The sequence below is a fragment of the Thrips palmi genome, unplaced genomic scaffold (assembly GCF_012932325.1).
Source record: "Thrips palmi isolate BJ-2018 unplaced genomic scaffold, TpBJ-2018v1 HiC_scaffold_16, whole genome shotgun sequence".
NCBI classification, from domain to species: Eukaryota; Metazoa; Arthropoda; class Insecta; order Thysanoptera; family Thripidae; genus Thrips; species Thrips palmi.
This window is the reverse complement of record NW_023144625.1, coordinates 4,851,783-4,922,334: the sequence shown is the minus strand read 5'-3', so window position 1 is coordinate 4,922,334 and position 70,552 is coordinate 4,851,783. Positions and strand designations below refer to the sequence as shown.

Genomic DNA, 70,552 nt, shown 5'->3' with positions numbered 1-70,552 from the left:
TAGCGTGCATGGCATGTATGCTCTAGGAAGTGCATGCTTATGCTTGGCAGGCATGCTCCAGTTAGAGCATACCATGTACACTCTTCGATTTGTAGAGCAGGCATGCTCTAGTTACAGCATACAATGTGCGCTCTTCGATTTGTAGAGAGAACTTCAGGGAACTTCACTTCGTATCTTTAGGGAATTCCGCGACGCTGTCATGTGCGAATGACACACATTTTCACCCCGTGTCCCACTATGTCCCCAACTGATCGACCCTACGGCATAGTTTTCCATGCCTTTGGCCTTCCAGTGCGGACACGCCCCCCGAGGCGCTGTGCGCGCTGTCCCTGGTGCCGGCCCTGCTCCGCCTCAGCCCGCAGCCCCGCCTGTTCGTGGTCGGGGCCGCCCCGTGGCTCGGCGCGTTCCTCGGCCGCCTGGCCGGCGAGGGCGTGGCCGACGTCACGCTGCTCAGCCGCTTCGACCACGACCTGTCGCCGCGCATGACCCAGGCCGACGCTCTGGTCATGGTGAGGCCCCGCGCACGGCGCAAACAGTGCCTAGGATGGGTTGGATGCACGGTGGTTGGATGGGAGAAATTATTACCGTAAACTGGGGTAATTTGAGACGATTTTGGGGCAATTTGAGACAAATTTCATAGATAAACTCTGTTTGGTTACTTGAAAGGAATGCACGTACCCTTTTCGCACCTTTCTTGATATCATTTTTGACGTGAGGTTAAACTGAGCAGAATAATAAAACACAGTTTCATGGTGCTGGAATAATAATTGTTAAGGATCAAGGAAGTTAACGGTTTCCGTGGGCTCCGTAACTACGGAGGAAAAAAGACATTGACAATTCCTTCGTATTGTGAAGAAATGCCTCTGAATACGTTGTATTTTTTTCTCCATCATACGAAGCAATTCTTCCTAAATTTTACAACGCCCATGCTTCGTAGACTTTTCTCTGTAAAGATTGAGCATGTGTCTCAAACCAACACTGGTAAAACCGGAGCGTAGTTGTATGCTTGATTCAAGCATACAACTACGCCTGAAGACTTTATGCTTGACGTCAAGCGTAGAGAAGAAATCCTCCCATGCATTTTGATAGGCGGGAGAGGGGCAAATTGGAGAACTTTGCTTGAAGCCGAGCGTAGTTCTACTACGCGTGAGGAAAGGTGTAAAAGAACGCTTGAGTTCTACCAGTGAAACCACCCTAAAAGTGTCCCCAGTTTACGGTTGCAACTTTTTAAGGCAACTTTGGTACATCATCGTACCACCTGCCGCAGGCGGTGGCGAACACCACTTCCGCACTCCTGGACACCATTCCTCCAATATCAGTCCCGTACACGACGCGCACCCTGCTGTGGGCCGGCCTGCACGCGGGGCCTGCGAGCGAGGCGGCCCAGACCGTGCGCGATCTGTGCCTGTTCAACGCGGCCCTCGCGCTCACCGCCCCCAACGGCAGCACCGTCCTCTACCGCCACGCCTGCAACTGCGGGGAAGGCTCGTGGCGCATCGCCGAGGACAATCGCTGGGACCCCCAGCGCGGCTGGCGGCACGCACAAGGTAAATCCGGGTCTTGGAATTCTCAGGAATATCAGTCAATTCTCCGGAATATCGGCCAATTCTCATGAATATCGATCAATCCTCAGGAATATCGATCGATCTGCATGAATATCGGTATACTCTACAAATCAAAGAGTGTACATAGTATGCTCTAACTGGAGCATGCCTGCAAGCACGCTCTAGCTAGCGCATGCCTGCCAAGCATGCAAACTAGTGCATACATGCCATGTACACGCTTCCTGGTGCAGAAAACTCCCTATCCCTTATGCAGTATGCAGTAAATGTATGCTTCAGTTAGCGTGTACATGGCATGTATGCACTAGTTAGTGCATGCTTGGCAGGCATGCGCTAGCTAGAGCGTGCTTGCAGGCTTGCTCCAGTTAGAGCGTACCATGTACACTCTTTGATTTGTAGAGTATTCTCAGGGATATCGTCCGATGCCCTGGAATATCGGGCAATTTTTAGGGATACCGGTCAATTCGCAGGAAGATCTACAGGAATTTTCTGAAATATTGGTCATTCCCAGGAGTATCGGTCAATTCTCTGGAAGATATTCTGGTTGGAATTCCCAGGAATATCGGTCAATTCCCAGAAGAACCTTCTGGGATTCCCAGGAATATCGGTCAATTTCCAGGAGATGGTTTTGCCGTGCAGGGAGCATCTTCCCTCCACCGTGCCGGCAGTGGAGGCCACCGAAAGGCGGTGTCCTCGAGGCCTACATTAACCCCTTCCTCCCTTCTCAGGTAAAAGTGGGTTAAATCCGGTTAAATCACGGAAAAGCTACAAGATCTAATGTTCCGAAGAAAATTGGTTTAAGACCTGGAAAAATTTGCCCGAAAAAAGATAGAAACTAAATGGAGTCTCCATGAACATGATTATATTGTTCTTCTCCATAAAACTTCGGAGCTAATTTCTGACAGCGTTTAAATTAATTTAAAAACTTCGTAGGCCTTTATAAAGTTTAGTCTGGCCCGGGTTCACAGTCTTTGGATTCGTGGGCCGTAAGGATCGAGCGAGAGCTCCACAACTTCGCCAAGTACCACGGCGTGTCGCTGCGAACGCACCGACTCACCCCGATGCAGAGCGACTTGAAGTGGTCCCCCGCGCTGCGGTGCCGGATGGACATCCTGGCCGCAGTGGTGGCGCTCAAGCCCGCCCTGCACTTCTCCTTCTTCGCGTGGGGCTGGCCGCCCTGGTACGCGGTGGTCCCGGCACCCGTTGGACAGCGCCGCGGGCCTCTGTCCACCCTCTCCGAAGACTTCAGGTGAGAGCACTCTCATCGCATCACTGTTAAAACAAGCTAGGGCCCGCCCTTCCGTCGAACCGAGTTGCCAGCTCCGCTCCGCTTCGCTGCGCCGGCAACTCGGTTCGACAGGGGGCCGGCCCAGCTTGGCCTGCCGGCGGCCTTTCCTCGGGCCTTCGGCCCTCGCATCAGACCCAACTTGGCCAGTCGAGGGCCAGGGCCTTCGGCCCGCTCGCATCACACACACCGTGAGCGGGTAAAGCAAAGTTATCGATCTACCATCGTGACTTAGGCCCGCCCTTCTATTCACAATATGCAAAAGTCCTTACACTTTTTACTCCAACTGTCCTAAGAATATGCCCATTTCATTTGTCTCTTCGCCCTCATTCCGAAAATACCCATATTTGCCATGCTACTGCAACTCCTTGCAATAGAGGCACAGCAGGAGCGCAAAACGAGTCCGTCGCACTTTTTCCCATAACTCATGAAGGCGGGCTCCTGGACCCCCCTTCCGACCCCTCGTTGAAGAGGTCTTGCCAAGACCTATCCAAAACTTAAGTAAAAATTTTCAGTCGGTCGACCCCCTCTTTTCAAGATCCTGATGTGACTAATAGACGAAGTCGGGCTCCTGGACCCCCTTTCCGACTCCTCGTTGAAAAGGTCTTGCTCAGACCAATCGAAATCTGCAATAATTTTTTTTAGTCGGTCGACCCCCTTTTTAGAAGATCCTGATCTGGCCAACTTGTAAAAGCGGCCGATGGGGTCGGGACCAGGTCCATTCATCTTGTCTCGTCGCCCCGATTCCAAAAATACCCCTATGTGCCCTGCTAGCACCAATAATGGCGGAAATCCCCCTCCCGCTCATGTAAACCATGATGCACCTGCAGCAGCCCTTGTGCGACCCGGACGGGATTTGCACCACCGGATTATTTGTTTGGACGGTACTCCTGAAGTACCCTCCAAATCTGGTTACTCTAGCTCAACTCCTTCCTTGTACACAGACGCCAACAACAACAACAACAACAACAACAACACAGACACAAAGGCAAATGCACAGGCCCTCCCCCTATTTTTTGAATAGAAGGGCGGGCCAAAAAGTCTGAAAATTCAGACCAATTTTTTCAGACCTAGTGATCTGAATCTGAAATTCAGACTTGAGTCAGAATTTTCAGACAGTTCGTCTTAATTTTACACCTAGTTGTCTGAAAAATGAGTTTTGGACCCAAGAGTCTGAATATTTGGATGGTGCGGTATAAATTTTCGGCGTCGTGGTCTTAAAACAGTCATTTGTAGTAGAAGGTCTGAATTTTCATCCTGCGCAGTCTGAAATTGACGCTTTACGTATTTTCTGATAAAAGGCATGACTGCGTTTCAGGTGCTATGGACCCTGACTTGCTAGAGCAGTAATAGTAAATAAACTTTTGCTCAGCTAAGCGAACGGCCGTCTAGTGTTGAGTTTAAAATCAGCCTGCACTCCGCTGGTAGCTGCAGGATGCGACATGTTTGCCCTGGTTCCGGCCGTTCCGGCCTGGACCGAAGCCCGGGTCACCCGAGCCGAGCCGCTCCGGCGGCGGCCAGCCGAGCCAGGCACACCGAGCCGAGCCGGGGCGTTCGGAAAATCACCGCTGACCGACGTGCCGGCCGAAGCCTACCTGCGCGGGGCGGGGGGAGAGGAGGGGGCCCTTAATCCCTCGGCCACTCGGGATTTCTGGACAGAATGCGTCAGTTTTAGCTTGTCTCCAGAGCAGTGCACATCGCATCCGAATACAAGTCCGCGTCGCGTGTCATCTTGTGACGCTCCGTCGTCAAGCAACGATTTATGTGTTACATCGGCGCTCAGCACAGTGTGTACAGTGCCGTTTTGCCTTCGCCTTTCCGTGCTCCAAAATTGCTTCTGGGTGCGTGCAGTCACCACTCTGAAGCATCCGAAATCCGCGGCCAGCAGGCTGTGAAAGTGGGGTAGCCTTATACTGATATTGCGTCTTCCAAACGAAAGGGACGGGTGATGAGCGAGTGGGTGGCGTTTTGGAAATTTGTCACTCCTCTTTCATCCTCGTCCCCAAAGTATTTTCATCGTGCCGAAAAAGTTTCCACAAATTGTGCATCTGGATCCAACATGCTGCTTTCCAGTGTTTACAGCTGCATCTTCTGAAGTCTTACATTCGAGGACTAGTTTTTTTTGGGAAGCTCTCTCAGCAAAATATCATAGTTAAAGTTTTGAGCAACTTTGGGTGCTACATTTAACAACAAGAGCTGTTTTACAACTGCTCTATTTGGTGCATGCATTCCATGTTTCTCAGCAATTTAAAACATGCATCTCCAAAACATAATATACATCCTGACAAAAGTGGTAATTTTATGACCTGGGCGGCTTAGAATTCAAACCCGTGAGGATTATTCACCTGCCATTAGTCCGAAAATTCAGACTACCTGGTAGTCGTAAAATTCAAAGTACATGCTAGTCTGAAAATTCAGACGACAGGTGGTCCAAAGATTCAGAGTGTCCGGGGGTCTGAAAATTCAGACCACTGGGTTTCAAAATTGACTTCATCCTAAAAAGTCTGAAAATTTCGACTTTTTTTTTAACAGTGTACAAAGAGCGCAACAAAATGTCATGCTCGTTTGAGTGTGAATAACCCAATCTCGTTGAAAATACCTTGGCCTCTAGGCGAATTACCTTTCGAGAGAACGTGCACTGTTAAGAGAAGTCGTTATAATCCCGAACAGTGTGAGCCTCAAGGGTTAGCAGCCTAGGGCCTAGGCCCTAGGGTTTCGAACCTAAGTTTTCAGATACTCAGCGGTCGAGTGTCTAGATGAATTCTACATCTCTTATATTTCGAGACAAAAATAAACTCCTTGTGGTGGCACACCAAATGTGACGGGACATTGTTTCCCTACGAGTTCGGTCATTTTAAGGGGGCAGTAGCGTCATTTGCACGTGTTTTGACGATTTTCGAACCTCCTGTTTAGACGTTAATATAAAGATAAGTATGAATGCCAGAGACGAACGGCAGGCACCATTTGAAAGATAAAAGTTTTTACAACATTTTCAAAAAAAAATATTTTGTTTTAGCATTGAATTAGGATGTTTTGTGTTATATGCAAAAATGGTCTGCAAAATTACATGGTTTCACTGCGCGCACGATTGCAGCCAAAGTTTTTAACTTTTTACCAATCGGTAAAATGCATCTGAAAAAGCATGAAATTGCCCATAAAATGACCCTTGGGTTTTAATATTGGGCCAGAAAAAATGTGGTTCGTTTCCATCTTAAGTTGAAGATGAGCGTTTCAATAGTTTTTCTTGCCCAATATTGAAACCCAAGGGTCATTTTATGGGCAATTTTATGCTTTTTCAGATGCATTTTACCGATTGGTAAAAAGTTAAAAACTTTGGCTGCAATCGTGCGCGCAGTGACACCATGTAATTTTGCAGACCATTTTTGCATAGAACACAAAACATCGTAATTCAATGCTAAAACAAAATATTTTTTTTTGAAAATGTTGTAAAAACTTTTATCTTTCAAATGGTGCCTGCCGTTTGCCTCTGGCATTCATACTTATCTTTATATTGACGTCTAAACAGGAGGTTCGAAAATCGTCAAAACACGTGCAAAAGACGCTACTGCCCCCTTAAGCACATCCCGACGGTGGGACAATACTGGTGACAAATATTGTCCAATACCTTTCAGCATGTTGCAATTTCGCACGGTTCCTGGTTTTACCAGCCCTTACCAAACCGAAATCATCCGAAACTGGCCGAGGACACATCCAAAGCTGTCCGACTGGCCCAGGACAGTCCGTTTTCTGTCCGGGACTCGACTTTTCGAGTCCGAATCCGGGGACAGGCGAAGCGGACAGCCCGATTATTTGCCGAAGACTGTCGGAGCGTCCGAATCTATCCGACGGTCTGTCCGATACAGTCCGGATGCATGGGTGACCACCGGAAAGCCTTGGGTTAGTACCGGCCGGGATACACTCAATCTTGTAAGGACAAGTTAGAACTTTTGAACATGTGACAATGCAACGGCGAGTAGACCGGTCCTGGTTAGGCCTAGTCTTGTTTGCCTCAGATTCCTAGAATTTGTAGCGAATAATTCCAAAGGGATTGTTTGCCTCGCGGGAAAACCCCCCGCCGCACGCGCACGGAAAAAAATCCGTGGTCGTGGCGACCGAATCTCGATCGCCACGACCATCTTCTTCGATAGCTTGGGGGACTACCGGATTTCTGATCGTGAGAACCATGTCACCGAGCTGAGGAAAGCTGGCCATCAGAACGACTGTGTTGATTGTGACAACCAAGAATAAGGTATCCTAGAACCGTCGTCCATCAGTTGCAGGGAAGGTATGATTTTAGTGCCTCTTCGAGACGACCAGAAAGTTGGTTGAGAGAACCAACTCATCTGACACTTCAGCCGATATCTCGTTCGTGGGGAATTTCTATGCAACGCTCAGCAAACTCTGTTTCAACTTAGTCTGTGGTCCTCGCAAATGTAGTGTTTCTTACACTGTGATCCAAAACTGGCATCACAATCAAAAATGAATGAGACGGCACGGCGAAGACGCCGCACCGCCGCTCTCTCCCCAAATGAGCAGAAGACAAGTGGTTGGGGATCATGCCTGAACCTAACCTATTGACCGAACGTAGACGCCAGCGAGAGGCAACATGAAAATGCGTTCTTCTCGACTTCAGTCTAATATTTTGTTCAGAACTTTTAGCTGACGGCTAGAGAACATATTTACCGAGGCAACAGACAACATTATTTGCGAAAATTATTTACTTGAGTAACATAAATCGGAAATACTAATAGGCGAACGGGCACGCCGTCACCAAGCGGCAGGTCCGTGAAACCTCGACTCTCAGAACCGAACTTCCTTGAGCAGAGCGGTCGGTAGTGACGATTGGCTCGGGCCGACCAAGTGACTTGTAAGAGGATAAATACGCTAGTTGGTTGTCTGAATCAAGCCGTTCGATGCCCACAATCACTGTAACGACAACTGAGTACATCCGATCGTGACGACCAACAGCTTTTTTTCCGTGCGGGTCGCGCGAGGGGACGCGGGTTACCCCGGCGGGACGCCTCTAACCCGCCTAACCTGCGCAGATTGCACAGGTGAAGTGGTACAAACACCGTGTCATCAGACAGCACGCTGTATTTGAACACAGATTTATTTTGCAAAAAAAAGCAGCGTCAAACTGTAACATGCAGAGCAGCATGTTAAAATATTACTCGTTCAATACGATAATGCCCTGAATCTGTTGATGCATGACAGCAAAGAAATTTTCCATGAATATATATTTTTTTTTTTTACATAGTGAGTACGACCAAAGCCGCTCAAATTTTGCCAGATCTAATTTAAAATATGTGAGCCGCTATGTCGAATCCTGCTATACAGGTGATTCAGACAAGATGCGCGTCGAAAACCGCACCCTTCTAGCTTGCATAGCGCGCGGTGCGCTCGCCACAGAGAGGAGGAAGGAGCGCTGCGCCGGTGAAGAGGCTCGCCTGCGGGCCCGGCCCTCATGTTTCAGGTTTGCGCAGTGGTCAGCGACGTCGACAGCGAGCAGCGAGGAAAGTCCAAAGGAGAGGGGCCCGGGAACGAATCCAGCCACAGTAGTCCCACCTCGGCCAACGCCAGTTTCATTTTTTTCCGGACGCGTCTCGGACGGCCCGGAACGAGCCCGACCAGCCCTGTCGGACTCCCCGAAATCCTTCTGATTGTGGTACTTTTCGACCGATTCCCGGCAAGTCCGGGAAAGATTTCGGAACTGTCCGGCGGGGACTGACGGACTGTCCTCCGGAAAATTTCGGATCGTCCGATCGGACTCATTTCGGAGCCTTCCCCGTTTTATATGGGGCCCACGTTAAATACATAGGCGATTTCCAGGGAGCTCCTGGGAATACCATGAACCGGTTTTACCGTCATAACTGTTCCCAGTCCGATTTACTGGAAATTGCGAAATTCATGTGTCCACAAATGATCCAGGAAGCGGAAGAAGGGGTTAAGTCGAGTTGATTCAGTGACCTCTTATCAAGTAAACGTGAGCGAAAATTTGGTCCAAAAATAAGTGTGGTGAGACAAGTCCTATCCTCTTGCATCTATTTTTAGTTGACACTCCCCACCTGTTCTCCCACCTGCAAGGTTTAGGCCTTGCAAAAGTGCACGGATTCAACTCGACTTATACCCTTCTTCCGCTTCCTGGATCAAATGTGCTGTGACGTTTGAGTGTGCAGGCACTTAAACAAAGATTGGCCTCAAAGGGTACTTGTTGTCCCGCCTCCAGCCCCGCGGTGTGGTGCACCACGCACGCCGCCATCCTGATGGTGGCTGCCGGGATGTACGTGATTCGCGGCGACGGGCCGCTCTCTGGCGCCGCGCTCCAGGCGTCGGAGCGGCCTCTCCCGCGGGGCCTGCTGCTGCTGCAGAGGCCTGTGCTCGGCTGCTGGCTGGTGGTCGGCCTCGCCCTCTCCGCTCTGTACCAGGCAAGGAGAAACTACGAAACTTGTCGACGCCTCCCAATCGAATAATCCTCACTGCCCGATGTACACTCTTTAATGTTGCAGTGAGGATTCTCCATATTATGGTGCAAATGTTTCATATTATGGTGGTGCAGCTGACTTCATAACATACCATTGAGAATTCACTGCACCTCGTAGATATTTTGACGAATTTTGTTGGTATTATGGAGAAAATCTCCACCCTATATGTTGGTGCAGCCTTTCACCGTAAGACATTTAAAGTGTAGATTCAAGACAACTGTCAGTACGGACTTACAACTACCCAAACTGCAGAGGTACCTGAAAGTGTTCAAGCAGTTAGAATTATTCTACCAGGAGGCGTCAATTTGTACATCAAAGTTCATGGACAATCTTGAATTTCAATCATTTTTTTTCGGAACTCACAGATATTGTTCTAATGTTAGAGAAGTTAATACTAAGGTTGAAGGATGTAGACTGCAATTCATTGCAATTCTTTCGACATTCGTGCGGAATTCAAAAATTTGTACACTGAAATTTCAAGTCATTTCCCCTTGGTACCAGGGGCAGCTCGTGACCGAGGCGAACGGACGCGACTACGTCGGGGACATCAAGACCACAGAGGCGCTCGTCAAGAGCAACCTCACCATCCTCCTGGACAACCCGGCGTACTCGGCGTACCTCTCGCTGCGGGTGTCGGGTATCGAGAACCGCATCCAGTACACGGCGGAGAAGGGCATGACGTTCGTGGACGTCTTGACGCACGTCGGCGCGGCGCGGGACGCCGCCACGGTCATGATGGTGGGCTACACGGAGGGCGTCCCGCCCAGCGTCACCGACGCGGACCGCATCCGCATGTTTCCGCTGTTCGAAGGCATGAGCACGAACTACGTCGTCATGCGGGGGTGGCCTTTCGAGAAGCGCTTTCGGAAGTTTCTCGGGCGCTGGCGCGCTGCGGGGCTCCACGACAAGTTCAGCCCCAAGGACGCGATCGTGTCGTCGAACCCGTCCGCCACCAAGACCAGTTTGCCCACGTCCTTCGAGACTCTCAAGCTGGAGCACGTGCGCCCCATGCTGAGCATCCTGCTGGAGGGCTGCCTCAGCGCCTCGCTCGTGCTGCTCCTGGAGGTGCTCTGCAGGCGCTGGGAATGAGGCTTCTCTCGAGGCCAAGGGATAACTTTGAATCAGTGAATCATGAATCATGTTTATTGGGTACAGTGAAGAAATGTCCGCAGGTAAATGTCCGGTCCCTTTTTGTCCATCGATTTTTCGTCCATGCATGTAATGTCCCAGGTAGAATGTCCCATAATATAATGACCACCCCTAATAAAGGCCTGAGGTTTTTTCGGCACCGAACGAATGTGGCCGACAGTAGTGGCACTGCGGCTGCTCCGAAGTTCTAGAAACTCATTGGCTGAGCGATAGCGAAGCCTGTTACTCCAGTGGGGTTGAAAAATTTTTCCTGTCTGTCTGTCTGTGTGTCTGTCTGTGTGTGTACACTACTCCTCCTGAACGGCTCGGCCGATCTGGCTGAGATTTTGCAGGCTTATGAGGTATGTCCTTGGCTCGGCACACGCGAAATTTCACCATCCTAGCTCAAGTGGTTCAGTTTTTATAGCCGAAAAACACCTAAAAAACGGCGAAAAATCGAGTTTTCTGCAGGCAGATTACTTCTGTCTTGAAGAAAGGGGTGTCTGGGGGGCGGAGCTCCCCAACCTCGACAAGTTAAAAAGTTACAAGGGTCAAGATCGTGTTATCTGTAGATTAAGCAACTCTTTCTAGAATTAAGGGGGGTCTGGGGGGCGGAGCCCCACAGCATGCAACACGTAAGAAGTAGCCGACGATGGACAAGCCAATGCCTGCCGAAGGCAGGCTAGCGCCGCAGGCCAAGGTAGGTACGCGAGGCGCGGATTGGAGGAACAGGCCGCGAGACATCGCGAAGCACTGCAAACTGAATGGAAAGACATTACGCCAAAATGTGGCGAGACAAAAAGTCTCGCCACATTTTGGCGATACTTTCATGTCTCGCCACAATATGGTCAGATTCAAATGTCTCGCCAATTTATGGCGAGACTTTTTTGTCTCGCCAAAATATGGCCCAAAATTATTTAAATAGGGTAGGCAATGCATGGATTCATAGCAAAATACATAAACTACTGCATTATTCACAAAATTCACGAGAAATCATTTCTGATCACCACTGATAGTTGTTTGACCCACTGGGGACTCTCAAGAGTAACGCTGTTTGTTTCGCTCATAAACCAAGAGGTGCGTCTTCACATAACAGGGCCGCTCACATTCAGTTTCATTGAAATCAGATTGTACTCACAATAATCACAGTAGCACTGTGGCTATGAAGAAATTTGCAGGCAGGTTGAGAGTTGATTCATCGCATAAAGATTGTCTACAAACATGTAGCTTTGAGTACTGTACAACTTAGCCCAGAGAACAGATGGTGCAGACTGTTGATGAACTTAACATTTTGACAGTTCTCCTTTTTCACACGCAGTTTGACTATAGCTCGAACGATTAAAAGACATCTTCGCAAACAGATAACCCAGTTGGCAACAGTCGTCATTGCTCGAAACTAGGAAAAACTAAATTATATCGTTGCAAGTCAAACAATCGCTCAGAGGCTGGCAGCCATTTTAGAGGCTATGTTTTTGTTTTTGGACAGAAGAGGTTATGGGCAGTTATGGGCGTGACGATTTAGATTCAGATTCGGGTTGGGAAATTATACGCATGACCAAACCAGTATTCGCAGTCACATCCTCACATCTCGTAAACAAAAGTAACCTGAGGAAATGGCCGCTGGTTATCATGTTTTCCTCTCGACTTTGCATCAATAAAATTAAGTTTTTTCTAGTTTGGAGCGATGACGACTGTTGCCAACTGGGTTATCTGTTCGCGAAGATGTCTTTTTATCGTTCGAGCTATTGTCAAACTGCGTGTGGAAAAGGATAATTGTCAAAATGTTTAGTTCATCAACAGTCTACACCATCTGTGCTCTGGACCAAGTTGTACAGTACTCACAGCTACATGTTTGTACACAATCTTTATTGGATGAATCAACTCTCAACCTGCCTGCAAATTTCTTCATAGCCACAGTGCTACTGTGATTATTGTGAGTACAATCTGATTTCAATGAAACTGAATGTGAGCGGCCCTGTTATGTGAAGACGCACCTCTTGGTTTATGAGCGAAACAAACAGCGTTACTCTTGAGAGTCCCCAGTGGGTCAAACAACTATGAGTGGTGATCAGAAATGTTTTCTTATGAATTTTGTGAATAATGCAGTAGTTTATCTATTTTGCCATGAATCCATGCATTGCCTACCCTATTCAATAATTTTGGGTCATATTTTGGCGAGACAAAAAAGTCTCGCCATAAATTGGCGAGACATTTGAATCTGACCATATTGTGGCGAGACATGAAAGTATCGCCAAAATGTGGCGAGACTTTTTGTCTCGCCTCTCCAGAGGCGTAAAGTCTGACCTTTGGATTTGTAGTGAGCCTGTTACGACAGGACGCGGTCTGGCGTAAACCTACCTTGTAGTAGCACGATGAGCACGATTCATTCTGGCCAATAGCTATGAAGATTACAGCGAAAGGGGAAGGAATATCAGGTACCTAGAGGCAATTGCGTACAACATCAAGGTGCAGCCAGATAGATTGTCTGATGCCGAGCCAGCGATTGGCAAATGACAAGCCAATGATTGATAAATCCTAAATGATATTTGGAAGCCATGCCAAATAAAATTATTTGGGATCGGACTTGGTTAATTTATGTCACTATGGATAAACAAAAAGTTTGACATTTAAAAATGAGGCCAAATAATTTGGGGGCATTCTTTGCACACGGACATGTTTCTTCACCGGACATTATTGGCTGAGCGATAGCGAAGCCTGTTACTCCAGTGGGGTTGAAAAGTTTTTCATGTCTGTCTGTCTGTCTGTCTGTGTGTGTCTGTGTGTCCGCACTACTCCTCCTAAACGGCTCGGCCGATTCTGATGAGATTTTGCAGGGTCATTGGGCATATCCTTGGCTCGCCACACACCAAAATTCAGCTTTCTATCTCAATCCATTCGGTCATATTAGCCGAAAAACACTTTAAAAACGGCAGGAAAAAGACAACTTTTTTGGAACTTTCAACTTTTTGTCAAATTCAATGTCGTTATAAATATTTTTGAGGCTGCTGATGACGAAAATAGAACCCATTCAGACCTCCGACCGAAAGTTTAGCCCCATTAGTGAAGATTTTGATGACCAAATGCTCTTTTTGAGGGAATCACGCCCATTTCCACGGTCTGCCAAGGAAGGCAGCCTGCCGAAGGCAGGTTAGCGCCGCAGGCCAAGGTAGGTGTATACGCCAGGCGTGGATTGTCGAAACTGGCGCAGCATCGCGAAGCCTGTTACGACAAGACACTGTCTGGCGTACACCTACCTTGTTTCCTAATGGACATAAATTTAATGGACATTTTTTCTGCGGGCATTAGTTCCTGAAACCGTTTATTGCGCATATCTTCGCTTTTCAAGTTTCTGCTATTCTGTTGACCATCGTTATCTGAATGTGGTAGGAGCAAGAAAATGTGACGTTTGTTTACATTGTGACTCATGTGTCGCAATGGCACTTGAGGAAAATTATCGATCTGCTATCTGCCACAAGTGCACTTGAGACAAAAAGATCACTAACAATTGGCGCAAGAGTGGCGCAAGATCACTTCCGGCACGAATCATGAAATGGTTGCACCACAAGATGGTTCATCATAGTTAAATTCACAGAGCGCGCGTTATTTCACCCCTAAGAGTAGAAAACAGGGTATTTTGGTCGAATTTCGAATCCCCGATGGAAACAAAATATACACTATACGCGGTCAAATGTGCACTTAGTAGACAACAGTGGGAGTGTGCTTCGAAGCACACATCTAAAGTAGTGTACCTGCAAGCGCACATTACCAGGGACCGCGGCAGCAGTTCACGACGGGAGGGGGCTAATTAGATGCGTGTAATGTGGAATTTACAATAGTTGGGACGGCGCTTTTGGCCCTCAATGTCGGTGAAACGCGAGCGGAGCGAGCTAAAGGCTATCAAAATATGGGAAGTATAAGCTATAAGCGACCGCATACAGTTAAAAGTCACCAAATAGTGGAAATTACCAAGAAAGGCGAGCAAAGCGAGCTTAAAGCCAGCGAATTTATGAATATATTAGCGTATTTTGGTTTAAATTTGGACAATATACAGAAATTTGCACGCCACAACGGTAAAAACAAGGGAAATTTTCGTACAAATTTGTACGTGATTTCGCACAAATGCGTGGAAATATGTGCAGCTTTTCGTACGAACGAAAAGTTTGTGGCCACAAAAAAAGTATGTTGTCTTGTACGAAATTGTAAATAACACTTAGAGTGCAATGAATTCCCAGTTCACCTGCGTCCACCACTGCAACTGCTTCGAGGACTTTTTTGGCTGAGCGATAGCAAAGCCTGTTACTCGGATGGGTTTGGAAAGTTTTTTCTGTCTGTCTGTGTGTCTGTCCGTGTGTCCGCACTTCTCCTCCTGAACAGCTCGGCCGATTCAGCTGAGATTTTGCAGGCTTAATAGGTATGTTCTTGGCTCAGCACACGCGAAATTTCACTATCCTAGCTAACGTGGTTCAGTTTTTAGAGCCGAAAAACACCTAAAAACGGCAAAAAAAGTGGTTTATGCAGGCTGATTACTTCTGTCTTGAAGAAAGGGGCGTCTGGGGGAGCCCCCCAGCATCGACAAGTTAAAGAGTTAAAGAGTTACAAGATCGTGTTATCTGTAGATGAAGCAACTCTTGAATGAAGGGTGGTCTGGGGGCTCCAGCATGCAACAAGTAAGCAGTAACCGACGATGGACAAGCCAATGCCTGCCGAAGGCAGGCTAGCGCTGCAGGCCATGGTAGTTACGCCAGGCGCGGATTGGAGGAACAGGCCGCGAGACATCGCGAAGCCTGTTACGACAAGACGCGGTCTGGCGGAAACCTACCTTGTTAACACTGCATTTTCATGAACAGAATTACATTGGACTTACCATGCTTTGCGCCACCTGTTATGGGCGTCTCAAGGAAGGACTGTTCCCCGGATTGTTAGTCTCGTGTATTGACACGGATTGTTTGAGTGCCCGTTTTGCCCTTCCATGCGACTTAACCCTTTCACACCTGAGTAGTCAGAATGACACAACTCGTCGGGAACCATTCTTCGAAACCTCTCACATCTGTTATCGATTTCAAAAGCCAACACGATTTAGCCGACTCATGAACCTGCCGCCCAAGCTGCACTTTCTAGAAGAACGTCTTGTGCACCTTTTAAATAGAGACACTCCGCGATCCTCATCAGTGTCCCGAGCTCGCAGCACAGCAAGCAACCTCCTCCACCATGTCCAAGATCGCCATCGTCGTCGTGCTGGCCGTGGCCGCCTGCCTCATTGTAAGTCCACTGCAGTGAAAGTTTGCACACGCTGAATGTTTTGGTACAAATTTTGTACGAGACATCACAGTTATTTGTGCACAAGAAATTTTCGTACAAATTTGAACGCGATTTTGAACAAAAATGGGGAAATATGTGCTGTTTTTCGTAAAAAAATTTGTACGACATGTTCGTGTGCACAAGAATCTGTGATGTCTCGTACAAAATTGTACACAGCATTAGTGTGCGGTGAGTTCAATTTCAACTCGCAAAGGGATTTGTGGTAACTGGCCGTAGCTATGGGTGGTTTAGGGGCGAAAACATGGGAAATATAAGGGCGATGGGTTAGTTCCTGACCCTTAACATCTCCGACTACGTACTAGAAGACCCGTATACTTTGCAATTTTAAGCTCAACCGATAGTGCTCATTTCAAAAAGGGTTGCGTCTTTGATTATTTTTCCTTCCCCCTACGCCTCACGCAGTCTCAAAACCAGTTCGGCGCGACCAAAAATGTCCCTCGTCAGGAAACGTAACGCACTGGTGAAACGAAGGCATTAAAATTATGCCCTTTTAGGGCCTTTGGGAAGGGCATTAAAATTTTGCTTGAAATTCCTATACCATTTACGCCCTTTCCAAGGGCATAACACGATTTATGCCCTTGCAAGGGCGTAAAAGAGTATTTATGCCCTAAAGGGCGAAATTTTTATGTCTTTGATTTATCAGTGCGAGGACCGAACTGTGCCCCACAGCTGCATACAATTTTAAAGTTTCAGCCCTGAAATCCAAAATCTCCGAGGAGGGAGAAAGGATAGAAAACGGCAAAATTTGGGGATATGATCCTGTGAAATCTGTCCCGTTTAGAAATCTTGTGTAAACAAATTACAAAATAACGGTTGCTTCCCTCCTCGACCCCGGGATTTCTACACGGAAAGATTGATTCCTTGGTGCGATGAGAGAATGTAACGCGCATCTGTTTCCTCCTCAGCCCGACGCCATGTCCGCCTGCAGCTCCAGTCAGCTCGACAACCTGGAGAACCAGCTCGAAATCTGCAGCAAGGGCCTCCCTGTCCAGCAGTTTGATGGCTACTGGCGCTGGGCCCGTGACGTCACCAGCAGGTTGAAGAGAGAAACCACCTGCGACTTGAGCAAGGCCCCCGCCCTCTTCCGGTCCGAGCTGCGCAGCATCGGCTACATCGGCAAGAAGGACCTTGACCGCGCTGTGACCTGCATCGCCAACTCTATCCAATACGGCATTTGTTGTTAAAGAAAACGGACGACGAACGGACAATAAAGATCAAAGTCAACAACAATTAATGGTCAAGAAAATAATTACTGTTCCCAACTGTTACTACAAATGTCATTTGATCCATGAAGCGGAAGAAGGGAATAATTCGACTTATCTCCATATTGAGTTTTTATCTTATAATTGGGCCTCAGGGGAGATTGCATCATTACACCAAATTGTTTCACCCAATTCTTATCAGTTTAGGAGAAAATCCACGCAAGGTAGGTTTACGCCAGACCGCGTCTTGTCGTAACAGGCTTCGCGATGTCTCGCTGCCTGTTTCTCCAATCCGCGCCTGGTGCAAGCACCTACCTTGGCCTGCGGCGCTAGCCTGCCTGCGGCAGGCAATGGGTTGTCCATTGTTGGTTATTTTTAAACTTGTTGAATGCTGGGGGGCTCCGCCCCCCAGACCCCCCTACATTCTAAATAGAGTTGTTTTATCCACAGATAACACGATCTTGACCCTTGTCATCTTTAAACTTGTCGAGGCTGGGGGACTCCGCCCCCAGACCCCCCTTTCTCCAAGACAGAAGTGATCTATCTGCGGAAAACTCGATTTTTCGCAGTTTTTTAGGTGTTTTTCGGCTATAAAAACTGAACCATTTGAGCTAGGGTAGTGAAATTTCGCGTGTGCCGAGCCAAGGACATACCCAAAGAGTGTGCAAAATCTCACCGAGATCGGCCGAGCCGTTCAGGAGGAGTAGTGCGGACACACAGACAGACACACAGACAGACAGAAAAAAACTTTTCAACCCCACTGGAGTAACAGGCTTCGCTATCGCTCAGCCAATAAAAAATGGATATAACTCAACGTGACCCTTTATACGGTCTAAATTTTATCGGAAAATGGAGGTAACTCAACCGAAGTCAACATAACTTTCATTGCACAAAATGTTAAAAGGAGATAACTCAAATTGTGTCTTTATGAATCTAACTCGCGCTGCTCGCTGGGGGCTCCGCCCCCAGACCCCCGCATGTGTGGGGCGCGTGCCGAAGTATTTTCAGTCAGTCCGTGGTGACCAAAGGCAAATTTTCTAAGAAAGTAAATGTGCTGCTTCTTTGAAAGGTCTATTTAACAGCTTTTGACCATATAATTAAGCTACTTTTACTGCCCAAATAGATAGCTTGTGTTGCATTGGCTACTGTGGCAGTCAATGGGTGCGTACAAGGTCCGGAAAATATTGAAGACTGCTTTGACAAGGATAGAGGTGAATGGAAAAAACCGCAAGTCTCTACGACCACTCCTTGACCCCAAACATTTCTATGAGTGAGTCAGTGAGTGAGTCGCAGTCAGTCAGTCGGATTGGGGCTATATAGATTCTTGATGATGATGATTTACCCAAATGCCGGTGGCGGGGACCCGACTGCTGCAGTTTCGGAAATTCTCGACCAGACCTACCGATGGGGCGAATAAAAATTTTTAGTCATTCGGTCCCCTTTTTAGAAGATTGAGTAGGTTTGCTCGGAAACGGTGAGAAATTTTCAACTTTTCGGATATTTCCCTATTTTCCCATTAAATTTGGAATCGAATGGAAAAAGCCGCAAGTCTCTACGACTACTCCTTGACCAAAAACATTTCTATGAGTGAGTGAGTCAGTGGATGAGTCAGTGAGTCAGTCAGTTGGATTGGGGCTATATAGGTTCTTGATAAGTGAGAGAGTCAGTCAGTCGGATTTTGCGGCTATGTAGGTTCTTGATGATAATTGATGATTGATTTTGAGCATGTTGCCGGTGACGGCGACCCGATTGCGGCACAGTTTCGGAAATGTCTCGACCAGACCTACCGATAGGGCGAATAAAAATTTTCAGTCGGTCGGTCCCCTTTTTTGAAGATTGCGTGGATTTTGTTGAATTTAGGCCTATTTTAATAACGTTTTTAGGATGTTGCCGGTGACGGGGATCAGATTGCGGCACAGTTTTGGACATGTCTCGACGAGACCTAGCGATAGGGCGAATAAAAATTTTCAGTCGGTCGGTCCCCTTTTTCGAAGATTGAGTGCGTTTCGGAAACGGTGAGGAATTTGGTCCCCTTTTTTGAAGATTAAGTAGGTTTGCTCGGAAACGGTGAGGAATTTTGAACTTTTGGTATTTTTGGAATTGAATGGAAAAAACCGCAAGTCTCTACGACCACTCCTTCACCCCAAACATTTCTATGAGTGAGTGAGTGAGTGAGTGAGTGAGTGAGTCAGTGAGTCAGTCGGATTGGGGCTTTATAGGTTCTTGATGACAATTGATGATTGATTTTGAGTATGTTGCCGGTGACGGGGACCCGATTGCGGCACAGTTTCGGAAATGTCTCGACCAGACCTACCGATGGGGCGAATAAAAATTTTTAGTCGGTCGGTCTCCTTTTTTGAAGATTGAGTGGATTTTGTTGAATTTAGGCCTATTTAATCGTTTTTGAGGATGTTGCCGGTGACGGGGACCCGATTGCGGCACAGTTTCGGAAATGTCTCGACCAGACCTACCGATGGGGTGAATAAAAATTTTTAGTCGGTTGGTCCCCTTTTTTGAAGATTGAGTGGATTTTGTTGAATTCAGGCCTATTTAATCGTTTTTGAGGATGTTGCCGGTGACGGGGACCCGATTGCGGCACAGTTTCGGAAATGTCTCGACCAGACCTACCGATGGGGCGAATAAAAATTTTTAGTCGGTCGGTCCCCTTTTTTGAAGATTGAGTGGATTTTGTTGAATTTAGGCCTATTTAATCGTTTTTTTGAGGATGTTGCTAGTGACGGAGACCCGATTGCGGCACAGTTTTGGAAATGTCTCGACCAGACCTACCGATAGGGCGAATAAAAATTTTTAGTCGGTCGGTCCCCTTTTTTGAAGATTGAGTAGGTTTGTTCGGAAACGGCGAGGGGGGACCCACTAGGCACATTCGTTGTACATCCTGAGACCCAACTCCCGAAAAACTCACTCACATTCAAGACACATTCCACACATTCTCATAGAATCAACGCAATCAGCCACAATCCACCACACTCTTACACATTCGCTAACATTCCCTAACATTCTCACACAATCGCTGTACATTCTCTGACATTCTCATACATTCAGTCACATTCTGGACACATTCTTAACACATTCTCTGCACATTCCTTACACATTCTCAATGACAGTCCCCTAAAAATATTTATTTTAGTCTAATAACTTCGATTTAGGTTTACGTTCCTTTCAGCTCTAGCAGTACTTCCCTCCCTCCAGTGCGGTAGTGCGGTAGTTCGTGTCCGTCCCGAATCCGAACGGAGCCGCTGGCCCGTGCTCGCGTCGGGATCGTCCCTGGAAGCGCGCGAAACTCTGTCGAAGTCGAGTCAGCCAAGCCCCAGCCTAGTCCCAGCCCCGGGTCGAGGACAGGATATAGTTTACTGGTTATAGATATAAGGTTTGTCACTTGGAAGTGTTAATTTACATTGCCCTTTGCTTAAGGGGGCTCATACATGTTAAAAGCACTTTTTTTAAAAAAAAATTTGATGTAGACGGATTAAGATTTTACAATTTCTGTGTTAAAATCCTTTTAGATAATTGAGTAAGCTTCATTTTGGCTTAAGGGAAAGTGACTTTGGACATTTTTTGGAGATTTAGTCGAAACGTTTAAAATTTTGCTTCTCGTAAGATTTTGTTCGCATACTTGCTCAGATCTGTGGGGAAAAAATCAGGGAGACTCATCCCCAGTAGTGTCATAGAATTGACTAGAATGGGCTTTATATCTGCAATAGTTTTCAAGAAAAAAAATAAAAACAATTTTTTGTTGAAAAATTTGTTTAAAAAATTGTTAAAAAAATTGTTTTTATTTTTTTTCTTGAAAACTATTGCAGATATAAAGCCCATTCTAGTCAATTCTATGACACTACTGGGGATGAGTCTCCCTGATTTTTTCCCCACAGATCTGAGCAAGTATGCGAACAAAATCTTACGAGAAGCAAAATTTTAAACGTTTCGACTAAATCTCCAAAAAATGTCCAAAGTCACTTTCCCTTAAGCCAAAATGAAGCTTACTCAATTATCTAAAAGGATTTTAACACAGAAATTGTAAAATCTTAATCCGTCTACATCAAAATTTTTTTTTTAAAAAGTGCTTTTAACATGTATGAGCCCCCTTAAGTTCAGTTTTCTTTTCATTCAAATTTGAATCCTTTCATAACGTAAGCCAGAGCACGACTAGAGTCGTTTAAAACTACCTCCCCCCCCCCAAAAAAAAAAACCGTTTGGAACTGGCAGTTTGAGATAATGCTTATTAAACTGTGCGTCACTTGAACATTAGCCGCTCTGCGTGTTTGTGACTAAATCTGGCCGTCCTCCGCAGCTTCTCAGGGGGGCCAGCCACCCTGGATGAGCACGACTAAGGAATGAAAGGAGTCGTCCAAAATCTGGCAACCTCATGCGACAAAGCAAGATTTATAGAAGCAAAGAAACACCACTATGATGAACGGTTGACTACCTCAGGCGTGAAATTGGTTGCCTACCTTCACGGCGCTATGTAGAGACGTCGGCCGCACGCCCATTCAGCACACAATCTTCACACATTCTCGCACTTTTTCTTACATTCTCACACATTCTCATACAATCTCTAACATTCCTGACACATTCTGTCACATTCTCACTACAATCTGTAACATTCACACACATTCTAGACAATCTTTACAATCAGTACATTCCATTACAATCTTTACATTCTCACACATTCAACACATTCTACACATTCTACACTCAGTTGTACACTTTTTGGGGCAGTGGGTCCCCCCTCGGGAAACGGTGAGAAATTTGTTCCCCTTTTTTGTAGATAAAGTAGGTTTTCTCGGAAACGGTGAGAAATTTTCAACTTTTGGGATTTTTCCCAATTTTCCCATAAAATTTGGAATTGAATGGAAAAAACCGCAAGTCTCTACGACCACTCCTTCACATCAAACATTTCTATGAGTGAGTGAGTCAGTGAGTCAGTCGGATTGGGGCTTTATAGGTTCTTGATGTAAAAAGAATCAACTCACTTAACTCCCCATCACTAGTTTGAAAAAGAGGTAACTCCAAAAATGGTGGACAGAGGAGCAAATGAGCACATGACCAACAATTCAAAGCTGATCACTAATCTGATAAATGAATTGCTCATTTACCATCGGCACTGCAAAGAAGGAAAACAAATAGTGGGGGTAATGAAACAGAAAAACCCCATAGAACGTTGCAAATTGGGTTACAAGCAAGCCACTTTGCACACGTCTTCTACTGACCCAAATGGTCGATTTGGCCCGAAGCACACGTCAAAATTTCCCTTAGGACTCAAATGCGGGGGCGTTAAAGGTTAAAAGTGTTCAAAATTTTCGAAGTTTCAATTTTGACTGTTAAAATCGTGCGACGAGTCGTTTCCGCATAATTCGAGGTCGGGGAATTCATTGGCGATGTCAGGACAACGATGAGGTCACCGGAAGTACCGGAAATGGCCGCCATTTTGGATAATGGCTGCCAAATTCTTCGGATTTCGAACGGCTCCGCAACCAGTCGAGTTGGGTGTCGTTCCGATAGTTTCAGGGGTCTCTGAAGGCCACTGTGATGTCAAATTGAGTCCTCAGCTGTGAAAAATAAACCTGAACGATGCAGTGCTTTCCAGGATAAAGTAAACACTGAAAACGTAATGGTTGGACACATGGCCAAAGTATGGCGTGACTAAAAGTCACGCCAAAAATTGGCGTGACATGAATTCACGCCGAAAAACGGCGTGACATGTGAGTCACGCCCTCATTTTGCGGGAATGACAACGCGTTTTATAAAACAAGTCACGCCAAAAAGCGGCATGTCAAGAAATTCACGCCAAAAATTGGCGTGAATTTTTGAGTTACGCCGATTTTTGGCGTGACTTTTCTGTCGTCATGCCGATTAATGGCGTGACATTTTATTCACGCCCCTGCAGCGGCACGAAGTCACGCCGGTAGATTTTCAGTGAAGGAAACGCAGTTTCTCCGCTTTGATAAATTTAACATGTTGGATGCGCTGAAATGACGTCTGTTTAAATGTAAATATACTCGCATTTTAGGTCCAAAATTAATTTGTAGCTGTCAGATCTCGATCTCAAAATCTTGAAAGTATGTGAAGAAATCAAGATTGAAAACTACGTCAAGAAGAACCCAATACGAAAAGTGAGTGAAGGACAATGACCCTGCAAGTTCTATTGCGTGCTTCGCACACTTCTGTGCCGATGATCTTCGAAGGACACTTCCATGGGCATGAAGCAAAAGTTTTGCTTCGCTTCAAAAAGTACCTTACATCTGAAACCAGATAGCCTTAACTTGCCTCGTTTAGGCATCATAACGTTATTGTAAGCAGTAAATCTTGACGGAATATATACTTGACAATTAAATTTTCAGAGACGTGTGCTTTGAGAAGCAGTTTTATAGAGTCAATTTGATAAGGAAACGGTGTTTATGCCGTGCGTCTAAGCACACTCCTTGTCGATGAACTGTGGAGAGAGGTACTCCCGTCTTGCAGCGCACAGTGTAATGAAAGATCGAAAAGTGGGAAAAAAATATTTTATTGTTCTAACTGATTTAACCTAATGCAGAAAGACGCATTCTGGTGGGAAAAGTGCCACAGGACCATCTAAGCGTCACAGAGACGCCATATTTGAAAAAAAAGGGGTAAAAACGCCGTATTTTCAGTTCTTGACACCCATGGCTTCTGCTGTTTACCGAATCCGCAACTTTTCTCGACGCCAACTAGTTAAAGGGTACTAGGACAAGACTTGAGAACATTTGGAGCATTGAACTAGGTGGGGAACTCGAGATATTTCACCTCAAAGTTTACAAATTTCCAAAAAACCTACCAAAAATGCCGTTTTTGAACATTTTTGAAGCCCTGGCTTCGGCTCTATGGTGCATCCACAACTTTTCTCGACGCCAACTAGTTCAAGGGTTCTAGAACAACACTTGACAACATTTGGAGCATTGAGCTAGGTGGGGAACTCGAGATATTTCGCCTAGAGCCGTAGCCAAGCCTACAAAAAGGTCAGACACTGGCATTTTTGGTAGATTTTTTTAGATACTTTAAGGCGAAATATCTCGAGTTCCCCACCTAGCACAATGCTCCAAATGATTTCAAGTGTTGTTCTAGTACCCTTTAACTAGTTGGCGTCGAGACAAGTTGCGGATTCACCATAGGGCCGAAGCCACGGCTTCCAAAAGGTCAGAAAATGGCATTTTTGGTAGGTTTTTAAAACATTTTTAAACTTTGAGGCAAAATATCTTGAGTTCCCCACCTAAATCAATGCTCTAACTGATCTCAAGTGTTGTTCTAGTACCCCTCAACTAGTTGGCGTCGAGAAAAGTTGCGGATTCGCCATAGAGCCCAAGCCAGAGCTTCAAAAAGGTCAAAAAATGGCATTTTTGGTAAGCTTTTGAAACTTTTTAAACTTCGAGGCAAAATATCTCGAGTTCCCCACCTAGCACAATGCTCTAAATGATTTCAAGTGTTGTTCTAGTACCCTTTAACTAGTTGGCGTCGAGACAAGTTGCGGATTCGCCAGAGGGCCGAAGCCACGGCTTCCAAAAGGTCAGAAAATGGCATTTTTGGTAGGTTTTTAAAACATTTTTAAACTTTGAGGCAAAATATCTTGAGTTCCCCACCTAAATCAATGCTCTAACTGATCTCAAGTGTTGTTCTAGTACCCCTCAACTAGTTGGCGTCGAGAAAAGTTGCGGATTCGCCATAGAGCCCAAGCCAGGGCTTCATGAAGGTCAGAAAATGGCATTTTTGGTTGGTTTGAGAAAATTTATAAACTTTGAGGCGAAATATCTCGAGTTCCCCACCTAGCTCAATGCTCCAAATGATCTCAACTGTTGTTCTAGAACCCCTCAACTACTTTGCGTCGAGAAAAGTTGCGGATTCACCATTGAGCCCAAGCCAGGGCTTCAAAAATGTTCAAAAACGGCATTTTTGGTAGATTTTTCTGATATTTGTAAACTTTGAGGCGAAATACGTCGAGTTCCCCACCTAGCTCAATGCTCCAAACGTTATCAAGTGTTGTCCTAGTACCCCTTTACTGGTTGGCGTCGAGAAAAGTTACGGATTCCCCATAGAGCCGAATCCAAGGTTTCAAAACGGTCAAAAAATGGCATTTTTGGTAGATTTTTGGGACTGTTGTAAACTTTGAGGCGAAATATCTCGAGTTCCCCACCTAGCTCAATGCTCCAAATGATCTCAAGTCTTGTCCTAGTAGCCCTTAACCAGTGAGCGTCGAGAAAAGTTGCGGATTCACTTTGGAGCCGAAGCCAGGGCTTCAAAAAGGTCAGAAAATGACATTTTAAGTGGGTTTTTAGAAAATTTGTAAACTTTGAGGCGAAATATCTCGAGTTCCCCACCTAGCTCAATGCTCCAAATGATCTCAACTGTTGTTCTAGTACCCCTCAACTGCTTGGCGTCGAGAAAAGTTGCGGATTCACCATTGAGCCCAAGCCAGGGCTTCAAAAATGTTCGAAAACGGCATTTTTGGTAGATTTTTCTGATATTTGTAAACTTTGAGGCGAAATATCTCGAGTTCCCCACCTAGCTCAATGCTCGAATGTTATCAAGTGTTGTCCTAGTACCCCTTTTACTGGTTGGCGTCGAGAAAAGTTGCGGATTCACCATAGAGCCGAAGCCAAGCCTTTGAAAGTGTCAGTAAATGGCATTTTTGGTGGATTTTTCAAATATTTGTAAACTTTGAGGCGAAATATCTCGAGTTCCCCACCTAGTTCAACGCTCCAAATGTTATCAAGTTTTGTCCTAGTACCCCTTAACTAGTTGGCGTCGAGAAAAGTTGCGGATTCGCTAAACAGCAGAAGCCATGTGTGTCAAGAACTGAAAATACGGCGTTTTTACTACTTTTTTCTCAAAAATGGCGTCTCTGTGACGCTTGGATGGTCCTGTGGCACTTTCCCCATCAGAGTGCGTCTTTCTGCATTAGGTTAAGTCAGTTAGAACAATAAAATATTTTTTTCCCACTTTTCGATCTTTCATTACACTGTGCAGCGCAGACAGGCGTATTCTGGACTAGGTAGGTTTACTTTTATCGGTTTGTTCTTCTAGATTCATACAATCGTGGACCAAGCACAAAGTGGATCTTGCGGTGTATGCGTCACCAAAAATGTTTAAAATACTTCAAACTGTGTTTTCCCGCAGAAAAAATCTTTAGTAACTGCCAAGCGGGTAACAAAATACCAAATTTCAATCTCCTATTTTTGCGGTATTCTCCTCTGGAAGTTCAGCAGACTGGAACATAGCAGCGTGAAAGGCCAGCAGCAATGCAGAGATTCCTGTTGCACATCCCTGCGACAATCGCACCTATCTATTGACCGCAAAGCGTTTCAGATATCCTGCAACGTGCACCAAACGATTTCCCATTTCCTATTAGCTGTGGTCCGCCCTCATATCTCTGGAAAAGGCCGGTGTAGGCCAATGATCAATTTGCCCGCCCCGTAAACTAGCAGTGCACGATGCTGTACGGATGTGTTACCTCCAACGTTTTTAGTGAAGAAAGAAACGATATGTTAGCCTTCTGACTTACTTGATCTGAAAAGAGAGTACTATGATTCCATGCGGATTTAAAATGTTTGCTCGTCATTATATCCTTCAAAGTGTACTCAGGAGAGCATCCCCACACCCAGCACACATCAGATCATGTAACTGATTTTGTAAGTGTAATAATGAACTAATTTAAAAAGCAATAAGAATTTTATAGCATGAAAAGCGCCATGAAAAAGTTTATGTATTACATGTGCAATAATTATTGTATTGCATTAGCGCATTTATCGCTTTATAAGCGTAGTAATCATTTCACACCAAAACTGTGATAATCTGGGCCAGGACCGGCCAAAACCCAAGAGACTTATTGCATTTTTAATGCGTTAATTTTTTTATTGCTGCCTCAGATGCGATAATTTAAAGAAATCACATTATCTCTTTTATTGCAGCAAATTGTGTAAAGCTTATCACATAAGAAATATCAGAGGTAAGAAATATCAGAGGTTAAACTTCACTTTGCTCACTTAACGTAACCTGAGTTCTTTGCACGTACTGGCATTTCTAGTGATAAGTTTCATACAATTTGCTGCGATAAAAATGCTAATGAGATTCCCCCAAATTATCGCATCTGTGGCAGCAATAAAAAATTATCACATTAAAAATGCAATAAGTCAGTTAGGTTTTGGCCGGTCTGGGCCCAGATTAGCGCAGTTTTGGTGCGATTAAATGATTACTACGCTGATAAAGCGATAAATGGGCTAATGCAGTACAATAATTATTGCACTTTTAATGCAATAACTTTTTGATGGCACTACTTATGCAATAAAAATGTTGTTGCTTTTTAAAGTTCATTATTACTCATAGAAAATCAGTGCGTACTTTGCAGAATTTGCAATCTACATTTCTTGCGAGAACTTCTTGGCTTTAGACCTGATGATTATACACACTCATTTCAGGAACGTGGCATCAAGTTGAAATGAATGTGACAAAGTGTCACGTTCCTTTAAGCATTGTGTCGGATTCGTTCAAACGCAAATCAGCCACAAATTAGCTCATTCACGTGGGAACGATTGTGATACAATGCTCAAAGGAACGTGACATCTTGTCACATTCGTTTCAACGTGTTGTGATGTTGCTAACAATAACGTTATGATGCCTATTCGAGGGAGGCTATCTGGTTTCAGATTTAACACTGAGAACGCGAACGCCACGAGTATAGCGTACAATGCAAAAGCATTGCACATAAGTGCAATGGGTGATTCCGTGCGTAGGGGCCGTTTTAGCCACCTAAGAAAGTCAAGTAATCAATCTTGCTTGTTCGGCCGGAATTTGGCCTAGATGGCATCAATTGAACCCCAGGAAGACACTCTGAGCGTGGGCGAGCTAAAAGTTGACTTTCGTTTTCTCCCCCTATAAAATATGACGAAATTAACTGAAAATATGACGGAAATTACGCTTGACGGAAATTACAAACAGGTGTTTCTGGCTCACTGCAACTGCATATCGCCACAGAAATATGCCATAAGTTTGGCACACTAGTTCGACGTCAAGACACATCTTTTCAAGTGTAGGATGTCTTTCAAAACCCAATAGACGAGGAGCGAGAGGGGCGTACGGAAATTACACCAATTGTTACAACCCACCGATTTCACACACAACTTCCACTCGCACACTCACCCCCCTCACTTTTTCGCCACCGAAATTCGTTCTTATGGTAAACAGACCGTGCTGATTCTGAATACGGCGGTGGTTTTGAGCAGGAAGCACTCCTAGTAGTTTTTTTGGTGCTCACTTTGAAACCGCTAAGGTAAAAGTCGGAGTACGGTGGACATTTAGTACGCGTTCTGAAAGTACAGTTCCAATCAATATACGATCTTCAAATTCAAGCAAGATAGTCACTCTTAGTTAAAGATTTGATGGGTGTGTGTGGAATTCGAAGATTTGAATGGAACGCAGGGTTATAGAGCCGCAAAGTTGGTGTAAGGTGCGAATGGACATGACGGAACTTACAAAATCGACCCTTTTGGCCCCTCTCCCGCGTCACATGTTAGCTTTGAAAGTCCGTATACAAAGGGAACAAGCTATTCTAGTGCCAAACAAGATTCTTAAGTGTATAAATGGACTGCACTCGAATAAGTTAGCTCTGGGGAGGGTGTGGACACGAAAACGCCCTCTACGCACGGAATCACCCCAATGCCTCCCCATTCCCATGCATTGGCATAGGGCATTTTCAGGACGCATTGCACGTCAGGTGCAATATGACTGAGGCATTGCAGGTATGGTGCGATGTCTCAGTGCATTGCACCGTACGTGCTTTGTATATTCATAACGTTTGGTATCTCAGTGAAGGTACTTTTTGAAGCAAACCAAATTTTTGCTTCATGCCCATGAAACGAAGATCTTCGAAGATCATCATCACAGAATTGTGCCAAGCACGCAATAGAACTTGCAGGGTCATTGTCTTTCACTCACTTTTCGTATTGGGTTCTTCTTGACGTAGTGTTCAATCTTGATTTCCTCACATACTTTCAAGATTTTGAGATCGAGATCTGACAGTTACAAATTAATTTTGGACCTAAAATGCGAGTATATTTACATTTAAACAGACGTCATTTCAGCGCATCAAACATGTTAAATTTACCAAAGCAGAGAAACTGCGTTTCCTTCACTTTATCCTGGAAAGCACTGCATCGTTCAGGTTTATTTTTCACAGCTGAGGAACTGTTTATCTGTATTTCTCTGCTAAATACTCTCAATTTGACATCACAGTGGCCTTCAGAGACCCCTGAAACTGTCGGAACGACACCCAACTTGACTGGTTGCGGAACCGTTCGAAATCCGAAGAATTTGGCAGCCATTATCCAAAATGGCGGCCATTTCCGGTACTTCCGGTGACCTCATCGTTGTCCTGACATCGCTAATGAATTCCCCGACCTCGAATTATGCGGAAACGACTCGTCGCACGATTTTAACAGTCAAAATTGAAACTTCGAAAATTTTGAACACTTTTAACCTTGAACGCCCCCGCATTTGAGTCCTAAGGGAAATTTTGACGTGTGCTTCGGGCCAAATCGACCATTTGGGTCAATAGAAGACGTGTGCAAAGTGGCTTGCTTGTGACCCAATTTGCAACGTGTTTTTGCTCTGTTACCCCCACTAAAACACAATGATGTCAAATGGGATTGGGGAGGTTGAAACCGAAAACTTGATCCTAACCGATGTCCACTTTGTTCCAGAACTGAAAAGAAATTTGCTATCAGTAAATAGACTGACCAGCAAACAAGGAGCAGCGCATTTCTATGACAAAGGAGTGAAACTGCTTACAGAACAAATGAACATTGATCCAAGAAATGTACTATTGGAAGAAATCAAGACGGATCTATGACTATTCGTCCCCGACTGATTTGTCCCCACGCTATTTTGTCCCCAGCTGTTTTGTCCTCACACATTTCGTCCCTATTTATTTGTCCCCGGCGAAATTTCGTCCCCGGTTCCAACCCCGCATTTCTTGTCCTCACTTGTCCGCACTCGTCCCCACCCGCAATGGGAGAGGGGGTATGCACGCCGAAAAAATTGGCTATACTCCCGGCTGCGCGGGCTATACTCCCGGCTGCGCGGGCTGCACTTGCCTTCAACAATGGGACTCGGTCTCCGAAGCTTTCCTTAGAAACAAGTTCGGCCACAAACAATTTTCAAAATTCAAAATTATGAGTGACGAAGAGCAGGGGGACCTTTTGGATAGTGAGAGGGGGGGTTTCATTCTCAACCACAAGGGCTACTTGTACTCGCGCCACAGTGAAAATGCAGATGGCAGTCGCACATACTGGATGTGCCGCAGAAGACCAGCGTGCAAGAAGAGGGCAATCACTGCAACACCGCGGGGCGCGGACAGCACCGTCACGGTATTCAAGAGTGTCGACCATCCGAGCCACCCCCCCCGACCCGTCCGAGGCACAGGCACTGCAAGCGTACATGCGGATGAAGCGAGTCGCGGACGAACATCCCGAGGCCCCCCCTGCCCAAATACTACGTACACACATGCCTGACGTGAGTGAAGTGAATTAAGTGAAACCGTGACGTCAAGTTCGTGGATTTCCAGTGCAGATAGTTCGTAATGAGGTCTCCTCCACCCAGGTCCCCAGCGAGGCCATTATCCATCTACCTGAACGTGCTGCCATGAAGCGGACCTTTAACCGCCGCCGTCAACATGGCCTGCCGACGAACCCGAAAAGTCTAGAAGAGTTGGGGGACATTCCGGACGAGTTCAGGTTGACTCTGGCGCGAAAGCAATTCATGTGCTTCCACTCCTTCCAGGAAGATGAGGAAGGGAAGCGTATCATTGTGTTTGCTTCAAAATCTTCCCTCAAAAAGTTGTCCAGAGCAAAAATTTGGCAAGCAGATGGAACTTTTGACACGGCGCCGGATATTTTCACTCAAATTCTGACCATCCATGGCGAGTACAGGGGCGAGACCTTACCTTTGGCTTACGCTTTGCTACCGGACAAGCTGGAGTCTTCCTACAGGCGCGCCTTGCTCGCCATCCTGGATACCATTGAGGACTTCAGCCTGCCAGCACCGCACCCGACTACATTCATCAGTGACCTGGAGATAGGCCTGAACAACGCCATCACATCCCTCTTCCCCAACGCACAGCTCAGGCTGTGCCTGTTTCACCTGCGGCAGGCAGCATTTCGCAAGGTGCAGTCGCTGGGACTCCAGGCTGCGTACCGAGACGAGGAGGACTCCTCAGTGCGTGACAGCTTCCGGGAGATGGTCGGCCTGGCGCTCGTGCCCCCCGAGGACGTCGAGGAATGCTTCACGGAGGCGAAGAACAACTTGCCCCCCGCAATGCACGCCTTCGGGGAGTGCTTTGAAACAACGTACGTCAAGGGCCGAGTCCCGCGAGGCCGACGGAGGGCAGCCCCGCCGCGGTACACCCCCGCCCTCTGGAACCAGCACCTCGCCGCCTTGAACAACGAGCCTCGCACGAACAACGCGACTGAAGCGTGGCACAACAGATTCCAGGTCAGTACCGATCCGGGACACGCTGGACTCTGTCCCGAAGGTCCTGGAGCTGAGTCGGTTTCTTCCCCAGACAGTGGTGGGGGAGAGCCACCCCACGCTCTTCCACCTGATCGAGGAGTTCAAGAAGGAGGAGGCGGACTCGACGGTCATGATGGCGGAGCTGGACGCAGGGAAGAAGATCCGGCAGCCCCAGCGCGCCAAGTACCAGCGCATCAACCAGCGACTGCAGCGCCTGGCCGAGTCCTATGGGCAGTTCAAGGAGGAGGGCCGAGTCCTGGAGTATCTCCGCGCCTGCGGCCACAATGTTGGCCACTAAATTCTGGTAACAGTTACTAACACCCCCCCCCCATACTAAATTCATAGTGGGGACGAAATGTCACTGAGGACAAAATAAATCGGGGACGAATTTTTTGAGGACATCTTATCCGAGGACAGATTAACTGGGGACGAATTGTCGCGGGGACATATTTTCAAGGGACGAGTGTTCGTGTCACCAATCAAGACACCTCAAGGAATGTATGAGGTTAATCTCGAACCCATAACCCTAGCCCTAACATCCCAAATCAGCACTGAATGGCACAGGATAATGGGACACATTGGTGCTACAAATCTTCAAAAATTGCCAAACATGTGCAATGGCGTGGTCTTGAGAGAAGAACGAAAATACTCCAGCAACTGCAAAGTTTGTGTAAAAACAAAAATGTCAAAGCTGCCACATGATACCATCAGGACCAGGCAGCAACCTACGACACGAAAGGGTATTTCATGATTTCCTTGAGTAGTCTGTCTTCTGCAAACCAAAGCAGAGGCGTTTCAAGACTGGAAAGATTTTGTCAAACAAGCTGTCAACTTCCATGGGCTACCAGTGTACGAACTGAGGTGTGACAACGGTGAAGAGTACACCTCCAAACAATTACAAAACTGGTGTCAGCCAGAAGAAATTGTAATACAGTGCACTGTACCCGGATGCCCCGAACTGAATGGAAAGGCTGAGCGACTACATAGAACCTTAATGGGGAGACCTAGTATAGGGCATTAATTTTCGACTCAAATTGGACAAATGAGATGTGGGGTGAAGCTGTGCTGACGGCAACCTACAAAATCAACCGGAGCCCAACCCCAACCGTGTCAAGTCTGTCGGCTAACATGTGGTTTGACAAGACTCAAGGTATCTCTAATATGCATATGCATATATTCATGAAGACTTTTGCCTCAGAAGCCTTTGGCAAAGTGCTAGTGCTAACCCATTTGTCTTAACTTCAGAGTCTAACTCAAGAGGAAATCCTAGTTGGATGTGGCAACTGTTATCGTCAATGGGACAAAATGAAAAGGGAAATATTCATGGCTAGATATGTGTGTGTGTGTGTGTGCGTGTGTTAAGGGTGAAGAGTGAGATAACGCACCTTAGCAGTGCGGCAGCACAATAGGAAATAACTCCAGTCAAATTTGTACACCAAAATTCTTCAAACATCTAAAATTAATCGAAATTCGAGTGAAATTCATCAAAATTTGACAGTGATTTCGCCTTGGTGCGCACTCATAAAAGCCTACGAAGGATTTGCTTCAGAACTACGAAGAAAATGAAGGCATAGTAGAATTGCTATGTAATACGAAGAAATGCTTCGTACTACGACGGATTTGGCTTCATTGGCTGAGCGATAGCGAAACTCGTTACTCAGGTGGGGTTGACAAGTTTTGCCTGTCTGTTTGGCTGAGCGATAGCGAAGCCTGTTACTCCAGTGCGGTTGAAAAGTTTTGTCTGTCTGTGTGTCTGTCTGTCTGTGTGTACACCACTCCTCCTGAACGGCTCGGCCGATCTGCCTGCGATATTGCAGGCTTATTAGGTATGTTCTTGGCTCGGCACACGCGAAATAGGGTACTTCGGAGGAAACCTAGACCGGAAGTCAGCGACAGAACGGGAGGAACAAAAGAGCGTCGCGCGGCCGTGCTGAGCGGTGGTGGGGGCCGGAATCGGCAGAGTGGGGGTAACATGCGCGCGCCGCCTTCACCCCCACTCCGCCGATTTCGACCCCCACCACCGCTCAGCACGGCCGCGCGATGCTCTTTTGTTTCTCCTGTTCTGTCGCTGACTTCCGGTCTACGCTTTCTCCGAAGTACGAAGTACCCTATTTCACTATCCTAGCTCAACTGGTTCAGTTTTTAAAGCCGAAAAACACCTAAAAATGGCGAAAAATCGAGTTTTCTGCAGGTAGATCTCTCCTGTCTTGATGAAAGGGGGGTCTGGGGGCCGGAGCCCCCCAGCATGCAACAAGTAAGAAGTAACCGACGATGGACAAGCCAATACTTGCCGAAGGCAGGCTAGCGCCGCAGGCGAAGGAAGGTACGCCAGAAGCGGATTGGAGGAACAGGCCGCGAGACATCGCGAAGCCTGTTACGACAAGACGCGGTCTTGTGGAATTGCTATGTATTACGAAGAAATGCTTCGTATTACGACGGATTTGGCTTCATTGGCTGAGCGATAGCGAAACCCGTTACTCAGTGGGGTTGAAAAGTTTTGTCTGTCTGTGTGTGTGTGTGTGTGTGTGTGTACACCACTCCTCCTGAACGGCACGGCTGACCTGCCTGAGATATTGCAGGCTTATTAGGTATGTTCTTGGCTCGGCACACGCGAAATTTCACTATCCTAGCTCAACTGGTTCAGTTTTTATATCCAAAAAACACCTACACTGTTAAAAATTGTTGTTTTAAAACAACAACACAATTACCAACCTCGACAACGCTGTTGTTTGTGAACAAGTTTGCTTGTTTTAAAACGACGAATTCGTTGCTAATTATTTTTATGACTTATGCTGTTTCAAAACAATATTTTGCTGCGTACAAACAACCCGGACAATCTAGGAAGTGGTTACTGCGGGGTAACCGGGACTCTACTGGGTCTGTGACCTAATCGGCAATAAAAATTGATGCAAATAAGGCTGTCTACCGGTTTACAAACATCTTGTGGACGAACGACGCAACTCGTTAGTAAACAACGAAAGTCATTTGAAAGCAACTTTGCTCATTAAGAAAATTAGCAACACATATACTGCTAAATTTCAACATAATTTTTAACAGTGTAAAAAACGGCGAAAAATCGAGTTTCCTGCAAGCAGATCACCTCTGTCTTGAAGAAGGGGGGTCTGGGGGGCGGAGCCCGCCAGCCTCGACAAGTTAAAAAGTTACAAGGGTCAAGATCGTGTTATCTGTAGATGAAGCAACTCTATCTAGAATGAAGGGGGGTCTGGTAAGAAGTAACTGACGATGGACAAGCCAATGCCTGCCGAAGGCAGGCTAGCGCCGCAGGCCAAGGTAGGTACGCCAGGCGCGGATTGGAGGAACAGGCCGCGAGACATCGCGAAGCCTGTTACGACGAGACGCGGTCTGGCGTAAACCTACCTTGTAGATGTCAATCATTATTATAATATTCGTAGCAGAATGAAGGCGGTAAATTAGTTTTCGCGGGTTTGCAACACTTTTGTCGGCGTCTGCGCCCTTGCGAAAATCGCGAAGCTGAAAACACGAGCAGTCGCGCCTTAAAACTGCCCCTGCATTGTTGCTGACGTTGAATTGTTTGGCTTGTTTCAAAAGGCTACGGTTCTCTAGTCATGTTTTCTTCAATTCTGTGTAATTCGCATTCGAAGGCAAAGCTCAGCGCGCTCTATCTGCTCGTGGTGGGCGCTATTGGAACTACTCCAGAGGTCCGTGGCGACTAACCCCAACACAATTTTCACTTTCTTATTCTGCTTTGTCACTTTAAAATCACTCTCCAGTACAAATATCTAAGTCACCGGTATTGTGAGAATGCCTTTCACTTAACCCAGTTTTAGGCTTTTTGCGTTTTTTGACGCTTTCAAGTCTAGAGGTCCCATGGTGACGTCCCAGCCGACGGTGTCGCGCTCTGACGCCTTCGAATGCGAATAGTTCTCACTCACAACGTAACAACACCACGGCGGTTGGTTTGACAAACTTTACAAACTCTTGAGGGATGGTTTCGAAACGCGGGTGGGTCTTGTTCTAGGAACATAGGCACTGAAAGTCGCGAGGTGGAGCGAAGTGGTTATGGTGCTCACTGAATCAAAAGTACCATCAAACCTCGCTAAAAAGAGCGGCTACATGACCATCTTTTTCACAAAGGAACTACTAAAAGTCTTAAAGTGACTTTCAAACTACATTAAGGAAAGATAATTCACAGACGCATGGGCACAGGTACGCAGTTTAATGGCTCAAAAGGGTACTTCGGAGAAGATTCAGACCGGAAGTCAGCGCGATGACGGGAGAAACAAAAGAGCGGCGCGCGGCCGTGCTGGGCGGTAGTGGGGGCAAGAATGGGCAGAGAGGGGGTAAAGGCGGCGCGCGCACGCTGCCCCCACCATGTCCACTGATCCCCACCACCGCCTAGCACGGCCGCGCGACGCTCTTTTGTTTCTCCCGTTGTCGCTTTGACTTCCGGTCTGAATCTTCTCCGAAGTACCCTACTCACTCCAATTGAAAGAGTAACAAAAATTTTCAACAAAACAAAAACAAAAATATCAACGCAGCGGCGGGACAGTCTCATCAACAGCCATTGGCCGGGCGGCCAAACCAAATGGCCACGTTTGAAAACATCGTCGGTGCTATTGTTGCATCTTCTTTAGCTGCAGTCAAAGAGATTTTTGATGCGAACGCGCTTTTTCAGCTTTCGGGGTAAGCTGTACAGAGCCGAAAAGGAGCTCAGCTTTTGGTCGGGTCCGGCTCGGCTCCCCCCACTTCCATCCTTTTTCCTTGACGAGTCGAGTTTTGCCATGGAAACAGCGATTTTGAGAGCAAATTTCTCAAAACTGGCCATTAACTTTTTAACCACATTTCAGCATTAGAATCACCGTTCAAAGTTCTACTAGTCTGTAAAATCTTATTAAAATCCGATAGAAAATTTTCAAAATGCATAAGGGGCCACACGAATTGAATCTCGCGCTGAAAAAGAGCAAAAAGTCCAGTTACATGCTGAGAGTGTGACTTGTCGCGCTCCATGCAATTTAATGTCGGGCTCCTGAAATGACAGTGAATTATCAGTTCCAACACCCACGTCCGCCACAGCAAAGCTTTCCAGGATTTTCTCACTGGATTTTTATGAACAGTATGACATTGCATTCTGTCACGCTTTATTGTACCAACTGTTAAGCGTTTCAACAAGGGACCGTTCCCCCGGATTGCTTTTTTGGGGCTATGTCGCTAGAAGGCATGACCTGAGGGTCAGGGGGCTATGGATGGTCGGTAGCGGGCATCGGAGGGAAAAGTCGCGATTATGCGGAAAAAAAGGGAAATGTCCTCTAGCGGGCAGCCGGTGGTCAGGGATCCTTAACTTAACTTAACATTTAACTAACACTTCTTTCATAACGTAACATAAGACAATGTTCGCTAAAGGTTAAGGGTACGGACTTCTGAAAGTACTTGCAAAAGTATATCCACACAAATTCGAGACATAAAAAAAATAACCTACCCTTTTGAAAAGATGTTAGAAGTTAGGGGTAATAACTTTAACTCATATCATAACGTTATGATGCCCTTATGAGGTAAGTTAAGGATCCCTGCCGGTGGTGTGGCCTACCTCTTAGGCGCTACACCGGCAGACCGGCTTCACTCACTGGAGTCGTGCCTGCGTCGAGCTGCACCTCATTGCAAGCCACACGCACCATCCCGCCCCGGCACCCAGCCCCTATTATATTGTTAGGATACGCGCTTGGTTTCTGGACTCGAGAGCAAAAGCACGCTGACACCTTCGTGTGTAAAGTAGTTTTAAGTATGTTTCAAGTCTGAAGGTGTCATCTGCTAAAAGGGCAGGGAGAACAGAATGATATGGAGGTGAACCGCAAAGTCATCAGAAAAAAAAACTCACCTCCATATCATACTGTCCTCCCGGCCTTTTTTTCTTCGTGTATGGGTTCCCCTAACAGAAAATCGCTCTGATTCTTCCTACCGAAAACTACTGTCAAATCCATGTTACTGCACTGGCTGACCACTGGTGCTGCACGACTCCAGTGAAGCCGGTCTGCCGGTGTAGCGCCTAAGAGGTAGGCCACACCACCGGCTGCCCGCTAGAGGACATTTCTCTTTTCTTCCCGCATAATCGCGACTTTTCCCTCCGATGCCCGCTACCGACCATCCATTGCCCCCTGACCCTCAGGTCATGCCTTCTAGCGACCGTCTCGAGTGCAAGTGTGCAAACACGGATAGTTGTTTAAGTGTCCGTTTTGCCCTCACATTTGACTTAACTCTTCGCACCTGGTAATTAGTCAGAATTACACAACTCGTCATAACCTTTCTTCGAACACATCTGTTGTCGATTTTTAAAGTCAACACGATATAGCCGACTCATCAACCTGCCGCCCAAGCTGCACTTTCTAAAGGAACGTCTTTTGCGCCTTTAGATAGAGCGACTCCGCGATCCTCATCAGTGTCCCGAGCTCGCAGCACCAGCAAGCAACCTCCTCCACCATGTCCAAGATCGCCATCGTCGTCGTGCTGGCCGTGGCCGCCTGCCTCATTGTAAGTCTGCTGCAGTGAAAGTTTGCACGCGCTGAATGTTTTGGTACAAATTTTGTACGGGACATACCAGTTTTTGGTGCACAAGAAATTTCCGTACAAATTTTTACGCGATTTTGCACAAAAATAGGGAAATGGGTGCTGTTTTCGTAGTAAATTTGTCCGAAATGTCCGTGTGCACAGAAGAAACGCGATGTCTCGTACAAAATCGTACCTAACATTTAGCGTGCGGTCAGTTTCATTTTAATCCGCAAACGGATTTGTGGTCACTGGCCGTAGTCATGGGTGGATTTGCGGATATAACCCTGTTAAACCTGTCATGTTTAGAAACTTGTGTAACCAAATACCAAAATAAGGGTTGGCCCCCGAAAAGATTCCTTACTGCGATGAGAAAATGTAACGCGCATCTGTTTCCCCCGCAGCCCGATGCCATGTCCGCCTGCAGCTCCAGGCAGCTCAACGACCTGGAGAACCAGCTCAAGATCTGCAGCAAGGGCATTCCGGTCCAGATGGGTGACGCTTCCTGGCGCTGGGCCCGTGAAACGATCAGCAGCATGAAGAAAGATGCCACTTGCGACCTTAACAACGCTCCCACCTACTTCCAGTCCGAGTTGCGCAGCGTCCCCTACATCGGCCAGAAGTACATTGACCGCGCTGTGACCTGCATCACCAACTCTATCCAATACGGCATTTGTTGTTAAGGAAAACGGACGAAGAACGGACAATAAAGATCAACGTCCACAGCATTCAATGGTCATGAAAAAAATGACTCTTCCCAAAACTGTCATCACAGATGTTACTTACACGTGAGATGCAGCCAAACAGGCTGTTTGTTCACACGATAACACCACAAATCATGTTGCCAGAACGGTGTCGAAATCAAATGGTTTCAAATTGCATCAAGGACTGCTCTCTATCTTACTATTCAAAGAATATTCTCTTCGAACTCGATTAGGAGCCTGAATATTCATTGCAAAAGAATTCGATTTCTTTAAAAGCGGCTTGCAAGACTGCACTCAAACTCAGACTGTCAGACAACACCGTTTTCTGAATACCTATAGATTTTGAAACGGGGGGGGGGGGGGGGGCAGTCAGTGGTGGAAGGCGTCGAATTAACAGCTTGCATAATATCCTAAATACTACCCAGTCGGAAATCCATCGGCGATTGCATGACTTGAGCTTGCCACTTGGTGCTCTAAATCAGAAAGCGTCACCCGAGTCAAGTCGCCGGGCAGTTCAAGCCCATGTGGACCTCTTGAACGCACACACACATTGAGCCTTCGTCCTACACTGTAAATGTCTTACGGTGAAAGGCTGCACCAACATCTTATAGTGGAGATTTTCTCCATAATACCAACGAAATTCGGCAAAATATCTATAAGGTACAGTGAATTCTCAATGGTATGTTACGAAGTAATCTGCACCACTATAATATGGAACATTTTTACCGTGATATGGAGAATCTTCACTGTACAACGTTTATATTGTACCCTATACCTGAAAGCGCAACGACACTGTCACCGCGAGCGGCGCGACGTCAAACGACCACAACGCCATCTGGCAGCACAGTGTGGAAGCCGTCGACACGGCAGGCAACGTCAAAATAATGGCGAACCCACATTGAAATCATTTTGGTTCACTTTCTGTGCTCCATTTTTTTCCACTGAAATATCGTGGGACAGCAAAATTGGGAAACAGTTGAGGTGGGCGTCTTTGCGAATGTCGATACAAGGCTGATCAAAAGTCATCTGGCCAACCCACCGGCCATGTGTTCACCTGGCAATGGAGCCATTCAAGGCTTCCGTATCGACATCCACATGGAGGATTACTTTGCAGAAGACTCTCTTAGCGATGGTATCAGATCTTTAGTGATACCTTATGACCGTCAGTTCCTCAAAAGTCATCTGGCTGAGATTTCGACCTCATATCGAGTCGACCAAGTGGCGGCGTATCGTCGTCGAAGGATGCGACGCCTTGCATCACTGACAGCATGTGTTTCAAATGAACTTAGAGACAGTTATTTTGTTGGTAAGAATGTTCATATTTCAAACTTCATTGAATAAAAACAGAAGAGGCATTGCAGTCGATTGAGACTCTAACCTGCCACTCACCGGTCAAGCGTTACGTTACGCTAATGCGTGCTTGTAATCAAACAGAGTCGGAAACTTGAATGAATTTTGAAATCTTTGGGGAGGGAGGGGAGGGGGTCAAAAAGTGGCCGAAACTGCGAAGCGTAGTGAGGTCTTCCACCTGCAAGAAGAAAGGGAGTTCTCCAACATAGCCGCCACTTACGTACAACAACCCTTCTCATGTCCTGGGAATTCTTCAGCTTAGTAGATTGGCTCCCACGTAGAAAGCAACCGAAAACAAGTGAGGATTAAAAATGTTCTTGAGGCGGCCATCTTGGACACCCTCATCCCAGGAACGTGAAATCACGTTGAAACGGAAGTGACAAAATGTCACGTTCGTTTCAGCTATGTGTCACATTCGTATGGGTGTGGATTGGCCAAAAATCAGCGTGTTCACATTCAAACGAACGTGACACAATGCTCTTGCGAACGTGACATTTTGTCACGTTCGTTTCAACGTGACGTCACGTTCCTGGAATGAGAGTGGAGGTTCCACTTTTCTTCTTGCATGTGGAATGACCCATTAGCGAACGGCCCCCTTAGCAGTACGATCCTTGAATGTGCTCTGACTGTTAAGAGAATCGAGAACCGCAGCGTTACGCATGGACAGACACTGCCCCCCCCCCCCCCCCCCCCCTAACGTGAATCCGCGACACGCTGTCGCTGCGCTGCAGACCTCTCCCTCCACTCGCCCCCACTCCCCCTTCCCCCTTCCCCTTACACCCTCACAGAGTGCTACGTCCTGGAGTTTCGCATTCCTCATCTTCGCCATTGCTCTTGCTCCTTGTCTTTCGAAGTACGAGTTCCCAAGGCAGGAAGGCGAGACCGCCCGACCGCGGCCAAAGCCGTCAATTGACATCTCGACTTGTAAGTATCCTAACTGGTACACTTCACAATCCTTTCACATTAATGTCAGGTATTTCAAAATAACTTGTTTTAACAATTTATTTGTTGTTTTAGCTTCTAACAGAATAGTTCGTAATTTACGCACTATTTCTTCGTAATACAAAGTAAATAGTAGTGTTCTTGTATGTGCTCTAAATACTTCGGTAAGCTTTAAGCGTGGCTTTTAAGCACGTTACGCAGTTTTGGAGACTTTTTGAATCCGTTGTCCCCACTGTGTAACGCGGCGTTACGCTGGGCCAGACCCCTTTCACTGCGTAACGTGACGCAACATTCCGCATGTATCCTTGATGTTGTTGCCCCCATGTACAGCTTGTATGTGCTAATGATTTTATCGTAACGTTACGCGGTGCCGGACCCTCCGGGACCTTACTGTCCGTCCGTCCGGACCACTCCTCCTGAACGGGTCGGCCGATCTGGCTGAGATTTAGAAAAGTCACTGGGTACGTTCTTGGCTCGCCGCACGTCTAAATTCAGCGTTTTAAATCAATCCATTTAGTCTCATAAATCAAGTATCACTGAAAAATCGGCAGATAAAGAGAATTCTTATAAGATTTTCAACTTCCATGAAGTTTAACGCCGTTTCATATGTTTCCGAGGGTGCTGATGGCGTAATTTCTGACCCCCGATTAGAATTGACCCTTTCAGTCATCGCAGTGTAAAGAAAAAAAGTTACTTCAAACTCTGGAAGCAGCAGCGCACCATCTAGCGTAGGTTACTGTAAACTGTCAAAAGCGGAACCCTGATTGGTCTCACGGAGCAGAATGGCTCCGTGTTGGTCTCAAGCGTAGGTTTAGACGAAGTTCAGAACAGTCGCCGCTAGGTGGCGCGCAACTTGTTCCTGCCTTTTGATTACTTTTGTTCTTCACACGGCGACTACTGAAAGGGTCTACTCTAATCCCGGTAGGGTAGATCAAGGTAGGTGCCAGGCGTGAAAATTGGCGCAGCATTGCCAAGCCTGGTACGTCAAGATACGGTCTGGCGCACACCTACCTTGTTAGTTTCGACTCATAGATGCGTACCTTAACTTCAAGTCGTCTCCCAGATCTTCCTGACGAGTGAAAAGCTTCGTAGGCTTCTGGATTCCGTCACACAAACCATTTGGACTTCAGGATAATGTAGCGTTGCCATTTTGTATCCTGACAGGGTAAACAGCCATCGACAGCCACATTCTCTGCACGTTACTGACTCTTTGCTTATTTTGTCAGTACTGATGCAAGCAAGTTGTGCAACCGTAATACGTACTTCTCCTTTCTGAAATAACTACATATACTTTTTCCAAGGGAGTTAAGGGGGGACCCTGGTGAAACTTTCAAGTAGGCTTCAAAATAATCCCAGAAAGTTGAAACTTCGCTTAATTATCAGGTTCATTATGGTGCACTGTAAAAAAAATTCTGAAATTTCAGTACAATTTGTTCAGACTTTGCAGTCTGAATCGGTAATTCAGAAAATTGCTTTGAATTTTCAGACTAGGAACTCTGAAATTTGAGATCACACCGGTTAGTCTGAATTTTAAGCAAAAGGTCTGAAAATTCTGATAAAGTTTTCAGACTTGTCATCCTGAAACCTGTTTTCATAATTTTGGTATGAAAATTTTGACAGATTGTCTACTAATCAAGTCTAGGCGTAAGGCGTTGTATCAATTTATCGGAAATAATAATGTACACCCGCGCTTCACGCAGATTTGTCTGTGTACGGTAGATTAACCGTAAGAGTTGTCCGAACTTGCACTCTGGACTTGCCGAAAGGAGCTGGTATCTTCTGAAGAGAGTCACGCGGCACGGCTTCCCCCGCCGCCAGGCAGCGCCCGTAGCGCAGTGGTACCGAGCTCGTCTCGTAACCAAAAAGTCCCGGTTCGAACCCGGGCCGAAGCGAACAAGTGTAAAGTGGAAAGAAGGTACCGTCACACGTTGGTGGTTCAAATTGTTCTCTTGTTGATTTCTCTCTCTTTGATTTATAGATGGCACTTTTATTTAATATTTCAGAGTAGCAGTCTGAAAATGTTGTTCAGACAAGTAGTCTAAATTTGGAATTCAGACAGAATGGTCTGAATAATTACTCTGAATTTTCAGACCACTAGTCTGTTTAAAAACTTCAGACTAAAATTATGAAATTTCAGTAATATTTTTTTACAGTGTGAGTTCCCAAAACAAAATTCAATCCAAAATGTTGAACGGTCTCTGAGAAAAGTGGCTTTTTAGTGTTTTTTAGTTTTAGAGCGTTGGGGAAAAACCTTCCTGCGTCTTTCAGTGGGACGGAAAGTCTTGAAAATTTTTTTGGGTTATCCTAAAGATGTATTGAAGAGATTTTAGTGACGGAATTTTCAAATTCAACTTCTGTCCTGAGATATGAGTTTTCAAATTTTAACATTAAATAACAGGAAAAGTAGCGATATACATCGGCAACTTTGGCCCGTCCCGTACATTTAGAAATGTGTGAATTTCGCTAATGTTTAACCCTAACGGGATTTGAACCTCAGTGTAGGGTCCAAATTTACGTTATTTTCGTCATCAGCACCTTCAAAAACATCAGAAACAATGCAAAAACTCGAGTAAAAAGAATGTTGAAAATATACCCCACTGGGATTTGAACCCGGGTCCAAACTTCTCCAATTCACTTTTGAAACTGGCACCGTTGGTTTTTTCTCGTCGCCCTGATTCCAAAAATACCCCTACATGTCCTGCTAGCTGTATCCGTTGCCGAAATCCCCTTCGACCCCATGTAGACCATGATGCACCTGCAGCAGCGCCCCCGGGGCTCGGATCGGATTTGCTGCCACCGGGCGGTTCTTAGGGTCACCTAAGGAGGCTGCATACCAAATTTGGTCAAGATCGGACCACGGGAAGTCCTCGGACGAACGGACGGACGGACGGACGGACGGACGGACGGACGGACGCACAGCAGGGATCATACTATATGCCCGTCCCTCCGTCATTTTTTTACAAAAAATAAACGGGACGGGCCAAAAACAAGTGATTTTTTTCCCTTTTTTCAAACTTTTAGGTGTGTTTTAAAAAAAGTAGGGCTGATATCAAGATTCCGTCACTAAAATTTGTCGACAAGTCATCAATGAATAGAGTCCATGCAATACGACTCATGTAGGTGTCAACCAGGAACGCAGGAAGTCTTTCGACGACAAAATTTTTTGTCGACTGAGCAAAGCTGTGAAGTCGAGCGTAGAAGCCAACGACAACTGATCTCAATGTTATTTCCGTCCAAATGATAAAGAAACTATCCACTTAGCTTAAAGGTGTTCAACCTGTTGAATCTGAAAGCTTCTATGCACATATTTATCTATAAACTTTAAAAATACCATTTTTGGTAATTTTGGCGATTTTTTCACCAGGGTCCCCCCTTAATCATACTCACTTATAAAATACTAAGTACTATGTTGCTCATACGCATACGTAATCATTGAGAAAAATGTCAGTAACGTGCTGAGAGTGTACAAACTACAACCTGAGAGGCTTGAACAGTCTCTCACGCTCTTTAGGGCCGAAATGAAGTGATGCTTTTGAAAGGGCGGATCAATTATGCTTGGAAGCTTTATATCACGATGTAGAAACGTGCCTACTCCAATGCACACCTTTCCGTAGGACACAAAACTATTCAAGTTTGAGAGGTGTAAATCGTACACGTCTTTGAAGGGCATAGGTTTGACACGTTATTCTACCGGTGTCATGACATGCAGTGGGAAGGATTTCTACGAGTACCACGTGGGAAGCATCTGAAAAACTGTGTCTGTTGCAGCGTGATGGACTGCGACGTCTGTCTGGAGTCTTTCAACGACAAGGACCGCCGCCCCAAATGCCTCCCCTGCGGCCACACTTTCTGCTTGCGCTGTGTGACGCAGCAGAAGGACAAGAAGTGCCCCATAGACCGAAAGGTTCGTCTCACGCTGGTGTCCAATGTGTCGATTGCAGCTGAACTTCTTTCCGGAAGCGGGTTTGATCATTATTTCGGTTTTGTTAATTTTCTTATTCGAACTTATAGTCACTCTACCATTCATTTGTTCAGTTTTTGTTCTCCCCACAAAAGCCTTTCGTTTCTCCTGAAAAATGACCAAAATGTCATTGTCTCCTTCCCTGTTCTGACCTAATATGTCATCCCTCTTAATTCTTGATTACAGGCCTATCGCCCCGTGGCTAGCAACCTTCCGGACAACTTCAAGATCATTGAATTGGCTCAAAGGTAAACTCCATCGGATTCTCAGCCATGCATTGCCTTTGTACATCGAGAGTGAAAAAGTCTTCATCAGTACCCAATTTTTTGGCGAGGTGTACTTCGTCACCCGAATTTGGGTGTGGATTATTTTCTCGTGAGGAAGGTTTCTTCGCCCATTTTATGGTGGTTCTCCACCTAACCTTAATTTGGGCGATAAAATGATTCTCACCCAAATGTGGGCAGTAAAGAATACCTCGCCCAAAATTTGAATCGTGATTGATTTTGACTCTTTCATTCGCAGTGTAAGTGTGTGCTTGTCCAAGCATGCCCTTGTAATTGAGTAAACTGCAAGAAAAAACCACAACAAAAGTACACAAATTTTTGGCAAAATTTTCTTCAGGAATTGATTGTACTGTCAAAGCTAAACAATCGTTGTACCAAGTACAATGGAACCGGCCTGGCGGGTGCTGGGCAGTCCAGGCCTCGTTGTGGTTTGTACAATTCTCGTTGCGCTTTTATTGTACAGTTTTTGTTATATTATTCACACTTTTTCTTGCAGTGTATCAGGTCTAGCATGCATTTGTCTGTAAGCATTCGCAACCAAGGGGAAATAACCTTAGCCAAATTTGCACAACGAAATTCATCAAACTCACTGAAATTCATTAAAATTCATCGAAATTTGACTGAAATTCGTCAAATTTTGACTTAATTCATCGAAATTTGACTGAAATTCGTCAAATTTTGACTTAATTCATCGAAATTTGACTGAAATTCGTCAAATTTTGACTTAATTCATCGAAATTTGACTGAAAATCTTTGGATTTGTTCACCGAAATTCTTAGTGATTTCCCCTTGCTCGCAACACTCTAAGTCGAAATTTGCCCCTAGGCCGTCCTCGGTGTGCGGCTGGTGCCGCAGCTGCGATGCCGAGGCCTCGGAGGGCTGCCTGGACGCGCACCCCAGCGCCATGTGCAGCCTGAAGCGCGCGCGCCTGGAGGACGTGGAGCCGCGCCTGGAGGCGCTGGCCAGGGGCGACGAGGCGCTGGCGCAGCTGGGGGACATGATGAACGCGGCGGCCTGCGACGTCCAGACGCAGGTGGGTGCATGTCAACACTGGAAACCAACGAATGCGACGTCATTTTCGTTCGAATGTGAATTTTGTGAATTTTGAATGTTGATCAACATTCAAACGAATGTGACACCCTACTTAAACGGCCGAGTCTCGTTCAAACGTATGTGACATCATATTCAAACGAACGTGACAAAATTCACACTTCAACGACTATGACGTCACATTCGTTGGCTACCAGTGGAACATCTTGCCTTCAACACTTCGCCCTTCGTGAACACTGTTTTTCAAGTTGGGACAATTTCACTTGTGAAACTCAGGGGTATGTAGTATTACCCTCGCAGTATTATGTAGTACTACTGTGTACTGCTATGTAGTATTGACGTAGCAGAGCTAGTTAAGGGGAGGTTCTGGTGAAAATGCTATTTTCTCCTAAATTGGTCCCACTGTGAAAATAAGTTAAAAATTTGATGTCTTACCAAGTAATTAATAAAAATTTTCATTGGGACTCACATTCTATGCCCTGAACCCAGTCGAAGAGTCTTTTTGAGCCTATTTTGGCTGTAACTTTAAAAACCTTCTTGCGCATACTATTTTGTCGTAAAAGGTTGGCCTTGACATTTTTCACTTCTTCGATTCATTTTTAAAAAATGCCGGCATGCACAACTCAAAATGTAAATAACATTTTCATTCGCAAGCTTTCTAACCAAGCATTTCACTATAGTTGATCAAAAATGTAGAAAATAGACAAATTTTAGGGACTTTTCAGCTTAAAAAGCTTACAGTTAATAATATAATGGAAATTTTGAGCTATGCATGCCGGAATTTTTTGAAAATGAATCGAAGAAGTGAAAAATGTCAAGGTCAACCTTTTACGACAAAACAGTATGCGCAAGGAGATTTTTTAAGATACAGCCAAAATAGGCTCAGAAAGACTCTTTGACTGGGTTCAGAGCCTGGGATGTGCCTTCAAAAATCAAATTTTAGTCTCCTCGAAGAAAGATTTTACATTCCGAACAAATTATGACACTGGGATCCATTTGGGAAATAGCCAGATTTTCATCAGAACCTCCCCTTAAAGTTTCAGAAAGTGTATGCTTGAAATCAAACGTAGTCAGTTTACGCTTGAAATCAAGCATAGTCAGTTTACGCTTGAAATCAAGCATAGTCAGTTTATGCTTGAAATCAGGCATAGTCAGTTCACGCTTGAAATCAAGCATAGTCAGTTAACGCTTGAAATCAAGCATAGTCAGTTTACGCTTGAAATCAAGCGTAGTCAGTTTACGCTTGAAATCATGCATTGTCAGTTTTCGCCTGAAATCATGCGTAGTCAGTTTATGCTTGAAATCAAGCGTCATCAGTTTATGCTTGAGATCAAGCGATATTGGCACATCCGCCGAAATTCCCCCTACCTAAATGCTGGGGTGAATTTCTAGTCTATGCTCCTTTTTCTAAAGCGTAATATCTTCAAAAGCAACTTATGTTTGACTAGAGCATGGTGTAGAGTTCCGAAAATTTTTGCTACCGTATTGTTTTTTGGTTCCTCCGTTCTGCATTCTTTTTTATTTCAACGGCCTCCTTTTTATATTCTCTGGACTCAAGTCTGAATCACCTTAACTGTATTTGTCGGTTTTCGGCTATTGTCAGGGCATTGCCCCTAGGGCTCTTCGAGCGTACTCGGTACACTTCTGAAGAAGTCAAAAGTTTGTTTCGAAGTCGGAGCTGAAGATAACACTGTTACTCAAACTGCGATAACCACTGTCTATATTTTGCAGTAAAAAAATTATCACATTTTTTTTGCTATGATGACAAATAAAAACCTGCAATAAAAAATTTATAGCCAAATTTCGCAATAAAGTATCACCATTTTGCAATAATGACTATAAAAAAAATGCAATTAAAAGTTATTGCTGAAAAAAATGTGATAAAAGTTACTACCAAACGCTCTTTTATCGCAAAAATTATAGGGTGGTTATTGCAAAATAATTGCAATAACAAGATTATCGCACTCCAGGGTGCGATCAATCGTGAGAATCGCAAAGTCGGTTTTGACTCTTAAAAGCCTACGAAGCATTTGCTTCATAACTACGAAGAAAATGGAGGCTTTGTAGAATTGCTTCGTATTTCAAAGGATTTTGCTTCATAATACGAAGCATTTCTTCATAGATTTTACTATGCCTTCATTTTCTTCGTATTACGAAGCGATTCTTCTTAGAGTTTTTACTGTGTTATCGCAAAAATTTGTAGTAAAAGTATTGCAAAATGAATGACAGTGAACTTGTTGCTGCTAAGCACTTCTGCTGGCTTCTTAAAGTGTGTACGTGCGTGCTGCAGGTGCAGGAGTGCTTCGGCCAGGTGGAGCGGGAGCGCTTGGTGCTGGCTGCGGACAAGGGGCGCCAGGAAGCGGCTCTGGCCTCCGATCCAGCCACCTGGGTCATGGCGCGCGCGCGGACCAGGCGCCAGTCCGAGAAGGTGAGCCTCCTCTGTCGGTCTGCTCCTTCGTGCTTTCGTCTACTCGTTCTGCTTGTTCTTGTGTTGTTGTTATTTTTGTTCAGTCTCGTATTGACTTATTATCTCTTGCTACAAAGTTTTTTGTGCAAACGTAATATGTACTATTTCCTCTTTAGCTATTCACTATGTTGTTCATTGTATAGTGTATTTAGTCCATTCAGCCTTACTTTTTGTCATTTGCAATCAGTTTCTCCATGATGTTACGGCAATTTGATCCTTAAAATGATCTAAATTAAAGAAAAAATAGCACATATTACGTTTGCTCAAAAAACTGAATAATCAAGAGAGAACAAAATCCATACAGGTCTGACAGTGTTATTTTGTTCTTTTCGTCTGCTCGTTTCTCCTCCGTCGTCTGTTTGTCTGCTTGTTTGTCCTTTTTCCTCACGGTAAAAACGGTACCTGGTTTTTCCAGGAAGCCAATGGTAGAGGCATAGGCGATTTCCAGGGAGTTCCTGGGAAAACCAGGAACCGTTTTTACCGTGCTCCTCGTTGTCTATTTCTTCGGTTTTTTGTCTGCTTGTTGGTCTCCTTCTGCTCGTTCGTCCGTCAAGTGTTTTCATTTCAATTTCTTTGAACCGTCTCTGTTTCGGACCTGCCTTCTCCAACAGAGCGATACGGTCCGAGTCAAGCTGGAGCCGACTGAGCACTTGGAGCCGACGGAACAGCCAGCGGTCCAGAAACCTCACCTCTTGCACGATCACGGTACGTGTCAGGCAGACGCACCGAGTACAGCCAGAACAATTTGAACTGTTAAAGCAATTTGTTTTGAATTCTAAGGCACCTTAGGCGCTGCTGAGCCGATTGAGGGCAGGTTTCTTAACGGTTTGTCCACCCCGAGGCTAGGAAACAAAGGTGCCTAGAAACTGGGCGACGTTTGGCACCCTAAAAAGTGGGGCGGGCGACAAAGTTCAGAGTGTAGTGACGTACACTGTTATGCGCACCTTACGTGCATGTCTGTATTTGCACAATTATGCCTTAACGGTGCATAATTATGCCTTGAAAGAGTAAAGTGTGTTAACTGAGAAAACCTTACAAACTATTTTGGGCCCTACAAAGAAAAGTAGTTTGTATAACGAAGTATATTGAGCATACATAAGCTTACAAAGAAAATTCTTCGTAATTTACGAACTATTTCTTCGTATAGCAAAGTATTTTATTTTGTTATATGTATGCTCAAAATACTTCGTAAGGTTTTAAGTGTGTTCCCCTCGCAGCCCTGGCGCGCGGGGCCGTGCAGCTGCTGGCCGACCTGGCCGACCCCACGGCGTCGTGCGTGGTGACGGTGGTGCGGGGCGGCGCGCTGCAGAGCCAGGTGCTGTGGCGCGGCACGGTGCGGCCCGAGGAGGACGCCGCCTCGCGCCTGCTGCTGTCGCGCATGCTGTGCGAGGAGACGCTGCGCCGCGAGCTGCCCCTGCCCTCGCTGCAGGTCAAGGCGGAAGGTGGGTGCACTGGCAGTCTGGAGGACATTTTGTACTTTTCGAGGGGTCCTATTCAAAAGATCTCATCTGGCTGTTCCCCCCAAGAGAATCTTATCTTAAACGCATGCAAATTTCACCCATTTTGATCATATGGGACGGATACGAGAAAGCATATTATATTTCTACATGCACTGTTGGTTTCTTTGATGTGTCATCTACAGATTCAAGTGCATTTAATCACAAATTATATTCATTTCTAGCTGCATGAAATGATCAAAGTAAGTGAAATTTGCCTGCGTTCAAGATAAGATTCTCTTGTGGGGAACGCACAGATAAGATGTTTTGAGTAGGATCCCTCGTTTCATTGCCTGTGACTTTAGGCCTTCTGAAAGCCGTACGTAGTAAAGAAGCTTCATATAAAAATGCATTTTGAGCTTACTTCAGCTCTAAAAGAAAGTGGCTCATAAATAAAACTTCGTTTCACAAACCCTGTCAGTTAGTATGCTCAAAATACTTAAAAGAGTTTTAAGCGTGTGCCATATTCGTGCGTATGTGAGCATGTACTTACTCTTTCATACTTAAAGTAGGGACAATATTTCTTTTTTCGTGTACAACTTTGCGTGTTCAAATCACAAAAGTCTCGCCATCTCGTTGCGAGACTTTTGATTCGACCATTTTGAGTCAAGATTGGTCAAGACTTTGTTGTCTGACCAAATTTTTGCGAGACTTTCAGCCTGAAAGTTTCAGGTCTGATCAAAACTTGGCCAGACTCAATTATACCTACCCTCTGGAGTGGCGAGAAGTCGGACCTTCGGATTTGTAGTGATGTGAAGTCCCAACGGAGAGCTCTGCAAGGTCCTACGAAGATTGAGAGGGCTACGAAGAAAAGCACTAAAAATTCACAGAATTGGGCGTAGCTTTTTCCTACAGTGCGCCGTGGATGGCGGCCCCTCTGCCTCTGGCGGCGTGGGCTGAGCGCAGCAACGAGACGACGGTGACGGACCTGGAGATGCAGCTGGCCATGAAGGTGGGCTCGCGCGTGGTGCGCGGCACGGACTGGGACCCGCGCTGGAAGGACGACGGTGAGCCGCCGGGGGAGGGCACCATCGTGGCCATGGACAGCGCGAGCAGCGGCTACTTCGTCATCTGGGACAGCAGCCCGAACCAGCGCCGCAGGTGAGTGCAAGGGGTTACCCACTCTGGTAATCGTGTGTACACTTCGTCCTGTAATCATTGGTAATCACCCACCAAAACTGGCTAGTTTCGCCGTTTTTATCGGAATTTGGGTTTTTTTTTCTTATGAAATTAGGCCAAAATGCTCTTAGCTGGCCTAAACTATGGAGTTTTTTTAAGTATGTCTGTAAGTAATCACTGGTAATAGTAATCCTGTGTACACTCCTGAGCTGAGTGGTCAACCCCTTGGGTGAGTGTCCAATCTCTGGGAGAATACGAATACACGGTAAAACTAGTTAGGAATATTCATTCCAAGGGCTTCGCCTTCTAAATCGTCTTCATGACGCCAGCGTCGGAACACTGTTAAAAAAAATATGAAAATTCAGACTGATTTCGTCTTACTTGGTGGTCTGAATCGTAAATTCATAAAATGGTACGAATATTAAGACCAACTGTCTGAAAAGTTTGACCTGTTGTCTGAAATTTGAATTTAGACTAGCAAGTCTGAATATTTAGAGCGATGGCTATCAAGTTTTGTACATTGTCGTCCGAAAACTAAATTCATACTTGTGAAATCGAAAAACGAGTGAAAAAACCCCGTCCCCTTTGTACATTTTTCGATTTTCTCAGAACTTTTATCAATACTACTGTTGTATTTCAAATAATATTTACGTTTAGTGTCGTAAAAGCATAGAGAATGTTTCAGAGCTCCGAAATGGACACTTATTGCTCTATCCGCTAGGTGGCGCTAGTGTCGCATGGATGATCTCTTGGAGCTAAAATTGCCACTTGAAGGCGAAATTGCGAATATTTTGTTACAAACTTATTCCAAGTGATTGTCTGAAAGGGCATGAGCGCACCAAAGCAAGATTCAGGTTAATAAGTGCAGTATAAGCTAAATAACAAAGAATACAATTTCACTCTCGCGCATGGCCACGGGTCGGCGCGTGGTTGGGCTAAGGCCGCTCTCCCTCGCATTTCAGCAGTCACCTCTAGCCTCTTCACTTCCTTTGCAAGTAGGAGTCTACTGCCGTGTACCTAATTTTTGAGTCAAGACGATCCGCTGAGCGTCTACGATAAACCGATGGCAAAAGTTCGCCGATTCGTGTTCTACTCTACAGAGTGTCATTTTTTAGTGCGACTGTTCAATGTCTTCGTACAACTTAGTCTGATAAAATAGACCGACTGGTATCATTTTTCATACAACATGTTGATCTGAAAATTCAGACTAACGTCGTCTGAAACTTTCAGACCGCGAAGTATGAAAGTTTTGGTATGAAAATTCAGACTGAATGTAAGTAAATCGACTTCTTACAAAAAATTATGAATTTTCAGTAAATTTTTTTAACAGTGACATTCAATTCAATTCATTGGTTCTATTTGTTGTTCTTTCGAATTGTTTGGTCCACCCGACATTGGTCATCCTTTCCTTTCAAATGCACCCGACATTAATACTTTATGAAACCAGGTTGACCAACATTTCGTATGAACTCCGAACCGTTTCTACGCCTTTCAAAGCAGCTTTTACGTACAGAACATTTTAGAAAAAGCAGACACAACTTTCTGAGTGTTCATACAGTTTCATTTATTTGCACTTTCTCGATTATTGCTGACAAATGTTTTTGCGACATCACAAGAAAAGTTGCCTATCCTGCCACGGGATCCCGTCATCCCGACTCGCAAACCCCGCTGTCCGCACTGGGTGTCGCTCCATATGGCTCCGCCATTTTATTTTATTTAATTTTTAGTTTGTTGGGCGAAGCCAACCAACGTCCAGGTTTCCGAGGCGGAATAATACCCTGTTTTTCCAGGGGGCGCCGCGCCTGGGAATCTCGGATGTTGTTTTTGCCGTGTAGGGAAAGGGGTCTTTCATGCTCAGTTTCTCACGACCGTTTTCACATGTATTACAATGCTTTGTCTTCGTAAGTTACGCTTAAATTTGTACTTACATAATATGCACACTTGTCCACGTAAGGTATTCATAATTTCATCGTACTACGCATGTTTTTTGCGCGAAAGGTACGCCCGAGATGAAACGCCCATCGGAGAATTGCCGGGTGCCACCCGGGTACTCCCCGGGAACTACCGCGGAACACCCGGGGAACACCCGGGGAACACCCGTGGAGCACCCGGGGAACACCCGGGGAACACCCGGGGAACACCCGGGGAACACCCGGGGAACACCCGGGGAACACCCGGGGAACACCCGGGGAACTCCCGGAGAACACCCGGGGAACGCCCGGGGAACTCCCGGGGAACTCCCGGAGAACACCCGGGGAACTCCTGGAGAACACCCGGGGAACGCCCGGGGACCTCCCGGGGAAGTAAATTTTCGCCGAAAAACCACCGGGGAACCGCCTTAAGCTGCGGAAATGGCCACGGCAGCGCACCATACCGATTCTTGGTGATGCGGACGGGTGCGGACTTTGGAGAAGGGCTGGAGTGCTGACGTGCGGTGGCGGTCGAGAATGATGCCTTTCCCTAGACTCCGACGAAGTCCCGACCCATAGGCCCCGACCCGACGCCGCCCCCCCCTTTTCCCCAGGAACCCGGCAAAGCCTTGGCCAAGCCCCGACTGAGTCCACCCAAGTCCGGCCACGGTGTAAGAGTGCGCCACCCGAGGAGTGGTCTCCCTACACCGTAAGTCCGGTCATCGTCATCGGCGCTGTTAGGCCTCAGCAGACCTTTAGCGTTCGAGTAAGCAACTACAACAAACACAGAACTCAGACTGCAAACCTCAAATGCAGGCTGTGTCTTGTCTGAGGCAGCCACCCTCTACTGGGGGGGTATGGGGCAACCTCCGTGGAAGTATGACCCATCCCAGGTTGAGGAAAGTGAGGTTCGTTGCCTTTGGACCCTTGAGTGTTGTGGAGACAGTGGAGGATGCATTGCGGTGTAGCATGGCGCCAGTCCTGCTCCTCACGTAGTTGTCGAACCTCTTCATTGCGGGACGGCGCCGCAGATGCGACGAACTGCACTGAGGCGGGGCTGCTGAAGCTGATGAAGCGGCGCCGTTGTCCACGAGTCTCTTTCAGAGGAAGTATCCCTCCAGCCGGCGGCCCCGCACGACTCCGCGTCCCGTTGACGTTGGCCCAGGAGGTGAGTGCACGGCCGATCACGGGAAGCTTCGCGGATGGCGGCAGAGACACGGTAGAGGAGAAGAGCAGTGGAGGCTTGATTGTCCCCGGTCGGGGCCGCACACAGATAAATTCCTGCAAAGAACTGCTCTTTGTAATACGAAGAAAACAGTGGCTTCGCAGCCTGCGAAGGAAATCGTTTGTAATACGAACGATTTTCTTTGTAATACAAAGGAAAAATCCTTCGCAGGCTGCGAAGAAGTTCTTTGTAGTCTACGAAGAATTTTTCCTTTGTATTACAAAGAAAATCGTTCGTATTACAAACGATTTCCTTCGCAGGCTGCGAAGCCGCCATTTTCTTTGTAATACAAAGAGCAGTTCTTTGTAGAGTTTTAAGTGTGCAGGGGATCTGAAACATCTGCAGCACGCCAGGGAGCTCCGAACCGGCACTGCCACACAGCCAAGAGCCTGAAAGAGGGACCACTCCGGAACGCGACGGTACCCGCGCCGACGAAGGTGCCATGGAGGGCGATGGGGTACTGCAGACACACCACAACGACGTCTGGGAAAGCCGCACCGCAGCGCGCATACGCGTCTCGGACAAGTACAACCAGTGGAGAGGGCCTCCTGGAAGTTCGTGAGCAGCCCGAAACGGAGATAGGGTGGGTCCCGCAGCGCAGATAGTGAACTCCTTTTCAGTCTCGCACGGTGCAGAACGGAGCACCCTGAGACAGCTAGATCAAATCGGTGGACTACTCCGGGACTCCAACGGCCTGCATGGAGGCCTACAGGGCGGAGCAGTGCTCACTGTCGCAGCTTCTGGAAGTCCACGCAGAGCAGTTAACCTCCTGCGCGGAGTGGCAGAATGATGCGTAGGGTGACGGCCTGGACGATGGTGGACAGTGGCGGATCCAGAGGCGGCCTTTGGGTGGAGCAGAGGAGGTTGGTGCCTGTGTACAGGGGCAAAATGTGGCCTGTGCCTATTGTTCTGGCGACTATCGGTGCCGTGACGGAGGCGAAAAACCCTTTGCTCCTCTCCTGCATCCGCGTGGGAGCGGACGTACGGAGCGCATGGCATGCGAGGCAAGCCGACGCAAACGCATCAGGTGCGTGGTAAAGGTCCTGTGTCCCCGCATTGGAGGCAGTACCGCGGAAATTGGAGCAATGTACGAGGGCGTCCCTGCTGCCAAACGGTCCAATGACAAGCTTCCGTCATTCCTAGCAATTGGTTTGCTGTTGCGTTTTTAGTTGGTCCCCAGCGGCGGCGACTTCACTTGAAACAGTAGCGCGGCGATGTCGGCAAAATAAAAGCAGCAAAGGGCCGTGTGACGTCAGTCTCGCAGCGCGGCCACAGTCCGTCCGGCCGTCCGCGCGCCTCGCCGCGGATCCCGCCTGGCCGCTGCCTCAGCAGTACCGCTTATCGCAGTTGCGCCGCGACGACACCGACTGGAACCAAAGGACCACGCGGTCCCGCCAATCCGACGCCTCCATCCGGCCGCTGTCTCAGCAGAGCCGCGTATCACAGCCGCGTCGCGACGCTACCGGGCCGCGAACCAAGGACGAGACGAATGCTTCTGGCTGGGAATTAGAAAAACCAGACGAAGGGAAGCCTTGAAAGATCGTGACGGGTGACGGCAAAATGCGCTGTTAACAAATCGACGAGGCTGCAAGAGAATGCTGTAAAAAACCTGAAAAGGAAAAGCTGGAAAAAATGGTTGAAAACTGTCCGGCCTATGGCGCGCCAGCAGGGCAAGGCCGGGCGGCCGGCCAAAGCCAGAGGACAGGGGGAGGCCCTTTGACGAGCCACCACCGCGTCACCCAGCCCAGGCAACACCAGCCCGTCTTACCACGCCGCGCGTCCCATTTCCTGGAGCAGTTTGACTAAAACTAGACAAGGCAAACACAACAGCAGCGGCCAAAGCAAGGCCCTGCACCTGCAGACAACGGGCGGGGAGCACCCGGCCCCACTAGACCCCCCTAGCCCCTCGGCCCGCAGGCCCCACCGGACGACGCAGAGTCACCTGGAATTCCGCCGAATGTCGGTGCAGGAGAAGCGGGAGCTGTAGGAGGATCCACGGCGATGACACCAAGGAAGGAGCTGCGGGGCCCCAGGGTCCATCGTGACGCGGGCAGACCGAGGGCCGAGGGCCGCATAACCTCACTCCGCGGGGCACGCAGGCGCGTCACAACGTGCATATCGCACGCGCAGACCCGCAGCGAACAAAGGAAGCACGTGGCGGGACGAAAAATGCCCACAACGGCCACAAAACACCACCGATCGGCACACGAACACGCACACACAATCACTGCTACGACACGCGTCGGATGGTACCGAAATCAGCCGCCGGGACCGACTTTATACCACCTCAAACGACACATATACGGGAGCGGCCCCGCCCGGCGGCCGGCAGCGCTCACGTCCGCCACGGGACTCCGTAAGTCCGGTGGAACCCGCCATAGTCCGGACTCAGGGTGTAGGGAGACCACTGTTCGGGTGGCGCACTCTTACACCGTGGCCGGACTTGGGTGGACTCTGCCGGGGCTTGGCCAAGGCTTTGCCGGGTTCCTATAGGGCGACCGGGTGTCGGCCGGCCCGGCCCCTCGGCCGGGTCTAGGCCGGGTCTTTGCCGGGTCTCGGCCTCGGCCGGGTCGGGGCCGGGTCTCGGGGGGGGGGGGGGGGGGGGGGGGGGGTCGGGGCCTATGGGCCGGGACTTCGTCGGAGTCTAGGGAAAGGCATCATTCTCGGCCGCCACCGCACGTCAGCACTCCAGCCCTTCTCCAAAGTCCGCACCCATCCGCATCACCAAGAATCGGTATGGTGCGCTGCCGTAGCCATTTCCGCAGCTTAAGGCGGTTCCCCGGTGGTTTTCCGGCGAAAATTTAGTTCCCCGGGAGTTCCCCGGGAGTTCCCCGGGCGTTCCCCGGGTGTTCTCCGGGAGTTCCCCGGGCGTTCCCCGGGTGTTCTCCGGGAGTTCTCCGGGTGTTCTCCGGGTGTTCCCCGGCCGTTCCCCGGGTGTTCTCCGGGAGTTCCCCGGGTGTTCTCCGGGTGTTCTCCGGGTGTTCCCCGGGTGTTCCCCGGGTGTTCCCCGGGTGTTCCCCGGGTGCTCCCCGGGTGCTCCCCGGGTGCTCCCCGGGTGTTCCCCGGTAGTTCCCGGGGAGTACCCGGGTGGCCCCCGGCAATTCTCCGATGGGCGTTTCATCTCGGGCGGTCTGACGTACTCGCAATACGCATGATTAAGGCACGATGCATTTTGGCGAGTTACGCATGTTTTAAAGTCAACGTATGTTACGCTGATCGTTTCATCGTAAGAATTCGAGGGTGCACTTAGTTCGTTACCTTTTCCATTGCTCTGTCATCGCTGCTCCTCTCAATGGACTGCCACTGAGTGCGAGAGGGGGCAGAGTGGACGCCGCCACCCTGCCTAACTGAGCCATCACTGCAGCAGCAGTGAGCCAGAGCCAGACGACCGGTGGAGACGGCCACAACTCAATTCGTGTTTTGAGCTAGAGTCTTCAGTTGGGACTCACGCCTCTCCGCTTCACCCCTCCCCCGTCTGTCCAACATAAATGGATGGGACAATTTCTTCCCTGCGCTTGACTTCAAGCGCTAAGTCTCTAAGCGAAGTTGTCTGCTTATGTAGCGCAGAAATACTACTCTGTTAAAAGTGTGCCGCGTAATGTTGCAGGTACTTCATGGTGCCGCGTTTCTACCGCTTGAGACTGCTGCCAACCCGACCTCAGGTAAGTGAGAAGTTGAAATTCCGGTGGTCATACTTTATCATAATGATGAATGTTGTCCCGTCCATTGCTTTTGCAATCGTCAAGTTTCATTCGGTTGCGTCTAAAACCGCAATGCTAACGCTTTCGAAACAGTTTGTCAATTCTGCGAGACGATATATGCTTCCCTCAATCCTCTTTCAAATCGTTACGAAGTCACGGCCAGCCACAGCTACCTGAGCGTAATGTCCTTTCAATGAATTTAAATCAACTAATCGTTTCTCGGTCGCAGTGTGTGTGCTCGCAAGTTAAACTGTTTCACGCCAGCATGGCACTAGCATGAGATAGGCGCTGAGCATTTGTTGAAACATACCTATCCGTTGCAACATACATTCGCAGACTTGTTCTGAGTTTTTGTCAAAGAACCTACGGACGTGCGCATCAGTAAGTGTATGAGCATTTTTATTTGGTATAGAAACATTGTCATCCCTCACTGGTTAAACTGGAGCGTTGTTGTGTGCTTCATTCAAGCATACAACTACGCCTGAAAGCTTTACGCTTGACGTCAAGCGTAGATTAGAAATTCTCCCATGCATTTAGATAGGCGGGAAAGAGGTGAAATGGAGAACTACGCTTGAAGCTGAGCGTAGTTCTACTACGCTTGAAGAAGGGCATAAAAGTACGCTCGAGTTCTACCCGTGCTCTTGACGAATGTGTTAGACTTCTTTACGAATCTTTACTTATGCGATTACACGTCCGTAGTGAACATGGATAAAAAGGATGAGAGTGTGTGTTTCATTATCTTTCTAGTTGCACTGTGAGAAAAAAGTACGGGACATGTCTGGTCAATAATTTGCCTGGACCGTCCGTACTTGCCAACTACGGTCCGTTCCGTACTGTTTTCCGTACCCATTTTCATGGGTTCATATGGAGCAAGTACGGAACGATCCGTACTTTTCTCCGTACCTCTGTACTATATTTTTCTGTACCATTTCCGTACAAAAGTGCGGAATTTTTTACAGTGTGGGGTGTCCCGTGTCAGTCGTAACCTCAACTTTGTTTGACAGGCACCGCTGCCCCCACCGAGCGCAGATGTCCTAGACCTGTCCAGTATGTCATCGAGTCCGAAGAAGCCTCTTCCGGACAAGCGTCTCCTCAATGTATGTACTCACCGCTGTTCACTGCCTTTCAACGAATGAGACGTCACATTCGTTAGAATGTTAATTTTGTCACTTCTCTTGCATGCATACACTGTTTAAACTAAAGCGTTACTCTATGCTTGATTCAAGCATAAAGTTCCGCTTGAAGACGTTACGCTTGAAATGAAGTATACTCTAGAACTTCCCCCATGCATTTTAGATAGGGGGAACACTGTGCGAAAAAAAGACAGTAAATTCCGTTAATTTTTTTGCCGGGATTTACTGTAGTTCACGACACAGTATTTACTGTGCCTGGTTACAGAATTGACTGTACCTGGTACAGGATTTTTCGTACTCCACTCCTGTGGTAACAGTAAATCCCGTACAAAGTACAATAGATCCTGTAAAAAAGTACAGTAAATCCTGTACTCTGAACTACAGTGACAGCTGTACTAATCACTACAGGATTTACTGTGATTTTTTCCCACAGTGAATCTTGGCGGTCGAGCCTGGTGTAAAATTCACGAACTATTTTTTCGTATACACACTAAATGTTTTTTTACAAAATTCGTACGAGACGTCACAGTTTTTTGTGCACACGAACTTTTCGTACAAATTTGTACAAAATTTTGTACAATTTTGTACAAAAATGGCAAAAAACGTGCAGTTTTTCGTACGAAAATCGTACGAAAATTTCGTGTGCACTGTGATGTCTCGTACAAAATTGTACATAACATTTTATGTGTAACAAAGTAAACTAGCTTTTATTATGTATGCCCTAAGTACTCGGTACAAACTAAATGCTTTTGTACAAAGGTTGTACGAGACATCACAGTTTTGTGCACACGAACTTTTCGTATAAATTTGTTCAAACTTTTGTACAATTTTGTACGAAAATGGTGAAAAACGTGCAGTTTTTCGTAATAAAATTGTAAGAAAATTTCGTGTGCACTTAAAACTTTGATGTCTCGTACAAAATTGTACATAACATTTAATGTGTAAGGTTTTGAGCGTGTGCCTTGACCCTTGTCGTGCAGAAGCGCGTGCTGCTGGGGCTGCGCTGCGACGTGCTGCCCAACTGGTGCAAGGCGCTGCTGCAGCGGATGGCGCCGCAGCTGGAGGCGCTGGCCATGGTGTCTGCGCAGCAGCAGCACCTGCGCCAGGCCGCCGCCATGCCCGGCCTGCGCGCCCTGCACCTGTCTGGCCGCGCCGTGGCCGTGGACCCCGTCGTGGACCTGACGGGCGGCGACGACGTCGCGCACCTGGCCGTGGACTCGCTGGAGTACGCCGTGGACAAGGCGCCCCTGCCCGCCCTGCTGCGCGAGCTGCACATCGAGAACGCGACGCGCGAGCAGCTGATGCAGGTCGGTGGTTCAGAAAGTTGGACTTCATTTGTCCAAAGTTCGGCTTGGTTTGTTCAAAGTTTGACGAATTCGTTCGTAGTTCCAGTTGGTTTGTCCAAAGTTTGGCTTTGTTTGTCGAAAGTTTGACTTGATTTGTTTAACATTGGACTTAACTCATTATGTCATAAGGTTTACTTTCATTGTTTCATGATTGACTTTATTTGGCACGTCATTACGTTGCTAATTCAAGTAAAGACCAAGTCCACGCTAGGTAGCGTGGACCACTATGGTCCACGCCACGGAACGTGGACCACTCATGGTCCACACTTTAAAGTGTGGCTGGCCTATGAGGAGTTCGACGCTGCATAGCGTAGACCATAGTCCACGTTTCCTACCATGCGTGGCCCACGTTAAATGTACTTCTTCCTACTTCAGTCTGAAATTGATCCAGGAAGCGGAAGAAGGGGATAACTCAATTATGCCCATTTTTCTGGAGAAACAAAAAACTGTTAGCAGGGAAAACTAAAACAAAACAAATGAATGTTGCAGATGTTAATAATTTCAAAAAGCATTAGTAAAATTTTGGAAAAAAAATCAAAAGTAGGTCACTCCGCAGATGATTTCTGCGACTTGTCACTTTCCGTTGAAATGGAAAACAGAGTCAGCTCACCTTATATTTCCTAAACAAAGGGGAATTTGGAGACAAGTCAAGTGGAACAATAGTCTGCATAAAGTGTATGTTACTCTGGTGTATTTTTTGGACTTAGCTCTTTATTCCAAATTAATTTTTAAAATTAAGGAGGGGTTAAGTTGAGTTAATTCTTTTACACTAGACCCATGAGTTATATCCTTTGGCAATTTGTCAAACGGACTCATGTAGACTAAGGTTGAGTTATCTCCATTTTCCAATGAAATTTAGACTGTAAAAGGGGTTTAGTTGAGTTATACCCTTTTTCCATGTGGATTTTCTCCTAAACTGCTTGGAATTCAGTCAAATAATTTGGTGTAATGATTTAAACCATTCTAAGGCACAATAATATAATAAAAACTCAATTTGGGGATAAGTCAAGTTATTCCTTCTTCCGCTTCCTGGATCAAGAATTACTTTTGTAACGATGGGCGCTCGACGCAAACATTTGGTGTGATCTGCCAGTGCGGTGACCGTGGCGCGTGCTTGCAGGTGCCCTCCCTGGCGTCGCTGCGTCGGCTGGACCTGCACTGTCTGTTCGACGCGCCGCTGCCCCTGATGAGCTTCGAGCCGGCCGAGCCTCCCGCCGGGCTGGAGTGGCTGCGCCTGGGCATCTACCCGCTGGTGACCGCGCTGGCCCTGATCCGCGCCAACGCCGCCACTCTGCGGGAACTGGAGCTGGTGGCCGCCACCAAGGTGCGTGTCCGTTTCTTTTGCCTCACACTGCTAAATCTTAACGACGGTCAAGGTCGACTTCTCCTGTTCGCAGGGCATTCTAACTTAATTTATTCAGATTTCTGGTGCTCGTAACTCGAAAGCGAACAGTTCAAAAAGCCATGTGTAGGAAAACTTACATTCAACTTTGAATTTTGCTATTTTATTTTACACTACTATTTCTAGCCGTTTTAGAATTAAATTTTCTAAAAAAAGCTTGGATAGTTCAGTTAACATGCTTGGGCGGCAAAGCCAGGGAATCTAAGGTAGATAACGGGAAAGTTCGGGAATCCGGCATGAAAGTCATGGAAAATTGACAAAAGTGGGTCTCAATTGAGTCAGTCATCTCGATCCGGAGAGCAACGGCGCTACCACGCCGGCCTTTTTTTTCTTCGCCTCAGTACAAGTTTGTAACGCGTGGAAGTAACGCACATTATAAATGGAAAACTCTCAGGCGGTCGCGATAAAGTTAGGGATAATTTAGGAAAATAAATCTCTGCATCTTGTTGCAGCCCTGCAAGAAACATAGGGTTCAGGTCCAACATTCGTTCGCGCTTAAAGATAGGGCCCGTGGAACGGCATCTAAATTTTGCCCACTTTACCAATTTGCGCTGTTTCGATGATGACGATAATGGGTTCCGTCCTGAAATTTTTGCATGCCTGTGTCTCTTTGGTCACGTATTTCGGTTCCCCATGCTTTGCGTTGCCTGCACGCCTAAAACCTCATGAAGTGAGCATTATTGGCTGAGCGATAGCGAAGCCTGTTACTCCAGTGGGGTTGAAAAGTTTTTCATGTCTGTCTGTCTGTCTGTCTGTCTGTCTGTGTGTCTGTGTGCACTACTCCTCCTGAACGGCTCGGCCGATCTCGGAGAGATTTTGCACACTTTTTCGGTATGTCCTTGGCTCGGCACACGCGAAATTTCACTACCCTAGCTCATCTGGTTCAGTTTTTATAGCCGAAAAACACCTTAAAAACGGCCAAAAATCGAGTTGTCTGCAGGCAGATGCCTTCTGTCTTGAGGAAAGGGGGGTCTGGGGGGCAGGGCCCCCCAGCCTTGCCAAGTTGAAAAGTTTCAAGGGTCAAGATCGTGTGATCTGAGGGGCATCTGGGGGGTGGAGCCCCCCAGCATGCAACAAGCTGGAAGAAACCGACGATGGACAAGCCATTGCCTACCGAAGGCAGGCTAGCGCCGCAGGCCAAGGTAGGTGTAAACGCCAGGCGTGGATTGTCGAAACTGGCGCAGCATCGCGAAGCCTGTTACGACAAGACACGGTCTGGCGTACACCTACCTTGTATGTAAGGCACTAAGAGTTCAGTTTAATAAACGTAGAAGTAGTTGGTAACGTTCAATGTATTGTCATTGTGAGCTTGCCTACACTGCAAGGAAAAGAGTGGATAGTACAATAAAAGTTCAACAAAAACTGTGCAATAAAAGTACAACAGAGATTGTAGAAAGTACAACGAGAATTGTACAAACCACAACGAGGCCTGGACTGCCCAGCACTCGTCATGCCGGTTCCATTGTACTTTGTACAACAATTGTTGTACTTGAAAAGTACACTAAATTCCTGATAAAAAATTTGCCAGAAATTTGTGTACTTTTGTTGTGGTTATTTTCTGCAGTGTACGTATGCTGAAAATACTTCTACGTAACTTACTAGTTGGTACTGTTCTTTGTAAAGCCTGAGATGGTTTGTCAGGTTGTGTGGCTGACCTGTTCTGCCCCCAGGAGCCCTACGGCTGCCCCGACCTGCCGCTGGAGCTGCAGCGCTGCGGGCTGTCCTCGCTGCGCCGCCTGGTGCTGTGGCGCGGCACGGTGGCGGGGGCGTTCTGCGGCCACGACGTGACCGAGTGCCTGGCGCAGAAGGCGGCCATGCTGAGCGCCCTGGCGCACGCCGCGGTCTTCTGCAGCGAGTGCGACAAGGCGGACCCTGGGCTGGCGGGGGCAATGGCCGAGTCTGCCATCGAGACAGGGACGAAACCACCAGGGCCTGCTGCATTGTCGTTGATGCTTTCGACAGCAGGGCCTTCAACACCAGGACCGTCAACAGCAGGGCCTTCAACACCAGGACCGTCAACAGCAGGGCCTTCCACGTCACGGTCTTCGACATCAGGGCCTTCGACATCAGGGCCTCCACAGGAAGAGCTACTGCTGGAGCTTGAGCTGGCATGACAGCGACCGCCTGCGCTACCAACGGCTACCGTCTTGCAGTCTTCTGTGTAGGCCCATCCTTGCAGGGTGACCACTTACTGTGTTTCTCTTTGATGTAAACTCTCTTTATTTTGTGTTGGTTCTTTGGTGCCTTGAAGAGGGTCGGCCTTTCGGGTCGCGGTTTCTTTGTGTTTGTTGTGACAGATTTTATGTTTTGTTGTTTCATTTTGAGTTTACTACATGGAATTTGGGTTGTGAAAGAATAAACTCGTGTTGCTCCTTGACTGTTGAATGACTTTGCCAAAGCACTTCTGCACTTTCATCGTTCAATCACCATTTTATAAACATTCTGAGACGTTTGAGTGTGTTTCATCATAGAAGCTTACCATATTTGGCAAGGCAACCTAGGTACACTCAAAGATCCGTAAGGACTTTTTGGCGAGCGATAGCGAGCCCATGCCGTGTTTGGGGGCACCAAAAAGTGACTGGTCGTGCGTCTGTCTGTCTGTGTGTCTGTAACTCACTCACGTTTCTCAGCAACTACCGCACAAATAGTTTCAAAATTTCGCACCGGAAGGCTCCTAAATCTCCCCCAGGGGGAGTTTATCTTATATTCACGATTACTATTGTTTGAAATATTCAAAACATCTTTTTGAATAAGGTTCTTAGCGTGGTTAGGTTGGCAGTGGGTGGCAGCTCGTAGCAATTTTTCATACTTGCGGCCGCGACTCAAATACGGGACCTAGCAAAACATTGGCAAATAAAACAAACTAAAGAGCAGAAGGGCTTAGAAGTGAGTACGGTCATAGTTTTTTGATATTTTAGAATGATTGAAACCCCTCCGGAGTGTCAACTCAGTGAAATACGGAAAATGAAAGTGACAATTATTACGCGGTTCGTCCGTCCGTCCGCCCCCTCCCCTCCCCCGCTACACCGCTACAGAGGAAATGTTTTGGTCAGTGGAGTGTGTTTGATATTTGCAAGAATGATTTGGTCTTTTTAACCTTTGTGAGTGTATTTCCATTTTTATTCTCAGACACTATACTTTTTAGTTGTTTGCTTTGCTTAAATAACAGTTAGAAAATAAATTAATACATTCTATAAGTACACTCTGGACACTAATGTTGCAAAAATAAATAGCCCTTGCTGACTCTTGGCACTGATTCTTGGAAAAGGCTTCATTGCAATGCTGTAAGTTTACTATAGTACTAACCTTAAAGATAACCATACGGTGAGTGAGTGGAGCGCATACAAGGTTTGACATTGACATCTGATTCAATGAGACGATTCAGTGACTTGATCATATGATTTCATGAGACGATTCTTTTAACTTCATCATACATCGTCTGCGTCAACTGGTAATTTGTGTCGGTCAAGGTTTTAGTTGGCTCTCTTTTTAATTTACTTTGAATGTCAGGTAAATACTTATGCTATACTGTTTCAAAGATTAAATATCACATCATGACTATCATTATGAATAAGATTAACTTGCGTTTAGCAAAAAGTGGGCTCGACATCGGATTCTATGGAACGATTCAGTGGGTCTGATAGAAGGTCTTCTCCATAAAGTAGTTGCAATCAGCCTGCCTGTAAATGTGTCTCTTTTTAATTAATTCAGATAAATCAATATAGTTTCATCCGCTAGTTTAAAATAAAAGGAAGCATCCGCTAGTTTAAAATAAAAGGAAGATAAAAGGCTTTATAGGTATTACTAATAACATTGTGTATTCATAAGTTCAACAACAAGGAGATATCGAATGGTAATTGAGGCATTTGTGAATCGTATTAAGCAATTCAATGCTGGCAGTTGAATGTTACTCGACTGAGTAACAGGGTCAGGGTTCATGGTACGACACCGTGAACAGGAAACATACTTAGAAATTGCGTTCATGTTAACAACAGCAGACCCATACTTATTCAACTAGAATTACATGATTTTGGGCCAAAATTTCCTCGGTGAGTCATTGACTCCTACAGTTTTTGGTGTGCTGATCACGAAAACGACTTCCAATTTCATCCCAGACCTTTTACTTTTCCCAAAATTTACCAATTTCGGACCAAAATTTTCAAGTCGAGTTTTACATAGTGTCCTGCAGTTTTTGGTGTGCTGATCACGAAAATGACTTCCGATTTCATCCCAGACCTTTACTTTTCCCAAAATTTATCAATTTCGGACCAAAATTTTCAAGTCGAGTTTTACATAGTTTCCTGCAGTTTTTGGTGTGCTGATCTCGAAAATGACTTCCGATTTCATCCCAGACCTTTACTTTTCCCAAAATTTACCAATTTCGGACCAAAATTTTCAAGTCGAGTTTTATCTAGTTTCCTGCAGTTTTTGGTGTGCTGATCACGAAAATGACTTCCAATTTCATCCCAGCCCATTACTTTTCCTAAAATTTACCAATTTCGGACCAAAATTTGCAAGTCGAGTTTTACATAGTTTCCTGCAGTTTTTGGTGTGCTGATCACGAAAATGACTTCCGATTTCATCCCAGACCTTTACTTTTCCCAAAATTTACCAATTTGTGACCAAAATTTCAATGTTTAGTTTCCTATTGTTTCCTGCAGTTTTCAGCAGGATAATCACGAAAATGACATTAAGTCCGGCCCTTTTGTTATGGAAGACCCCGTATTGGCCTTATTTTGCACATATTCTTCACCATCTCATATAAGAATGTGTTCAGACGCATCGCTCGCCTACTACGCGCCCAAACTAAACGGCGCGTACCCCTAGTGTAGGGGTTCCAACGAAGGGGCAGCGCTTCGCAGATTGTGTAGTGTACGGGGGAGGGCGTGACGCGAGATCCCCAGGCTGCTTTCCAGGAGAGCGATTCTCACGTTACGGGGTAGTTTCGTTTCTTCTGACTCCTGTGCCCAAACGAGCGCAGATATCGACATGGGGTTTGTTTCTGATGTTAGGGAGGGCCATTGCCCACTAAACGCACACGTTTCGAAAAGTTCACGTCCGTTGGATTGGTCTACGTAGCGTTTGGAATACCCTAAATGTAACTTCCGTGATTGTCCAAAGAGAACATACTCGAACTTTCCGCCCCCAGTGTGTCGGTGTGGTTCGAAAATGCTGCCAACTGTCGATGGGGATTCGAAGCTTGGCATGTCTCGACCTAATTTCAACCGAAGACCAACACGCCGGACTTCTTTCAAAGGTACTTATGCTGCAACGAAAAATGTCCTCCGTGTATTCAATTTCACTACACTAATTTCGAAAAGGCAGCTCTGGACTTCTCCCCAAGCCAAACTTTTAACTTTCCATGACACAAGCCATCAAAGTGGAGTCCCTGGGATATAATTGCATGGGTCACGGAAATCTAAGATGCTGTACACGGTCTCAAAGCGGGCTAGAGCATTATAAAATGGCGTGTATCAACAATTACCTGTAACTTCCGTGGCACCCTTTACCCAATGTTGCAGCAGTACTAGGTGAGAAAAATTTCCGCTGAAATGTCGGGCTTAGAGTATCATTTGACCCTGGAACGACTTTTAAGCCACAGCAAGCCCGAGTCAGCCGTTAAAGCCGATTTTCACACTTTGTAACTACCGTGATAACGTAATTTCCGTGATCAAAACACCCACTAAAACGTGTGGGAATACCTTATGGCTCATGTTTTTAGGAAGGTAGTACAAGGTCTTTACTATAAATACCATTGCCATAACTCTAGTATCATCCAGGACCCCAATAATCAGAAAAACTTAATTGGATATTTTTCACTTTCGGCAAATCAGAGACGCCAAAACTACCCCGAAACGTGAGAATCGCTCAGGAATCAGTTCGAAATCACAAAGGAGGGGTTACTTCGCACCGAGGACGTTCATGCGGACAAGGAGCTGTCAGTGAGGGGTCTTCGGCTGGAAACGCGGTACGCTCCGCTCGAGAGCACAAGCATGCGGATACGTGAACGTACCATCTGCTATAAACGAAGTGCGAGTGTGTTATTACCTTTGTCGTGACCCCGGGGTGGTGAGATTTCGTTCATTACATTTTCTTACCTCCGTGAAGCTGGCAGAACCCAATATTGCACAATTGATCGGACATGTGTCAAAAAATTGAGCACGAATTGAGCAATCGATTGCACTATACCGTTTTATTTGTGCATGCTCGGAACAGTACTTACAGCGTCTTGCTATTGGGTTCTGCTGGGTTCACGCCAGCAGCGCCCAATCGAGCTACAGCAACGGGACAGGTGCCAAAAAATTGAGCACGAATTGAGCAACCAATTGCACTATACCGTTTTAATTGTGCGTTGAAACGAAGGTCATAATCCACCACAATCGTTTTCCCAGGTAACACTTACCAGCAGCGCCCAATCGTGTTACAGCAACGAGACAGGTGCCAAAAAATTGAGCACGAATTGAGCAACCGATTGCACCATACCGTTTTAAATGTGCGTTGAAACGAAGGTCATAATCTACCACAATTGTTTTCCCAGGTAACACTTATCAGCAGTGCCCAATCGACCTTCGTTTCAACGCACAATTAAAACGGTACAGTGAGCCCTCGTTGTTTGTCCCGGAGTCGGGAGTTCCTGGGGACAAACAACGAGGGACGGTAGTCATTTCCCCGCCGGCTCAAGCCGCCGTAATCCCTACCTGAAGGGTCAGCGCCGGGCGGCGGCCGGCCGGCGGGGCCTGGCCGTGGCCAAGGTGGTGGGGATGACTCAGGGACAAACAACGAGGGACGAAACGGGACAAACAACGCGGGCTCACTGTATAGTGCAATCGGTTGCTCAATTCGTGCTCAATTTTTTGGCACCTGTCTCGTTGCTGTAGCACGATTGGGCACTGCTGATAAGTGTTACCTGGGAAAACAATCGTGGTGGATTATGACCTTCGTTTCAACGCACAATTAAAACGGTAAAGTGCAATCGGTTGCTCAATTCGTGCTCAATTTTTTGGCACCTGTCTCGTTGCTGTAACACGATTGGGCGCTGCTGGTGTTACCTGGGAAAACGATTGTGGTGGATTATGACCTTCGTTTCAACGCACAATTAAAACGGTATAGTGCAATTGGTTGCTCAATTCGTGCTCAATTTTTTGGCACCTGTCCCGTTGCTGTAGCTCGATTGGGCGCTGCTGGCGTGAACCCAGCAGAACCCAATAGCAAGACGCTGTAAGTACTGTTCCGAGCATGCACAAATAAAACGGTGTAGTGCAATCGATTGCTCAATTCGTGCTCAATTTTTTGACACATGTCCGATCAATTGTGCAATATTGGGTTCTGCCAGCTTCACGGAGGTCATTTACCTTTTACCTATAATCAATTTGCTATTGACAAAGAGTCAATAAGCAATTGACTTAAAAAATAGTCAATAATTGATAACAATTAAGTCTTTATAGTGAACAATATTGTACATGGTTACAAAGAAAATACTACATATGATTGCTGTTTTATAAACTACGTAAGCAAAGGACAAAAAGTTAATAATGGTGAGAAAAAAGTCAATACGGGTCTGAGAGTGTATACAATCCTAGAAATAGTGAACAGAGTACTCGGTATTACGCGGTATACCGCTGTATTACGGGGATGTGATACGTGCAATAGGGCATTAAAATGCTAAATTTGGGCCCAGTTGGCCCACAAATGGTATTTCAATTACGTGTATTACGCGTAGTACACGGTTTTTGTGGACAGGTTATTACACTCTCATCGACATTTTATCAATATTCAATGACATTTGTGCGCATTAATAGAGTTTAGTTAAGAATTTGTTGAGACGAAATTGGTTATATTGTTTGTAGAACAAACAAAAATGTTAATGCGCGCACAAACGTCAATTCGTTATTAAACAAAAACTCAGTACTAGTCTGAGAGTGTAGGCGAGTGTTTACTCCCTCGCCTGGCCCGGATCGCGTTGAGTTCGTATTGACAAGAAGTAGTTTTGAGCGCTGACGTTCGCGTTATCGGAGAATCGTGGTACACGGCCCACCCTAGTGTGCATGGGCTCATGAACTGCAGTCACGAAGCATCGACAACCTGGCGGTTAAAAGGAGCAAGGCACACCGCATGGACATCGCTTTGTGCACCATGTTCAAAGCCACACTCCTTCTTCTGGCCGTCGTGCTCGCTGTCGCCCTCTACGAGGTACGTAGTGCTCATACACCATAAAAGTGCAGGAACGTCCTGCTCTCCGACGCAAAGTTCCGAGTTTTCTTCAATTTGTCGGTACTTGTGCAAGTATTTTGTCAAACATAATTCATAATGTTCGTTTAATGAAAAGACAATTTATGGATTGTTTCTTACCGACATTTTCTTTTCATCAATAATTTTACAAAGGATATTGGTCGGTCATCTAGCAACATACTCATTATTATCCTTGCTTGAACA

The 70,552-nt window shown here is 46.6% G+C and overlaps 4 protein-coding genes across 15 annotated transcripts; all 4 read left to right on the top strand.

Moving 5' to 3' along the window:
• Nucleotides 1–15,558: 15,558 nt before the first annotated feature.
• On the top strand, nt 15,559–17,010 carry LOC117642809. Its single transcript, XM_034381372.1, has 2 exons — nt 15,559–15,716; nt 16,682–17,010. The coding sequence occupies exons 1-2, from the start codon at nt 15,666–15,668 to the stop codon at nt 16,958–16,960; spliced, it is 330 nt and encodes a 109-aa protein (XP_034237263.1). The 5' UTR covers nt 15,559–15,665; the 3' UTR covers nt 16,961–17,010.
• Nucleotides 17,011–29,638: 12,628 nt separating this feature from the next.
• Nucleotides 29,639–31,808, top strand: LOC117642918. Its single transcript, XM_034381556.1, has 2 exons — nt 29,639–31,496; nt 31,567–31,808. Exons 1-2 carry the CDS (start codon nt 30,644–30,646, stop codon nt 31,806–31,808), a joined length of 1,095 nt encoding a protein of 364 aa, XP_034237447.1. The 5' UTR covers nt 29,639–30,643.
• Nucleotides 31,809–37,859: 6,051 nt separating this feature from the next.
• Nucleotides 37,860–38,762, top strand: LOC117642374. Its single transcript, XM_034380465.1, has 2 exons — nt 37,860–38,014; nt 38,434–38,762. Exons 1-2 carry the CDS (start codon nt 37,964–37,966, stop codon nt 38,710–38,712), a joined length of 330 nt encoding a protein of 109 aa, XP_034236356.1. The 5' UTR covers nt 37,860–37,963; the 3' UTR covers nt 38,713–38,762.
• A 933-nt stretch (nt 38,763–39,695) lies between these two features.
• Nucleotides 39,696–64,496, top strand: LOC117642615. Of its 12 annotated transcripts, none has more exons than XM_034380939.1 (14): nt 39,696–39,714; nt 40,938–41,007; nt 44,794–44,929; nt 45,173–45,234; nt 46,096–46,303; nt 48,611–48,748; nt 49,399–49,492; nt 50,005–50,229; nt 51,126–51,384; nt 58,145–58,199; nt 59,243–59,335; nt 60,352–60,678; nt 61,838–62,041; nt 63,790–64,496. In XM_034380939.1, the coding sequence occupies exons 3-14, from the start codon at nt 44,798–44,800 to the stop codon at nt 64,231–64,233; spliced, it is 2,241 nt and encodes a 746-aa protein (XP_034236830.1). In that variant the 5' UTR covers nt 39,696–39,714; nt 40,938–41,007; nt 44,794–44,797; the 3' UTR covers nt 64,234–64,496. The 12 variants fall into 12 exon arrangements, with proteins under 12 accessions (XP_034236830.1, XP_034236833.1, XP_034236829.1 ...); XM_034380938.1 differs by lacking the exon at nt 39,696–39,714 and adding an exon at nt 39,872–40,039; XM_034380936.1 differs by lacking the exon at nt 39,696–39,714 and adding an exon at nt 40,226–40,381.
• The last annotated feature ends 6,056 nt before the right edge of the window (nt 64,497–70,552 follow it).

Excerpts from the sequence above, each read along its gene's own strand:
- LOC117642809 (XM_034381372.1), top strand. The coding sequence starts at position 15,666 with ATGTCCAAGATCGCCATCGTCGTCGTGCTGGCCGTGGCCGCCTGCCTC. Across the intron at positions 15,717-16,681 it reads CCGTGGCCGCCTGCCTCATT|CCCGACGCCATGTCCGCCTG; the intron begins GTAAGTCCACTG and ends TTTCCTCCTCAG.
- LOC117642615 (XM_034380934.1), top strand. The coding sequence starts at position 41,808 with ATGGCTCCGTGTTGGTCTCAAGC. Across the intron at positions 45,235-46,095 it reads ATCATTGAATTGGCTCAAAG|GCCGTCCTCGGTGTGCGGCT; the intron begins GTAAACTCCATC and ends ATTTGCCCCTAG. Across the intron at positions 60,679-61,837 it reads CGCGCGAGCAGCTGATGCAG|GTGCCCTCCCTGGCGTCGCT; the intron begins GTCGGTGGTTCA and ends GCGTGCTTGCAG.
- LOC117642918 (XM_034381556.1), top strand. The coding sequence starts at position 30,644 with ATGAAGCGGACCTTTAACCGCCGCCGTCAACATGGCCTGCCGACGAAC. Across the intron at positions 31,497-31,566 it reads GCACAACAGATTCCAGGTCA|TGGTGGGGGAGAGCCACCCC; the intron begins GTACCGATCCGG and ends TTCCCCAGACAG.
- LOC117642374 (XM_034380465.1), top strand. The coding sequence starts at position 37,964 with ATGTCCAAGATCGCCATCGTCGTCGTGCTGGCCGTGGCCGCCTGCCTC. Across the intron at positions 38,015-38,433 it reads CCGTGGCCGCCTGCCTCATT|CCCGATGCCATGTCCGCCTG; the intron begins GTAAGTCTGCTG and ends TTTCCCCCGCAG.